Below are 72,089 nucleotides of genomic sequence, written 5' to 3'. Positions count from 1 at the left end.
TCAGAACCAGATATGGGCATTATGAGTTCCTTGTGATGCCGTTCGGGTTGACTAACGCCCCTGCAGCATTCATGGATCTCATGAACAGGGTTTTCAGGGAGTACTTGGATCGTTTTGTGATCGTCTTTATTGATGATATATTGGTGTACTCCAGGAATGCAGAGGACCATGCCCAGCATCTGCGGATAGTGCTGCAAACCTTGAGAGAGCATGGCTTGTATGCCAAGTTCTCCAAGTGCGAGTTCTGGCTAAGGAGCATTTCCTTTTTGGGACATGTTGTATCAGAGGAAGGTATAGCAGTAGATCCCAAAAAGGTAGAGGCAGTAGCCACTTGGCCTACACCCACTACAGTGACAGAAATCAAGAGTTTTCTGGGTTTGGCAGGCTACTATCGGAGGTTTGTTCAGGACTTCTCGAAGATAGCTGCTCCTATGACCAGACTGACCAGAAAGAATCAGAAGTTTGTGTGGTCAGAGGAATGTGAAGAGAGTTTTGCAGAGTTGAAGAGACAGTTAACTTCAGCACCGGTGTTAGCACTGTCGATCAGTGATGAAGATTTCACAGTGTTCTGTGATGCGTCCCGAGTGGGATTAGGTTGTGTGTTGATGCAGAATGACAGAGTGATAGCTTATGCTTCTAGACAGCTGAAGAAGCACGAGCTGAATTACCCGACACACGATTTGGAGATGGCAGCTGTTATCTTTGCACTTAAGATGTGGAGGCATTACCTCTATGGGGTAAAATGTGAGATCTACACGGATCATAAGAGCCTGCAGCACATCTTAAGTCAGAGAGAGTTAAACTTGAGGCAGAGACGGTGGGTAGAATTGCTCAGTGATTACGATTGTAAGATCCATTATCATCCGGGCAAGGCTAATGTTGTCGCTGATGCCTTAAGCCGAAAATCACTTGGCAGTTTATCCCACATTGCAGTAGAGAGAAGACCGGTGGTGCAGGATTTCTACAAGCTCGTGGAAGAAGGGTTACAGTTGCAGTTGTCTGGTACAGGTGCTTTGATCGCACAGATGAGAGTGACACCAATGTTTCTAGAGCAAGTGGCTCTGAAACAGCACGAAGATCCCGAGTTAGTGAAGATTGCCAGGACTGTTCAGTCTGGCAACAGTTCAGAGTTCAGATTTGATGGTGAGGGGATTCTTCGGCACGGTAAGAGGTTATGTGTACCAGATGATAGCAGTTTGAAGGCAGACATTATGAGGGAAGCTCATAATGCGAGGTATAGTATTCACCCGGGAGCCACCAAGATGTATCAAGATCTGAGAAGGGTGTATTGGTGGCCAGCAATGAAGAGAGAAGTGGCACAGTTCGTGTCAGCCTGCGAAACATGTCAAAGGGTGAAGTTAGAGCACCAGAAGCCGGCTGGAATGCTTAACCCACTGCCGATTCCAGAATGGAAATGGGAGAACATAGCTATGGATTTTGTAGTGGGGTTACCGGCGACGTCTAACAGATTAGACTCCATATGGGTGATTGTGGATAGACTCACTAAATCTGCTCACTTTATTCCAGTCAGGAGTAACTACTCTGTGGACAAGTTGGCGCAGGTGTATGTAGCCGAGATAGTAAGGTTGCATGGAGTTCCAGTGTCGATAGTATCAGATCGAGGACCTCAGTTCACCTCCAGATTTTGGCGGAGTCTGCAGAATGAAATGGGCACAAGATTGGATTTCAGCACTGCTTTCCATCCACAGACAGACGGTCAGTCAGAGAGAACCATCCAGACCATTGAAGATATGTTGAGAATGTGTGTGTTAGACTTTGGCGGTTCTTGGAGGCAGCATCTACCTCTGGTGGAGTTTGCCTACAACAACAGCCATCATGCTAGCATAGGGATGGCTCCTTATGAAGCTCTGTATGGGAGGAAGTGCCGAACACCTGTTTGCTGGGAAGAGGTAGGAGAGAAAACTCTTGCAGGGCCAGAGTTAGTTGAGAGAACCAGCAAGTTAGTGCCTATCATCAGAGAGAGGATCAGAACAGCTGTAAGCAGACAGAAAAGCTATGCAGACATCCGTAGGAAGCAGATAGAGTTCCAGGAGGGGGATATGGTATTGCTTAAGGTGTCTCCGATGAAGGGAGTGGTTCGGTTTGGAAAGAAGGGAAAACTAGCCCCACGGTACATTGGTCCCTTTGAGATCTTGCAGAAGATCGGGCCTGTGCCGTATAAGCTAGATTTACCGGCTTCTATGGAAAGAATTCACCCGGTATTCCATGTTTCTATGTTGAGGAAGTTTGTGTCAAATCCAGAGAAGGTTCTTAGTGAACCGGAGGTGGAAATCTTAAGTGATCTCACCTATATAGAGCAGCTAGTGCGGATCCTTGACACCCAGATTAGAAAGCTGAGAAACAAGGAGATACCAATGGTGAAAGTTCTGTGGAACCACCACAACCTAGAAGAGTGCACATGGGAGACTCGGGAGTCCATGCTCCAGCAATACCCATATCTGTTTTAAGGTTAGTTTTCCCCTTTTCTATGTGTTTATGTTGTGTTAATGACATTCGGGGACGAATGTTCTTAAGGGGGGGAGAATGTAATACCCGGCTCGAGTCCGGCATCGGAATTCCTGTAGTCCGGTGGAATCTCGGGTGTCGGAACCCTCGAGAAGGGTAATGCATATGTTTTCCAAAGTCTTTTCACTTGTTTTCATGTTTTGAAGTGTTAAAAGACTTGAGTTTTGAAAGAAAAGCAACAAGGGAGAAATGCAAAGGTTCGGCCGCCGAAGGTCACATTCGGCAGCCGAACATTGCATGGTTGCGGCTTCACGTTCGGCTGCCGAAGGTGGTCTGGCCAGCCACCTATAAAAGGGCCAAGGGTCGGTGGAAGGAGGTTATTTCTCCTCCACTTGCAGCCAGAGGTGAGTTTCAGCCTCTCCTATGTTGACTTTCATGTTTTCCATGATTTTCATCAAATCTTTCAAGAGGTTTAAGAGTTTTGGTGACTTATGAAAGTTTTAAGCAAAAGAACCAAGTTTTGAAGCTTGGAGCTTTGGAAGAGCTTTTCTTCATATCTCCACGTTAGGATCCTTCATCCTCAAGTTGTGTAAGAGGTAAGCGAAGATCCTGAGCTTCTTTGATGATTTTGAAAGGTTTTATGAAGTTTGTATGGGTAGTATGCATGTTTAGGTTTAGGTGAGGTTTTTGATGATTTGAGGTGTTCAACATGTTTAAGTGTTATGTGCTATGTTTGTTTGGGGTTTTAGGGTAGTTTTAGACCCCTTTGTGCATAGATATGTGTATATGCTAGTTGGGAGTAGTTGATATGCATGTTTGTAGGTTTTTGGGCAAAGTTTGCATGAAACAGAGCAGGGTTCTGCCCTTCGGGCAAAACCAGGTTCGGCCGCCGAAGGAAGGTTCGGCCGCCGAACCCCTTGTGGAGGCAGTTCGGCTGCCAAAGGTTGCCCCCGAAAGCTAGGCTTCGGTTTAGAAGGGACTTTCGGCCGCCGAAAGAGGGAGTTTGGCCGCCGAAAGTGTGTGAGTTTCGTCTCTGGACGAGACCTTCGGCCGCCGAAGGTGCCGCCGAACATGCATGAGTTTCGTCTCTGGAGTGGGGTTTCGGCCGCCGAACCTGTCGCCGAAAGTGCCCTGTCCAGCTTTCTTTTGCATGTTTTATGTGTTGGTTTTAGGATCGTTTAGAGGGGTTTTGGGGAGTTTCTTAGAGATGTGCTTGAGTAAGTTTGGTCCCTCATTTGAGTCCACCTGTGTAGGTACGGACCAGAGGAATCAGGGAGGTCAGCAGTGAGTCCAGTGTCAGAACCTGCAGAGGCAGTTCAGAGATAACCAGAGGTGAGTGGAACTTAACTTAATGTTTTAATCTGAGAACTGAATATTTTATCATGCTTCATGCATCATGACTATGCTTAGGGTGCGTGCATTAGTGTACACAAAGATGATGCATTGCATTTATCCTTGTACTTGGCATTGCTCCTTGTACATTGCTTATGTGAGACGGCACGGACTTCGTGAGGATTCATTAGCCCTCAGAGGAAAGACCTGGAACAGCCCTACGGGGACCAGGCACATGGTACTTAGGTACCCCAGATGAGATAGAGGGAGTTTTGATCCGTCCGGCCGAGGTGATGTGATTATGTGTTGCATTCCATGAGAGCATGTTTTATCACCTGTTATTTGACTATTCTACTCACTGGGCTATAGTAGCTCATCCCTCTCCCCTAATTCCAGTTGTGCAGGTTCAGAGGACAGAGAGAACTCAGCAGGGTACAGGAAGAGTACAGAGTGGTGTAATAGCTAGTGTGGACATGTAAATGTAGAGAGAGTGTATATGTACAGTGTATGTACAGTGTATAGAATGGTGCTTGACTTATATGACTTGTAATCCCTTTGTGGAGTCACATGATCAGTTTATGTATGTTTCTTTATTGATGTATGTTTATGAGCAAAAAACCAGGCTTACCATTATGAGTTTGATCCGCCTAGAGCCATGAGGAGCTCTAGTAGGGATTAGTAGAGCACAGAGAGAGTGCATGCACAGGTGAAGCCTTGGAATGAAGAAAAGTTTTATGTTTTTACAGAAATGTATGATCATGTATGGGATTTCACAGGTATACAGACAGGATAGCAGGCTTACTACGGGTCCCGGCGACCTTAAGTCGATCTGGATCCTAGTGCCGGTGGCAGTTCGGTTTCCGGGCTGTTACAGGTGCGACCCCAAACTTAAAGATATGGAGAATCCAAGCTCCAAAAGTCTCCAAGCTCTAAAACCATGTTCAAAGCTCAAAACTCTTCAAAACAAAGGTAAGACTCATGAAAACTTGAGGGATTTGAAGAAACATCATAAAAACAATCAAAGGAGAGCATGAACTCACCTATGCCAGAAAAGAGAGAGAAACTCCCCCATTTGCCGGTCAAGGGGCCTTTTATAGGTGGTCGGTCAACCACCTTCGGCAGCCTAACGTGCCTCCTAAACAGCCCCATGTTCGGCGGTCGAATCTTCAGGTTCGGCGGCCGAACCTGGGTTCTTCCCTCCTTGGCCTTTTCGTTCAAAACTCAATTTGCTCTTGCTCAAATCCCTCAAAACATGTAAAAACATTTTAGAAAACCTTTGTTCTATCCTTCTAGAAGGCTCCGACATCAGAGAAATTCTGGATTCCAACGGAAATCCTGCCAGAAAAAGGGAATTCCGGTGCTAGGGTCTAGCCGGGTATTACAATCTCCCCCCCTTAAGAACATTCGTCCCCGAATGTTCCTCAACTAGGACATGCATAGCAAAGCATAACATAAACATAACCACATAACCTCACACATAAAAGAGGCACGGTATTACTGGCGTAGAAACTCTCGGTCTCCCAAGCACACTATACATACTAAGGTGATTCTAAGGGACCTCCACCATCAGAATTTCCTTGTTCCTCTACTCTGCGTGTCTATGATCCGCTCTCGCTACTCAACATAGGTGAGATCCCCTGAGATCCTCACCTCTGGTTCATAAAGAACCTCACTCTGATCTGAAACGAACTCTCATAAAAAGAAAACATGGAAAATCGGATAGATCTCCTCTATGAAGCAGGTAAAGCTAACTGATAGGATACATCCCAATCCTTTGCAGGATTTTGAAGGATCCGATGTGTCTTAAAGCTAGTTTACCCTTCTTCCCATAACGAATCACCCTCTCTTAGGAGACACCTCCAGCAATACCTCAACCTCCTCCTGAACCTTAACAAGCTTCCGCTGCGCACTCTGAAAAACTCTTCTCTCTTCTCACTGCTAAACTCTACTATCTCTAACTCTCAACAGGTAGTACCCGAATTTCAGATCTATCTAGGAAAACAACCAGCTCCTGCTAGCTGATCCAATAGATCATCAATCCTGAGTGGGAATACCTGTCCTTGGTAGTGACCTTGTTCAACTGCTTACAGTCGCTACAAAGTCTCAAGGATCCATCCTTCTTTTTCCACAACAACACTGGAGCATTCCAGGGTGAAGTACTAGGTCGGATAAAACCCTTGTCTACCAAGTCTCACCACTACTCTTACTACTATACCACTCTGCAGGTGCCATCCTGTAGGGAAGGATAGAAATGGTTCTGGGTCCAGACACCACTCCTATTCCAAACTCTATCTCCCTGACAGGTGGTAAACATGACAGCTCGTCTGGGAAAAATATCTAAGCACTCTCTAGCTACGGGCACCGAGGCTGATTCCCTGACCTGCCTGCTAAACTCTCTAACAAGAGCTAGAAACCTTCTGACAACCTTTCCTGAGCAAACTATGAGCCTGTAGGGCTGACATCAAACCTCTAAACACTCATACTTTGTCCCTTCCAAGGACTACCTCTGATCCATCCTGATCTCTAAACCTGACTACCTTGTCTCTGCAGACTCAGGTAGCACCATGAGTAGCTAGCCAATCCATCCCTAGAATGACATCAAACAGTCAAATCTAGAACCATAAGGTCGGCTGGAAGGCACCTACTCTCAACATAAACTCTAAACTATACCGGCAGACCGACTCTGCCACTGATGGATCACACTTGGGTCTACTGACCCAAAGAGGACACTCTAAGCCTAGAAGCTATCAACCCAACCTCTCTACGGCTCTCAAAGCAACAAGGAAAGAGAAACATTAGGGTCCAAAAGAACAGCATACACATCCGAACATCCACAAGTGAACGTACCTGACGTCACCGTGTTCGATGTGTTAGCCTCCTGCTAAGTCAGGATGAAGATCCGAGCTGAAGCTGACGGACCTTCCCTGCGGGAACCTACTGAAGAAAAGGCTAACTCTCTCCTCCTGCCTCAACCACTGCCCTGAGACATGGCTGGAGCTACTGGCTGAGCCACACTGCCTGAAGTCGTCCGCTGGGACTGTGCCAATCAGGGCGCAGTAGGACACTCACATGCCATGTGCCCCTCCTGCTCGCATCTATAACATGCTGTAGTCCCATACCGACAGACTCCTTCGTGTAGTCTCCACACCTCACGCATCCAGAACTATCTGAACCGGAGCTCAACCACCACCTAATCCCAGACTGGACTGTAACCTCTCCTGAGCTTACTCGTACTTCTTCCTCGAGGCTCTGCCCCACTTTACACCTCTTGTGGGGGTTGCACTCAGAGATGAGAGATCAACTCTCCCTGTACCCAAGGTTGTGAAACCCGAGACCAGAGCACCTCCTAGCAACTCTCTTATGCCCTTCTCTGGCACACTAACCTTTAGCTACTATCTCTTCTCTGAACATCCATCTCTGCTATACTCTCACATCATCTAACAACCTTCTAGGATCCAGTCTTCCTCTAACTGCATCAAAAGACCTCCTAGGGTCCCTTGATGTACCCTCTCTGCTGATGCTACACTACTGCGCTCTTGGCAGAACAGGGGGAAAAGTATCTATACCTTTCCTCTCAAGAGGAACTCCTGTCAATCCCGTAGATCAACGAGTACCTCGCATCCTGCCTGCTAGGAAAAGAGCACACACACAGAAACCATATCATCACATGGCCTATGCGGTTACACATGAACCCACATCAAACATAGCATATCATAGAAATATAGCATCATATGGTCCATGTGGAAACACATGAACCCTATCACATACATAGCTTATCAAGGATGAACTTGTCACCAAGAGCCCTCTACATATCCATATCATACACATTTCCAAATATGCCAGGGGCGATACAACCACACCTGGTCTTCTCTTACTCTGTGTCAGGGGCGATTAGGCCATACCTGGTCTTTCCATCTCATATCATAGCATAACATGTCATACTGAGGGCTGGAGGATCATCCAATATCCATCCACAACATCATCATCAATGCACATGCATAAAATCATGGCATTACACATCATCATACCAGACAGGACTCCACATCCTATCCTAGTGGACATGGTCTTTCCTATTATGCTTGCCCTACTATAACCTCTATAAGCCCGACACTCTATAGGTCCGATCATATGAACCTAGGGCTCTGATACCACTCTGTAACGACCCAAAAATCGGACCGCTACCGGCGCTAGGATTCAGATCGGCTTAAGGCCGCCGGGACCCGTAGTAAGCCTACTATACATCCTGTATAGCTGGTATAATCCCATACATGATCAACAATTTCTATAAAACTTTAACTTTCTCATACCAAGCTTGACCTGAGCATGCACTATCACTGAAAACATACAAAACCCCTTACTGGAGCCCTCATCAAATGCTCCAGTTGGGTTAACATTACATATATCAAGCTTGATTTTCATCATAAAACATCATTAAAACATTACATCATGTACAAAAGGGATTATCCAACTCAAGGGCCAAGCACAATACTATCTCAATATACATAACATTACATTACTTTTACACTACATGTCTACTACTCACTATTACATAACCTTTACCCATGCTGATACTCTGACTTCTCTCTGGCCCTGCAAACCTGGGGGTTAGGGAGAGGGGTGAGCTAAAAAGCCCAGTGAGCAGAACAATAAAAACACTTTATAAACATATGCCATCATGGAATGTATCACATCACAAGTAAATCACATAAAGGATGGACTGACTCAAAACTCCCTCTACTCTGTGCCCGACCCTCGAAGGAGCTCCTCAGGACTTCTGTGACATACATAGCTCTGTGCCCGGCCCTCAAGGGGCTCCTTAAGACTTCTGTTACATGCAATAAAACTAGAGGGCTAATGAGTCGTCCTGTTGTCCATCCACATCCACAATAAACAATGCAATGCGTCATCTTCGTGGTTACTAATGCAATACAACCTACTATAAATATGGCATTCGTGATGCATGGAACATGCTAAAACATTCATTTATTTGAAAACATAGTTCAGTTCTACTCACCTCTAGCAACTGCTGGGCTAACTCTGGACCAGCTAACTCTATGGGCCTCCTTATTTCCTTCGGGTCCAATCCTACAAAGGTGGACTCAAATGAGGGACTAAACAACCCTAACATAACTCTAAACATCTCCCCAAAAACCCCCCCTAAACATCATAAACATGCATGGAAAAATGGGCAGAGGAAGGCTGGACAGGGCACCTTCGGCGGCCGAAAGTCTGCTCCAGATCCGAAACTCAACTTTCGGGGGCAAGGTTAGGCGGCCAAACCATGCATCCACAGGCAGGTTCGGAAGCCGAAACTACCTTCGGCGGCCGAACCTGAGTTCATTCAGAACTCAGCCTCTTATGCATACAAGCCTCCCAAACCTTCCAAACACCCAAAACATGCATCCAACCTTTCCAAAACATGCATATGCCCTTAACCATGCATATAGGGGCTTAAAAACTAGTCTAAACCCCTACCAACAACCACATACACATAAATATGCATAAATGGTACATAAACCCTATCATGCACAACCATGCAACTCATGCATAAAAACCCTCTTACCCCTTCATAAAACTTACTTAAAACACCATAAAAGATAAGGATCTACACTTACCTCTAGAAGATTGAGGGTTGGTGCGACCCCAAACTTGAAGATATGGAGAATCCAAGCTCCAAAAGTCTCCAAGCTCTAAAACCATGATCAAAGCTCAAAACTCTTCAAAACAAAGGTAAGACTCATGAAAACTTGAGGGATTTGAAGAAACATCATAAAAACAACCAAAGGAGAGCATGAACTCACCTATGCCAGAAAAGAGAGAGAAACTCCCCCATTTGCCGGTCCCCTGCCTTTTATAGGTGGCCGGTCAACCACCTTCGGCAGCCTAACGTGCCTCCTAAACAGCCCCATGTTCGGCGGCCGAATCTTCAGGTTCGGCAGCCGAACCTGGGTTCTTCCCTCCTTGGCCTTTTCGTTCAAAACTCAATTTGCTCTTGCTCAAATCCCTCAAAACATGTAAAAACATTTTAGAAAACCTTTGTTTTACCCTTCTAGAAGGCTCCGACATCAGAGAAATTCCGGATTCCAACGGAAATCCCGTCGGAAAAAGGAAATTCTGGTGCTAGGGTCTAGCCGGGTATTACAAGAGTCACACTGGGTCAGATAAACTGTGCAGAGCTAGTGGATTTTCGAGGAAAGGGTTACTCGTATGAGATGAAGTGGAATCTTCCGAAGTACTAGCGAACCATAATACTCGAAAATCCGGTTTTGGTTAGCAATTGTATCTAATTTAGTTACAATAAGGACGTCGCAAATTGATACAATTCAATTGCGATGATGACGTTGCAAATTTAGCAGAATAGAGTGTATCGGTCAATTCCGCTCCGGAAGCCATTCCACATCGAGATAATAAAATCGGAGTTGTATATAATATTTAGTATAAAACTACTAAATAAATTGAATTAACTATTTTAAATTAAATAAAAAATAAATTCAAATATTTATTTAGATCAGTTTGAATCGTCATGTTTTACAGAACCACACAAATTTATTTTGAACATAAAAATTATTACACTTTATGACGTGGTCCAAACACTTATCAACTCAATACACCTCCCTTTCCGTTTAATCTTTCATATTCTCCTTTCTTTTTCTAAAATTAGGCTCACGTCCACTAAACTTTTTTCTTTCTGGACAATTTGATCTTATCCCACCCTCTATTATTTGTATGCAAATCTCCACTTGCTTTAATATTATGTGCATGTATATTACTCATTTGGCTCTGGAATTTAATATTTTTATTATTTTAGATAGACTATAGTATTATTGTTCAAAAAGTATAATTACTGCTCAATGATAAATTTTATCAGAAATATTTCAAAAGGCAGAAGACGAGCTCTTCGAATTTTTTTAATTAAAATATTTTGATAAATCTAATAGAAACATAGAAAAATATTCTATTATTTTTTACTTTTATTTATAAAATTTAAAACATAAAAAAAACTTTGTTTAATATAAAAGATATTTAAAATAAAAGAAAAAATAATGTCATGTGTACAAATCAAAAAAAAATAAAATGTCATGTATCAGACAAAAAATACTTTATATAGATAGATTTTCTTTTTCTCAATATTTGCATGTAAACGTATTTTTTTAAATAAAATACAATAATGATGTAGTCCAACAATAATTTTTTTTATTTTTTAATAAATTAAAAATATATATTTTCACTCTGGGTCCTCTGGCATCAAAATCCAAATCCATAACTGCTAAAATTTGAAATCAATCTCTTTCTATTTCCTTAATTTTCAATTCCATTTCAAATATATATATATATAATATAAAAAATTAAAATGATCACGATTTTAACTAGGTTAATATTGAGAGGAGACTCAAATCAAAATTTTTGAAAAGAAAAATTTCTAAAAAGATTTTTCTATTTGGTAGGAGAGAAGTTAGGAATAGTATAAAATAACAATTTAAAAATCTAATATCTTATAATAAATTAACACATGGACAATTAATAAGTATAATTCAAAAAAAGATTTACATATCTATCATGATTTAAAATTATTGAAAACTTTAAAATATGAGAATCAATTAAATTTTTATATTTTTATTTAAATATTAAATTAATTTTAATATAATATAATATTATTTTTTAATAATAAAATATTATTTTTTTATAATTTAAAATATCAAGATTTTAATATTTTAATTAACACGACTTTTTAATAATAGAAATAGTAAAAAAACAAACGGGTCCAAATCAGAATTGCTAGTTTGGGAACCGGACCGGCAATCCAAACTGGCAGCTCAGCAACGGTCGAATTAGCCAACAAGATATCGTTATCCACTTGTGATTTGAGAACGTTGCGAGCTCCTCACTTCTTTACCAGAAAAAACGAGAATAAGACGAACGAGCGCAAAACAATGGCGGCTTCTCCTTCGTCTCTGCTTCTCCCAATCGGTACACAACTTTTTTTTTCAAATTAATTTCCAAACCGTGAATTTACCTTCAATCGTCCTTTCTTAAACAGAATCTCCAATAAATCGTTCACAAATTAGCTTAATTATGGTTGCTAGGTTCGGGTTCTGTGAGAAATCTATCTGGGAATCGCTATGGCAGTTCCTGTGAAAGAGTTCGAGGTCTCAATGTTCAATGCTCAAATTTTGAGCTTAGAGTTAGAGATTCACGGACAAGAGATCAGTTCAAGGATGATATAGGTTCAATTAAGCGTAGGGATGTTCTTGGGTTAGTTTTTGGAGTTTCAAGCACACTAGTACACTCCTCTGACGCAAAGGGAGCTGGCTTGCCTCCAGAAGACAAGCCAAAGCTATGTGATGATATTTGCGAGAAGGAGCTTGAAAATGTATGGTGAGATTACATAGCCACTCATCTCCTGCACTTCACTGTGTGAAATGTTTGAGTTAAGAGTTTCCATGATTAGCTTCAAACGGTTCAAAGCTTTATGTTCTTTTTATTGCTATTACTTAGTGCTTCTCATTTTAAAAATATATATAAAGTTTAGTTCCTTAATCAAGGGTCTTCATCGTATGCTATCAATTTATAAAGCTACTTAGCTACAAATGTCAATTGCAACAGTTTCTTACTTGCTTTATCCATTAATGTCTACTTTAAGTTACAAAATTGGATTCATGAAAGGAAACTTGCTTCATAGCTCAATTTTATGAGAATGAGAGTAGCTTAGCACAAGCTTTATGTCTTTCTTTTCAGATTTACTTCCGTTTGTCCCACCCCTTTTCTAATCTAGAGCCTGCTTTTCGATTAATTTCATTTTGTAAACAATTTACATTAGTATATTGGTGCTTTCAGAACTATCATAATCAGTTTTTACTTGTTTTGCAACATACTTTTTTCCTACTTTACAATGGACTAATTTGGATACATGGGGTCATTATCTTGCAAATGTGGTATTCTCAACGTGATTAGTCTATTGGACTTCTACCTTCAGTTCTGGTTAACATAAGCTACTGACCTAGAAGGCTGCTGTTCGGTACTAAGCATGGAAGTAATTTTCTTTTGTGAAGGTACCGATGATAATTACAGAGTCTGGATTGCAGTACAAGGATATTAAAGTTGGTGAAGGCCCTAGTCCTCCAATTGGTTTTCAGGTGTGTAAATTCATCTTAAACTGAATAAAAGGAAGAAAACTTATTAGCTCTATATGTGAAACCCTTGAGGACCTGAAACTTATCTCATTGATGTGTAGTTTATTTAAGTATAACTTTATTGACCTGCATAGACGTTAAAGCTTATGTCCATCTTGTTTGACCTCTATCATTTGTATGGCCTTTTCAACTGAACTTTGAGGACTTGTTGGAAAGCTGATGAGATTTGACATATTTTCACAGCTCCCAAACCTTCATGTCTAATGAAATGGGGCTAGCTTAAATTATAAACTTAACTTTAGGTGATGTGATGAGTACCACCACCTGGAGTCTTCACCAGAATCCATAAGGCCTTATTGTTTGTGATGTCAAAAATGAAATATCTCCTAACCAGTTTCAAGCTTCCTAGCAATGGCACAATTTGGCTTATTGAGCATAGCAACTATATTTTTGGATTAGTGAATTTGTTCCTGCCATCAATCAGCTTTTGCTTTGTATATTCTTCAATTTATACATGTTGCTTGTTTTCTCTGAAAACAGCCCCAAGCAGATTGAAATGTGTTCATAAAGAATTGAAAATCGCTATCTAGGATATGTTTAAGTCCAGATAGACCTAATGCAAGGTGATGATCATCATTCTTCTATGTCTGCTGACAGCACTTCAGTTCATTCAGTTTCCTTGTTTCAGTGATTATGAGAATAAGGATCACCAGTCAGCCTAAAATTATTGGCCTGCCAATACCTGAAAAATTTATTTATTTATTGACTTATCTCTCTGATTGTGTCTTATCTTATGCCTGTAACTTCTCTCTGACCTTAACTCATGCCTGTACCATTCACAAACACAGGTGGCCGCTAATTATGTTGCCATGGTTCCATCTGGACAAATATTTGATAGGTCAGTCTTCGTGAACGAAATATGTTTGCTTTTAACAGTTAAATATGGAAACCATTATTGATAGTTGATTGTGGATACTCTATTGTGATTTAAGATTTGAATTTGAGTGCTTGCTACTTACTCATATATGTGATTTACAAGTAAAAATTCTGGTTTGAGTAGGAGGCCTAATAAAAATGTATTTTAGTAGCTACATAGGGGAAAGGTGAATTTTCTATGTGATCTAATGATTTACAATGCTACATTTTTGGATGGTGGAACAAGTTCGTGAACAGCTCTGTTTTCTTTTATTTTGTTTTACAGTTCCCTGGAGAAAGGACAGCTTTATATTTTTCGTGTCGGCTCTGGTCAGGTAAGCTCCTTAAGTACTCCCAGTGAATTTGGTTCTAAATACTTTATTTACCTTCTCCCCCAGTCCCCCATTCAAATAATTAGGGTATAAGTATTAATCTCAGTCTACACTACTCGTCCTAGCTAGTTTGCTGTATTCACCCCGCATTTGCTTCTCCACATTCCAAACTTTTATTTTGGTGAATTAGCTTGATAGATCATGACACTTTCAGCCAACCATTTCAATAGGATTTGAACCCCTTCTGTTTATGATCTCAGACACACATATCACCATTCTTATATTGCTAAATGATCCATGAATTTACTTTATGTTGTAGCACTGTATGGTGCAGCAAAGTTAATGTTGACTAGCAGAACACAAATATCTTTAATTAGAGCACTGAGGTTTTTCTGGACGAGATTTTTACATCATCAATCATGCAGTCCTTATAAAAAGTAGATCTTTTATGAATAATGAATATGACCTACTATCTTTAAGTAGAAGAATGTTTACACCGCATGAATTTTTCTGCATTTTCTCTGATTTTGAATTTGAATGACTAGAATAGGTGATCAAGGGACTGGATGAAGGGATTCTGAGCATGAAAGTTGGGGGGAAACGCCGGCTCTACATTCCAGGATCGGTAACTTGATATATCCTCAACTTTCTACTAGAAGAAATAAAATAAATAATAATGGATAGATGTTATATATTTTGCTGAATCTATCTTAGGTTATATGGTCTTTGAGTTAGCCTGATAACACATTGTAACACTCATGCCGTGGTGAATCACAATTCTGTATAATGTCTGTATTGCTGGTCAAGTAGTTGGGAGCATATTACAGAAATCTAATAGCATAGATTCCACATGCATCCATGGACTGCCAGTGCCACCTGGATATTTAACAATGAATCATGATCACTTTGTGGCCACATCCTTCATAGTCACATGTCCATTGTTATATTGATCTTGATAGTATTTTTTTCAAGCGTTTCTGCTTTGGAGGTCTGCGAAATTAAGCATCTATTTATGTAGGTCTATGATCTTCCCTCAAGTATTCTGGAAGTCATTCATTAAATCATACAGATGCCTTTTCTGTAAACTAGCATAAAAGATTTTAGTAAATAGTTTTAATTGACATTTTTATCTGCTTTAAGCTCTATGGTTAATTATCTTCGAGATGTCAATGTTACTTTTCTTGGCTCATCTAGGTGCTGAGATATCAGGAGCAGAAACTATACAAGAAACTCTAATATGAAGTTGTTATTGTAATTTTTTAATTGCATGCTTTCTTCCTCATTCTTGTCATAGTTGGCATTTCCAAAAGGTCTCACTTCAGCTCCAGGAAGGCCAAGGGTGGCTCCAAATAGTCCCGTAGTTTTTGACGTCAGTTTGGAATACATACCTGGTCTTGAATTGGAAGAGTAGAAGCCCTGTCCATCTTTTTCTCAAATTTGTCATCAGTATCCACCAATGTGAGTTACTGCATTATGTGCCTTCATTATTAACTTCAATTTTTTTCCAACATTGTACAAATCAAGAAGTCCTCTTTTCTTGGTATGAGATGTGAAGATTAATATCAATAAGCTGAACATCTTTATTACTATCAGAATCCCCTTTTATTTTATTTATTTTTTAGAAATTTACTATTTATTCCTTATTATGGAAAAACATATTGGTCATTCGATTTTGAAAAATATATTAAACGGTCCTGAAATTTTAAAAAATCTATTAATCAGTCTTTACATTAGTTTTAACCGTTAATTATTTTACTATTTAGTCCCTCTGATTTGGAAAAACTCATTATTTGGTTCTTCAATTTTGTAAAAAATCTATTAATTAGTTACTTCATATCGAGGATATTTTAAATTTTTTTACGATATTTAACTGGTAAAATTAATAGATTGATAAATTAATAATTTTTTAAAATTTCATAGATGTTTTAATTTATTTTTTAAATCTGCGAGACTAATCAATGAGTTTCTCTCTACCACAAGAGTCAAATACCAATTTTTCCCTTATTTTTTTCAGATTTTTATGACCAAATATATCAACTTCTGATCTGAAAACCTTTGTTGGTAACTTAGTTCCTGTTTCATGATTGTAAAACTAAAGAATCAATAATATTATAATTGAAGTTCAGAGTTCCATGATCTAAGATTGTCTAGCAAGGGCATTATTGTTTGTGCTCTTCACTTACCTAGTTTGTGGGTTCCATGGGAAGTACACATCTATTCAATCTAATATTCATTAGGTTTACAATCGTACAATTATTGTCTGATTTTGGTGTACGTTGATTATGTATCAGGTCCAAATTAGTCAGTTTCAGTACAATGTGAGAAAACTCACATTGCAGGCTAGAAAATCAAATTATAAGATGACATCTAAATCAAAAAACAAAATAGTTATAATTTGTAAAATAAAATAATAAAATTGAATTTAATGCTTTAAAAAAAATGAATTTAGTGGAACCCACATATAATATATGTATAATTTTCATTGGTTTGCATACCATGTAGAATCCTACTTAATAATACAAAACAAGTAGCAACACACTCTAACAACAATGTCTTCTATAATTATCTTGATTTTACTTTGTTTATGTTTTTATATTTCACTACTTGATTGTACTTTAATAATTCATCCAATTATATATAAGAAATAATTGTCTTTGTTAATAATCTTCTTACCAAAATGGAGAAACGAATAAGGGTGCATTTAATATATAGCTCGACATAAAATACCGATAAGTTAAAATTATTAAATTAAATATTTATATAAAAATTTATTCGAAATTAATTAATCGGTGTGGATATCGTATTAAATAAATGAATATATGAAGTTGAAACGGTTATATAGTATATTGAATAAAATTTAAATATTATTAAAAGTGTATAAAATGATATAATTATATTCGATACAAAAATTTATATGTGATACACTATAAAACCTTATAATAATTTTATAATAATATTTATTAAGAAATTTATAAAAGTATAAATAATGACATGATTTGGATACTAAATTTAATATATTTTAATATCGATTTATATAATTAAGTTTAATCATCAATTAATAATAATAAAATTAACATTTTTTATTGAAATTAAACTTCATTTTTTTTTTAGAAAATTTCCGTTAAATTTTTTCTATGAAAAAAAAAATCAGTGGTTCTTATTTAGGAATTGCTTTTAATGTTCTATTAAGATATTTATGAAGTTAATCTACCATGTAAAAAAATTATTTAATCTTAATTTTTGTTTATAAATTCATCTCTCTTTTAAAAAAATTTTAATTTTTACTAAGAAATTTATCAAAATAATACTTTTCCTGTGATAAATAGTTATACTGTTTATAATAAATAGATTTATTAGTTTAAAAATATTTTAGTTTTATGTTTATAGACTAAATTTTTAATTTTAGATCAAAATACCCTAATTTTTAAATTTATTGTAATTATAGTAAATTTTTAATTTAATTTTAAGAAAAATAAAATTTAATACATGGCAGCCATTATTTTATTTTATTTTATTTTTACTTAAAATCTATATAATCAGCTACTTAATTTTAATTTAACTCATATTTAACCACAATCAAATTTCTAATTAGTTAAAACGTATCAAATCAAATTTTCTGCTTTGATTATTGTAATTTTAAATTTAAATTTCTCAATTAATTTAGTTGGAACCTTTAAAACTAAATTATGCCAAACACAAATGAAAATTTTCAAATTCATATATTCACCATTAAATTACAATTCTAACGAATGATTAAATAAAACAAATCCACATTAGGATAAAAAAGCAAATAACTGAAATAAAAGAAAAGAACAAAGAAGAAAAAGAGTTCAGGCTCACCTTGGTATTGGTATTTAAGGGAATAACACCTCTAGCCAAATCCTCAATTAAGTAAACAACTTCGTGAATAATCTCAAGACCATTCAATTCAAGCGATACATTCACGTACGACCATCATCTTGCCCTAAGTTTACCTCCATGAAAACTCACAAGCCCTGGTTCTCTCCCTATAGCCTCTGTACCTAACCAAAACATCGAGAGAATTATAGTTCAAAGAGAAGAAGTCCCTATTTCGAACCTTGACGAGGAGAGAGAACGAGAGCTCGATGGTGAGTATCGGGGACGAGTTAACACGGACGTAATTGAGTTGAATTCGAGTGATTTGGTGTGTAGAGCCGAAAGAGTGAAGGAAGAAAACAGCGGCAAAGAGCAGGAGGATAACGGAAGTGAAAAAGATGCAGTAGCGGAAGAAGAGGAGGGAATAGTTGGGAGGTGGGTGGTAGTACGTGAGAACGACGACGTTTTAGGGAACAGGGCCACGGTGGGAAGGTAGAGAAGCATAGCAACACAGGAGGTTTTTGAGTATTAGATTATGATTTTTAATTTGGGCGTTATTTCTCATTTTAATTCTTTAAATTAAGAGTTTCAGCCTAATTAAAATTTTAATATAGATTGAATTAGAGTTAACTATTATGTAGATTTTAGATAAAAATAAAATAAAATAAAATAAAATAAAATAATGTCACAGATGTTAGATTTTATTTTTAATTAATATTAAATTAAAATTTTATTATAATTATAATAAATTTAAAAATTGAAATTTTTTAATTTAAAATTAAAATTTTAGATTATAAATAAAAAAATAAAAAAAAAAAACGGAAAATCACAGTCTTTTTAAGTCACACGACTCAACTTTTACTTGGGAATAATCTAAGCAAACTTGATTTGGCTTGGATTTAAAGGTGGTCCAACATGCTTTCTTCTGTTGTGGGCTTCACCATTAGGATATATTCTGATTCTTTTTTTTTTTTTTTTCCATGTCTGGAATTTATGCTTGCCTTTGGACAGAAGAATTTAGGAATCAAAATAAAAGAAATCAAATAACTTTACAAATTAAAAACATGACTAAAATAAAACAAAGAGTAACTAAAATTCAGAATTTTGAGTATTTTTATTATCTCTACATTTTTTAAATTTTATTAAGGCATCTCGATTTTATTAAATTTTTCAGCTTTCCTATTTATTGGTCTGTTAATGTTTAAAATATTTTAAAATGCTTATAAACTTCCAATAATTATAGAGATAATTTAATCGTTTTTTATTTGATGAAAGTATTACTGATACAAAAATTTAAAAATAAAAAAAAATATTTATTTAAAATTTATTTAATTTTTTTTTACCATAAAAAAAATTGCATTAAAATGTCCAAAACAACATCAAGAGACTAAACCCATAACTCAAAGATCATATGAATCCAAGCCCAGAGAAAAAAAAAAAAAAAAACTTGGTCTGAATAAACCCTGACCCAAAGACTATTAGAACCTGCCAATTACACCGAACCAAGACCGACTCATCAAGGGATTGCAACAATTAGGGCAATGAGCAACAAATCACCATTTCATGCAGTCGCAAAACCATCCAAACAAACCGGCAACAATCAATCATTGACGACAATTGTCAAACAAAACTAGAAGCCTACTTGACCAAGCGAAATCAACATGTAGCCCAAAATAGCGAACCATCCTCCATTTTAGTTGTGCCATTTCGAATAGTAACAATCGTTTGGGGTCAATTTTCAATTTTATTATTGTTTTAAAATTTTTCATAATTTTTTATATTAGATTTTTTCTATTATAAATAGGATTTTCTTCATTAGTTGAGACACTTTTCAATTTTTGAAAATTCAATAAGAAATTTCTACTTTTAACTTTTTATTTTCTGAATTTTGTCTTAACCAAATATTATTAATTAAAACTCTTGATGGAGTCTAAACAGTTCTATTTCCATTGGTATCAGCGCAAAGTTCATCCATGGCCGACAACCAAGAGGCGCGACTCGCTGCAATTGAGGCATCCTTGGCAGAATTGAGGAAGATGATTGGACAGCTAGCCCTACGACTCTATCAACAAAAGGTTTGAGGAGATTAAAGATAAGCTTACTTTACCCCTATTCTTACTCTACCTGATTTTGATAAACTGTTTAAGGTTGAATGTGATGCTTGTGGAGTTGGGATTGACAGTGTATTATCACAGTCTAATAGGCCTATTACTTTATTTAGTGAGAAATTGAATGATGATAGGAAGAAGTGGTCTACTTATGAGCAGGAATTATATGCAGTGTTCTGAATCTTTAAAACTTGAGAATAGTATCTGATGGGGCGGGAGTTCATTATTCATACAGATCATCAATCTTTTATTCACTTTAAGACTAAAAAATATGTAAATAAGATGCATGCTTGATGGACAGGTTATTTTAGAGCTTTTCACTATGTCATAAAATATAAGGTTGGCCATAGTAATAAGATAGTAGGCGCTTTGAGTAGGAGGGCTACTTTATTTATTACAGTTAGTCAGGAGGTTGTGGATTTTGAATTTCTAAAAGATTTGTATGCTACAAATGATGATTTTGTTGATATATGGGCGAAGGTTCAGGCTTATCAGCCTGTTGATGGGTTCTTGATACATGATGATTTCTTTTTAAGGAAAATAGGTTATACATTCTCATTCTTCTGTGCAGGAAAAATTAATTCGAAAGGTCTGTAGTGAAGGTTTGAGTAGTCATTTGGGGCATGACAAAACCATTGCTGGTTTAGAGGAGTATTTTTATTGGCCACAATTAAAAAATGATACAGGTTGGATGGTATAGAGGTGCCTCGTTTATCAAACTCAAAAGGGTTATGCCCATAATACGAGCTTATATATTCCATTACCTATACCAGAATACCCTTGGGCGGACTTGACTATGATTTTGTTCTTAGTCTTCCACGTATTCAACGTAGATCTGATTCCATTTTTGTTATCGTTAATAGATTCTCCAAAATGACGCATTTCATTCATTGCAAAAAAACTAATGATACTTCTCATATTGCAAAACTGTTTTTTCAAGAGGTTGTTCGTTTGCATGGCATACCTAAGACTATTACTTCTGACAGAAATGAAGTTTCTAGCCCACTTTTGGGTGATCCTATGGAAGTGTTTTGGGATTGAACTTCGATATAGTAGTGCTGCTCATTCTCAAACTGATGGCCAAATTAAAATGGTGAACTGCACTCTTGGCAATCTTCTGCGTTGTATCTATAATGATAAGAAAACTAAATGGGATCTTGCTTTTGTCTAAGCAGAATTTACTTACAACAGTTCTGTCTATAGCTCTACGAAGATGTTACCCTTTGTAGTTGTGTATAGGAGAATTTCAGTGCATAGAGCGTTTCAAGTTCTTCAATGTCGGTGATCAAGTTATGGTGTATCTGCACAAGGAATGTGATGGAGGACAAAAAAAGTTTGACCCAAAGAAGATTGGTCCATTTCAGATTATTCAGAAGATTAATGACAATGCCAATGTTCTTGACCTCCCAAATTATGTGAAAATTTTTAAGACATTTAACGTGGCGGATTTATTTCAGTATTACTCTGCCGCTGACAACTCGAGGTCGAGTTCTTTATGACTGAAAGGAATTGATGCGGAGCAATTAACCTTAAATTTTATAATACATTTGGATGAGACTTAATTTCTGCTGTTGACGTCCATTAAAGGCCCACAATAACTTTTTGAAAAAGGGATTTCGAGACATACGACTTTCAAAAATGTGACGAGAGCCATAAATCAGGTCACAAAATTCAAAGGTAAAAATTTCATCATTTATGGGGTTAATTTTGTAATTCTATTTTTTTAAAAATTTTTTTCATAAATTTTCATATTAAAGTTTTTTTTACTAATATAAATAGATATTTTCTTAATTATTTGAGACACTTTTTAATTTTTAAAAATTTAATAAGAAATTTTGGCTTTTAACTTTTCATTTTTTTAATTTCGTATTAATCAAATATTATTGATTAAAATTCTTGATGGAGCCTAAATAGTCATATTTTAGGGTAAAATTTTAATTAATTAAAATTTCAGTTTAATTAAGTTAATTGAATGCTCAATTTTTATATTAATTATATGTTATTGATTAAAATTTTTGACCGAATCTAAATAATTCTATTTCACGATAAAATTTTGATTAATTAAAATTTCACTTCAATTCAGTTAATTGAGTGGTCAATCCTATTAGTTAGTTTCTGATAAAATATTTTAATGTATTTTTTAAAATTAAAAGAAAATAAAATAATAATTTAAAAAAATAAATATATTTTAATTTTTTTTATAATATTTAGTGATTAAAATTAAGAAAATAATTATTTTTCACAATTGAAGAATTAATTATAAGCTTCCCACGGTTTCTAAAGAGTAAGGTCTTGTTTATTTTAGGGGAACTCAGCTAAGGAAGTAAGAGTTCTCTAAAAGTGTAAAAACAATTTTTATTTGGTTGGCCAAATCTATCAAGTGCTCAAGAAATCATTAGTTTCACTTATTTTTTTATATAATAAATAAATTACCCACTCCACTTTATGTAAATTTCTGAGCACAAATAAGTAAAATATATTATATTATAGTGATGATTAGTGTTGATATTAAAATAAAAATATTTATATTATTAAATTTATTAAAATAATTTTACTTTTTAAAAATTTAAAATATCAATCAAATTAAATAAATTAAAATATACTTTCCAAATAAATAACTTCTTAATAAATATATTTATCAAAAAATAAATTACTTAAAAAATAAATTATTTTGAATTAAACTGGGCCTAAATTTCCCCAGTATAAATAGACACGCTTGAATGTGAAACAGACCGTATTTATTTATTATCCTTTTTCACTCTCTTGCTCAAGGATTATAGACGCGACGTTTACGCCAGTGTATCTCGCTCTCTGTCCTTGCTCGGTTGCTACTGCCCCCTCCCAGCTTCTGCGCAGCCCATAGAAACAGAGCTTCTAATTCAAAACAGCTTCTTCTTTTTTTTTTTTTTTCTACTTTTCTGTAAGCGTCTCTCTCCTGTTCTCACAATACAAACCTGTTATATGATTTCAAGTTGTTAGAATAAGAAATTAAGCATGTCATCTAGGGCTAGGAATTTTTTGGTCTGTAGTTAAGGGCTTCATTGTCTTTTATTTACTTGCATGTTTTGTTTCTTGGAAGTGGAGGAATCTATTGTCCTTTTGACTTATTGTGTTTGAAACATTGAACGGAAAATCAAGTTCCTTTATGGGAATTTTTACCTTCTGGGTTTAGTTTTGTTTAGATGGTTTTGAGCATTTATTGTGTTTTAGAATTTTAAGGGTTTGTCGTCAGCTAGCTGCTATACTTGAAAGTATTGGTCTTTGTTGTTGTTAACAATTGTATTGAGTTGGGGATTCCATTGTGAGTACTTTCTTCTAGTTCTTTTTTCTCTTTGGTTATTTGTGAGTACTTATTTTCTATTGGGTTGAACTTTGCAGTAACCATGTCGAATATAGTTCTCTTTGAGGATATTTTTCTGGTTGATAAACTGAATCCAGATGGTAAAAAGTTTGATAAAGGTAGATTTTCTAATTCCTCTCTTTAGTTCTTGAGTTGCCCTTTTCAGTTTCTCCTCCTCTGTGTGCATCTGTTTCTCTATCTATCCTTAATCGCTCTAGATTCATTCTCTTTGGTTTCTAATATATGCAAATTTGTTTGTATCCTGATCTAGTCATATTATGATATGCCAGATACATCAGCTAGGTAAATCTTATGTTGCATGTTACCAGTTTAGGGATGCAACTTTAACCTCGCCTTTAAGGTTTATTCATGCCAGTTTTGACTAGTAATGCTCATTTTTGGATGGATGACATTGTATGAGAGTGAATAGCAAGAGCTTGATCCATTGCTCTAATGTAGCGAATGAAAAACTGAAGAAAAAGGAAGATCAAACCCTTCAAAGCTAATGTTTTCTTCTGAAAATGGTGTAAAAGCCATCTCCATGTTGTGTTTAGTAGTATTGTTTTGAATCTCAATTATTGTCTTGCATTTGGTGCTTTTGTAAGACAATCACTTGTATTTTGTTCTCTGCTTTTTATTTTGTAAATTATATGTTCAAGTTTGTTCTGATAGCATATTAATGTACAAGTTCTTTAGAGGAATCTTTTTCACAACTCTGTAGCAATTGTTCCTTAGCAGGCACAAAGTTTGGGAAATTGTGAGCTTCATGAAAATGTGCTCCTAAATGTTAATGCATATTCAAGAGTTAAACCCATGATCCCCTGTTCCACCAGCTGTAGGAAATGTATACATATGATGTTATTTGGGAAGGATATATAGATGCTAAAGTGACTTTTTGACCTTTGCAATAGTATTTTATTTGCTAATATCACTTTTGACAGAATAGTTTATGATGGCTATGAGAAAAAGGAATGCATGAAACACCTTTAAATACTCTTATGTGAGAGCTGTATGCATTGAGTATGTGATTAATCTATTACTTCTTTTGAAATCAATTATTTATTCAGACATCACAAGTTTACTAGTTATTTTTGTGTTTATGTAGTTTCGCGTATTGAAGCACACAGCCAGAACTGTGACATGTTCATGCATTTAGATGTGAACACAGAAATATATCCAATGGCTGTAGGTGATAAATTCACTATGGCATTGGCGCACACTCTAAATTTAGATGGAACACCTGACACTGGGTATTACATTCAGGTAAATCTTTTTGTTTTTTTTTTTTTTAAGTTTTACAAAATTATTGGTTCTGGAATATCTTTGTAAAAACATAATTTATTACCTGTTTGCTTTTGGTTATGTTTTTTACATATCCATGTTTTAACTATCGACTTTTATTATGTAATAGTACATCGTATTGTTGTACCAAGTCTTTGCTATTAAGAGTGGTCTGCATACTTCTGCTCCTATATGCACCTGCTGTACTCTACACATTGAGTTTGTAGATTACTTGGTTTTATGTGTTTATTTATCAATTTCCTTTTTCTTTCCAGTTATTCAAGCTTTTTATGAGTGAATTCACTATCTCTCTCTTTTATGATTTTGTTTATGTTTCTGTTGGATATAATAATATTTTGTATTATCTTTTCCGTGTTGCAGGGAGCGAGGAAGACCCTTGCAGACAAATATGAATACATAATGCATGGAAAGCTATACAAGATCTCAGAGGAAGGTTCAGGAAAAGCAGTTAAAGCGTAAGTTTTGGAACTTGCAATGTCTCTGTGTGTGTGTGTGCGTGTTGTACAGTGTAATTACATTCATTTTCATTATGTAGATTTGTACTTATTTACCAGTGCATTTGACTCCGTCTTTGAGATTTGAGTGCTATGCCACCATCGCATGTGCTGTTTCGCATTACAATCAGTTTTCTCTTTGACATATGTATTTCTGAAAGACTTAAGCGGATTTGGTTGCTTCTGATTTTGGCTTCAGGGAGATATATGTTTCATATGGTGGACTTCTAATGATGCTGAAAGGAGATCCTTCTCATGTCTCTCACTTCGAACTTGACCAGCGGCTATTTCTTCTTATAAGGAAGTTGTGAAGCCCTTGTTCTAATTTGATTCTTTAGCTGTTGTTCCTGATGCCATCTTATTAAGGGCAAAATTATTGCCTTGATTGAGATTTTCTCACTTGTCTTCAGTGTCTAAACAGAATTTGAACATGGACAACTTAAACTATGTGGTGTATTTGAATCTTATGTGGCTAATCAGGCATGTAACTTAAAGTTTTTTTTTTTAACTGTAGACCTTTTTAAAGTTGTGGTGAATGCTCCTTTAGTATCATCTGTGGAGGATTTGATTAGATGTGGTAAGAACGGTATTTTGTGGGTTTGGCTTGTTTGTTTGATTATGACTCTTGTATAGACAATTAGGCTTGTCTTCTGTCTCATTCATTGCCTTGAGAGCAGACTCCTCGGGTAATATCTCTGATTTGGTCTTAAATTTTGAGTTTTGGTGGAAACCTTGTGTTCAAAAATTGAAGTTCATCTGTGGATTCTCAGGACTTGAATAACTTTATTAAGAAAAAAAAAAAAAAAAAGAAGACCCATTTATCAACTTAATTTAAATCCACAAGCAATTTTTTTTCGTTCTAAATTCCTCTATCCAAATAATGTTGGTGTTGACCCAGCATTAAACAAATTAAGAAAAAGAGATGAAGAAAAATTAAATAAGTTGAGATGTTTTTTTGGTCGAAGATAAAAATCCTTGTATTAATAAAGTGGGCTAAGCGACAAAGTAGAAAGATTAAAGGCTCAAACGAAAAAATTAGCCTAAGACCCCAGGTAACCCTAGTAGAGACCAGAAATTGTGCCAGCGTGATCTGGGAACGCAAGTATCACTAGCCTTCAGAAACACCCAGCAAAGCATAAGTTTCTCTGAAACGGACCCAAGAATAACAAGGCATAGCATGCAAACCTAGATTTGTTCATAATGGCACCCACAGCCAAGGAAAGCAGAAGGGATCAAATCTTTTTAAAAAAGAGGGCACTCCATACCAGAGTCGAAACAAGAGACATACTGAAAAATAGAAGGGCACTGCCTAACCATAACGTCTTGAAGGTCAGCACTTGAACAAAAAGAAGAAACGGGTAAAGACCTCAGAGCTGCTATGATTCAAGCACCAAATATTGTACCTCCTCAAAACAGAAAAACCTGAAAGACCAATAAGCAGGAGGAGAAAAAGTGATATAGACCGATGAAGGCAAACTGCAAAAGATAAGGTGCAATAGCAGGAGAATTCGCCGTTTCGGCTACCACACTAGTGTATTCCATTGCCCTCTTTTCATGTAGATTAGTAGCTATAAAAAACGTTTTTTATCCGATAACTATATAAAAACATCAATAAAAAAAAATAATTTTAAAAAAATACGGATTTAAAAGAAAATTTACCTGAAAAATGCTAAATCTGCAAACCCAAAATAAAAAGAAAATAAAACAAAGAAAAAAACCCAATCTACAGGTAATCAGATACAACTATTAAAATATTTATTTTTAAAGAAATGTAGAATGCAAATATTAATTTCCACATAATTAAATGGTATATTGTTTAAGATATTTTAATAATTTCTCACAAAATAAGATGAAAAATCTTTAATTTTATCTATAATATATAGAATGGGCAAAATTACCCATGGTTTATTTATTAATTAAAAATCTACATTTATTTTGATTGGCTATAAAATAATTTAATAATTTATTATCTTTTAAAACATTTAAATTGTATTGATTAATTAATTTAGTAGTTAAATAGTTTTTTTAAATACTTAAGTTCTATTTCATAAAATTTTTATTATAATTTAAAAAACATATGAAAAAATAAATTATTGAATAATTTGTAAAATTTTTAAAAAATAGCTAGAATAAAAATTTATATTTAAAAGTCATACTGAAGTAATATTATTAGTGTCAATTTGAATTGTCACTAAAAATAAACTTAAAATTCTTAATCCTATTTAAAAATTTTACTTCCACTAAATTAATTCAAAAAATTTATAAAAAAATAATTAAGGAAACTCAAACATTCTAATTTTTTTAATAAAAAGAATTATTAAGAAAATTAACTAATATTTAGACATTTATATTTTAAGAACAAAATTGTAAAAAAATAAAATTAATATAAAGTTCAAACTATAATAAAAAAAATAATGTAAAGAGATATTAGGATCAGTATTAGTTTATAATGTAATTTAAACTAAAAACTTGATATTTATAATTTTGACATAATTCAAAAAATACTTTTTCATTTCTTTAAAAAAAATTTTCTCCAAACCTGTCTGGGCTCCATTGGTAGATTGGGCCAAGGAAGTGGATAGATTGGGAGGGAAATCTTCAAAATCGTAAATTCCATGCAGATGCATTCCATCATCTCTCTGTTATTTTTCTCTTCCATTTTTCCTTTCAAATTGCTTCCATCTTCTAGTTCTGTCGAGTTGCAGGCCACAGCCGGTGACCTCATTATTCCCTCCATTAAAATCAGGGAATAAGCTCCCCACCCCTTTGAGCATTTCTTATGGCTATGGCACAAGGAACCAGACTCAGACTCGGACTCTGCTCCTTCAAGCACCCATTTCTCTGGAATAATTCGCCTTCTATTGCTTCTACCACCACCACCACCGCTGGACCAATCCAGACTTGTCTCTGTCTTACGTGGCTGTTCCGCCTTCTTCATTCCAATGCCTTGAACCCACTGCCACAACGATCTCCGGCGTTCCCTGGAGTAAGATATATGCAACGGCAACTGCCTTTTCAAAGATTATTCTGCTCCGAGGCCACTGGTGACAAGGAGAAGATGAAGAAGAAACCGGTAAACACAAAAGTGAACTTTTCTCCCTCCGATTCTGATTCGGATTCTGAAGACGATCAGAACAAGTATTGAAGCCAAGAAAGAAATTGAAAAGAGCAAACTCCCTCCGCCTTACGATCCCTTTAACAAGAAGCCCGTCATTGAGGATCCCGATAACCCCAAAGACCTTCAATTCATCTTTCATAAGATGCGCTCTGAGGGCCTTATCAATAATGCCGTCAAGATGTTCGACGCATTGTCCAAAGATGGCCTTACACACGAGGCTTTGGAGCTTTTCTCTCAAATCAAGGACAAGGGCCATATGCCAGACGTAGTGGCCCACACGGCCGTCGTTGAGGCTTATGCCAATGCCGGCCAGTCCAAAGAGGCTCTCAAAGTCTTCCTGCGCATGCTGGCCTGCGGAGTTGCTCCTAATGTCTACACTTACAGCGTCCTCATTAAGGCACTCGCTGCTGATGGGAAATTAGCGGATGCCAATAAATATATCATGGAAATGATGAGCAAGGGAATGCGTCCCAATGCAGCTACATACACTGCAGTGTTTGAGGCATATGCAAAGGAGCAGAAGGAGGATCAAGCCAGGGAGTTTCTACAGCAAATGAAGGAGAAGGGATTTGTGCCTGATGAGAAGGCTGTGCGGGAGATTCTGAACAAGAGGGGTCAGGTATTTAGAACTGTCATCAACATTCTGTTTAAGTAGTAGTTGTTCTGGGAATGCTTAGTCTAGGCATCAAAGTTTTGAATTTTACCCTGGATTTGTGCAACTATAAAGATTATAGATTCTTGGGGTGTTTCACATGTGGGGTTCTTTTTAGCTGCTTTAATGGCTATGCTGTTTCATGGATGCTGCTTTTCTATGAATCTAATTTTATAAGTTCTGGTTTTTTTCTGTGCAATATGCCTTAAATTTTAAATATGAATCTAATTTCATAATTTCTTAGCCCATATATATTAAAGTGGACATGGGTTTGTTGAGCAGTGAGTTGGGGTTGTGGCCGCATATGTCACTGGAGTAAACATACATGGTAGGTTGCTGCTTCCATCGGATTTCATGCAGAGAGAATAGCTACGATGAGCAATTGGATAGTTTAGTTGTACCGCTTCATGATGTTAAAAGTGGCATATCAAATCAAAATATTAGGACAAATAATTAACAAATTAAAATTTAATATTAAAAAAATATTTAAAATAAGTCAAAATTCAATAAAATATAAGGGTATTTAAGGCAAAATAGATATTCAATGTGCCACACTGCAAAAATACTAAAATTTACTTATTTTCCAATTATTTAATGTCCAAATATTTACTCCACAATTTAATACGTGACTTTTTATAGTTTAAACTTTTATTCATACAGTATCCTAAAAGATGAGTTCTCGAGACATGTATCAAACTTTTGACTAAAAAAATCCAATTTATTAATAATCTTCTAACTCTAACCTTAATTTCTTTGACAAGAAAACTTAACTAAATCAAGGATGTTCTTCATTTAATTACTTGACATAATTGACAAATCAAAGCCTAATGAATCATTTTAGTATACGCGAAACATGCATGCTCTAATGATTTATGAACTAAAATTGAATAAAACGGTTATTAGCCATCAGATATACAGATGCCTCATTTTGCTAAATTCAACTGAACATGGTAAGATCTTTGATACAAATATAACCCTCACCTAGTTCTATGAGTCGACTCCAAATGTCAAGAACCTCACAAAGACAATTCCACAAGCTTCAAGATGATCGTCGATAATAATACCTGAAAAATATAAGATGAATGAGTTGCTTTGCATGTATGGACAGATGATAAAGAAACTAGCTTTGGATTTTTTTTTTTCCTTTGACTAAAAGAAGACATACACATATATCTTTGTGCTATAAATAGAAGCGTATTTTCGTAGAAGACGTTCTACTGTGTACCACTGTGATCGATCTGATTCATCTTGATACCCAATTCGAGGCATGTGGATTGAAGCTTTATGGAAAGATCAAATGGAGATACATTAGTTTAACATGATCAAATGGACATAACTTTAGATATACAAAACGGGGCAAAATAATTCTCAGTTGACAGCATCTCTGACTCTGGCTGTCGCTGAACAGCAGCAACCTGAGAAATCTGTATCATGTTTAATGGAGTACCATATTCACCAGAGAAGATTTTTACTGAAGCAAAATGCTTGATGTTCAAGGTTTAGCCAAACATTTAAAGACAACATGCCAATGCCAATGAAAAACCAAATTAATGCTTCGTTTGTTTACAGTTTTCACAGAAAATATTTTCCAACAAATAACTTATGTTATTGTCTAATTTTAATTTAAAAAATAAAACATATTAACAAATTTATATATAGACGTATTAGTAAGATTCTTAAAGTGTGAAAAATAACTTCTTTTAAAAAGAGAAAGCCATTTTCCTTAAAATGACTTCTTTTACTGAGAAAATATTTTTCATTGACTAATTTTCTTGAATTTCCCAAAAGACAAAATATTTTTTTGAAAAATATTTTTCGTGAAACAATCAGAGCCTAAGATCATTTATCTTGTTGCTTAACATATAGCGGGCTAGATAAACTTGCTGGATTAACTAGAGACTAACAGTCTGATGCATGAAATGCCTTCCACCTAGAAGTGTTACATAAAAGAACAAAAGCAATGACGATAACCTTATCTTTGCGGTTGGAATGGACAAACAATGAGACATCAAAACAATTAAACCAAACTTGTGGGAACTTTTACCAGAATTCTTAGCTGCTGCAAATGAAACTTTGGATAGGCAACGCTCCAAGTCGAGAATAGAGATATTACTGCGGGGCACTTTACGCCTAGGATTATATGATTGCACAACAGCTAAAGCCACCCACCGAGGAGGATCATCTTCCAAGCTCTGTCTGTCAGAGTCCCCTGCATAGCAATGAATTAGCTAAAGACTATAAAATCATACTTGAAAAAAAAAAAAGGCAGTAAGAGAATACATAGCTTGAATAGAACACGGAAGTTAAAAAGGAAAATCTATCAGAAAGGTGCAAAATTTAACAGTAAATTACCAAATCGATTTGTTCAGAAGGCATATATATAATTTGAAGATTTTTTGCGACATCATCATCTAATGTGATGATATTAGTAATTGACCAAACTGAATGTCAAATTAATATACCAATGGTACATTATGAGAAGTTCAATAAAATTGGTTCAATAAATTCTTTCCTAAATGCACTAAATACATCGCTCTTAAATACAGTCAAAAGGCAAAACATGCATGCTCATGTCCATGAATTAATTCATATATCGAATAAGAAAGAAGAAATTTTGACCTAATAAAAAAATATATATATATATATAACTGACATTTTAAATAATAAATTGAAAACAAATTTCTGGTTGACACAAATTAAAGATCAGTCTTCATTACCAAAAAGCAGCATTATAAATCCATTTAGAATATTAATTTTTTTTAATAGCTGGAAAATGAGAATGAAAACACAATGTGCATGCTGTAGTTTGTCTAATTCTTCCAGACAGCTTATATTTGCATGTTGTATACTGTGAATAGAATAAAAATTTGTTTTATTACTGATTATTATTCTGTTTATTGCGTGCATCCCGAACTGCCTCTCAGCATTATGTTGATGCACATGGCAGAGTAATTGCATATCAAAAGCAGCATGGGTAATAAAAGAGCAGTGTCAAAATAAAGTGAATGCAAAAGCTAACCATTAATTCTTATAAGATGGAGATCACCAAGATGAAGGTCCCCAAATTCAGATGCCCGTTGATATGCATCAGGGATACTTGTAGACAGCTTGGCCAGTGCATCAAACATTCCTCCATGGCCCCAATTTCCAGAGTTATCAGCACAACTGCCAAATTAATATCCGAGTCACACCTAAGAGTAATGCACATTACTACTTGACAACATTCAATCATTTGAGACTAGTCTATTTTATAAAAGAAAATACTCGTCTTAAGAGTTAGAGAAATAGAACTGAACTTGTCCTTGGCAATATGATAATACACCAAGGGGGACTCCATCATACCGACTCTAATTGACACAATTCCAAACTTAAGAAATGTAACTGGATTCCATTGCATGGACATCCATGGACAAAATAATCCCATCTACTTGTGATATCGTAATTGCTTTTGGGCAGCAATGATACTGGTATGTGTTAGAGTCCTTAGAAATGGATCGAGTTATGAGTCTATTGTTGGAATTTTTTGGGGCCAAAATTTTCTTTTTGCGATCTATAGTTGCAATGAAACAAACTTATTAGAGAAAACTTGAAAATCTCTCGAGTTGAAGTACTAAAAAACTTTAAAACTTTTTTTCTTAATTTCTTTATTAAATTATTGCATTTAAATACAAGAGGAAAACATAACCATCCCAAAAACAGGAAACCATTAAACATGGAGGATTACCCTCCATCTACTGAGAAAAAGCAAAAACTAACTTTCATTATCTACATCATGAGTTAACCACTGAGAATATGTTTTAACCACTAAGGACATGGCTAAACCATTGACTAAATGACTCTTGAAAATAGGACAACTCTCAAAAAACTAACTTGCATTATTTATTAACATTACTCCCTCCTCCACTATGCGCTTGTCCTCAAACACAAATTCAAAAAATTTCTGAAAATTATTCAGTCAGTAGTTGATCCGTTGCGAGAGTCATCTATCTGCTAAATCCAGGCAGAATAATTTCTTGCACTGATGTCCTCGAAAAAAGGGTCCATCACAGTTAAAACAAAATGCTTTTCGCCATATTTCTCCATCTCATTGCGATGATTAGTTGAAGGATTTGCAACACATATAGACCAATTTTTCCATTCATAGACTCTTAACATGCTCGTGGCAGTGACTAGGTTTGTTGGTTGGTGAAGTTTCAACTCTACAGTGATGTATTTTTACAATCCACTGATATAAAACTGTATTTTTTATCTTGGGTGAGGCTTCTAGCTCAAGAGACAAGAATCTCAAATTGAGTTTTGTAGTCAGCAATCATTCATGTCTGCTTTAATTTTGCTAGCTCTTCCAATTTATTACTAGGAATCGGTTGTCTAAAACAGAGATTGCATTGGTGCTTGAACTCTTCCCAAGTGAAGTTAGGAAAATCTTACATTAACCACAAGAACCATAGTTAAGTTGTACCTTCCAAATGAAAAGTAGTCAGACTGACCTTTTCTACTGCAGAGGTCTATTGGTGTCGAAAGAAGTGCTCGCACCTGCTGAGCCATCCTAATAGATTTTCTTGACCATTGAAACGAGGGAAATTTAATTTGGTGAATTTTGGAATAATCATACCATTGACTGAATTGTTTAAACCCGCTAATCCTACTACCTCTGGATGAGATGAGCGAGAGTGACTGCTTCCCTCTCTCATAGGTGTTGGGCAAGAGTTGGTAGTGTCACGAGTAAGAGATTCCAACTTAGCACTTAATTCTTCTTGGCGAGTCTTGTTGGCAGCTTGCCCTTCCAAGAATAAGGCAAGAATTTAATCAAGTTGTTGGATTGAGTCACCCATAACCCTAGGCTCTAATACCAAAATGTTGAAGTCCTTAAGGATCGAGTTATAGGTTTGTTGTTGGAATTTGCTGGGGCCAAAATTTTCTTTTGCGACCTATGATTGCAATGGAACAAGCTCCTTAGAAAGAACCTGAAAATCTCTTGAGCTGAAGTACTCAAAGCCTTTGGAAAATTTTCTCATAATTCTTTTATTGAATTGTTACACTTAAATACAAGAGGGAGACATAATAAAGGATCATCCTTCTATCGCTAAGGAAAAGCAAAAACTAACTAACACTATGTATATCATTGGTTAACCACTAAGAATATGGTTTAACCACTAAGAACATAGTTTAACTACATGACTTTTAAAAATAGGACAACTAGCTTGCACTATTTGCTACCAGTATGCTTTTTAACTGAATATTTTTATTAGAGATAAAGAATGTCCAGAAAAGATGACTGGTTTCTATAACACATAACTTCTAGTCATGGATAGGAAATTAATGCTTGCAGCTGCGGAAGTTTCAGAATCATATCCAAGTAGGATACAAGAGAACAATCATTCAGCACCATCAGTTCTAAGCACATCAAACAAGATGCAGAACAAGGAAATACCTGAATATTATGGTGGGCTCAGATGGGCAAACTTTTGCTGGATCTGTACAATCTCCGAAAACAAAATGAAGAGAACCTGAATCTGACAATACATCACCATCCACAGCTGGGTCAGGATCTTTAACAGACAACGAATGGTATCCAAGTGATTCCCACTTGAACAACTTTTTCTCCTCAGCTTTCTTCCTTGCAGCCTCAAGTTTAAGATGCTTATCCTCAGGCAAGTTCCTTCTATGCCCCAAATCCAAGACTTGGTTGCCACTTGATTGTGATGCTTCCTTAAATTTTCTGACCCATGATTGATACATTTCCTCATCAAGCCCATGATCATAATCTACAAAAGCAGAATTTCCCCCACTAATGACATCAATTTGATTAACCTCATACTTGCTATCCGTCCCTCCCAATCTCTGATCATCACGCATAGCAATTACTTTCGCTGTCATAGCATTCAATTCTGGCATGTTTAGTTCGTCTGACTTTTCAGTACTGATCTCAGAAGGATCAAACATATGTAACCCAAATATGATAGATTTCAAGTCAATAGTTTCAACTCCAGATGTTCCCTTTCCATTCTGTTCCACAGTATCATCTCCTATAACATTATGACTAAGCAGCAATTTCCTCTCTGCTCTCCGCATAATAACCTATAGCCATAAATTTGAAGAATCGATAAGTGATGTAAAAGACATCAATAAAATGTTATTTGGTAATATACAATATCTTACCTCTTCTACAGTATGCCTTGTAACCAAGTTTATGGACAACACATGATTCATTTGACCAATCCGGTGAGCCCGCTGCAAAGCCTGCTTGTCAACCTGGGGATTCCAATCTTGCTCATAGAATATAACCTGTGCATTATATTTGTAAAATGTAAAAGCAAAATGTGGCACTTAAAAATCAATGCTACCTCCCAAGGAACTAAGCATCTATTCAGACAAAATTATACTGCCACAAAGTTCTCTGACATCACAAGGCATATCAAACACAAGTTCCTAAAACATATTCATACTCTTTCAGGAAGTCACTTTAAGTGGAAGCAATTATTACCCGGTCACAAAATTTAAAAGAAGCAGGAGGGAGAGAAGAATCCCATGCAAATTGAATTAACGAGGAATTCTAACTTTAAATGGTCTGGACAAGCCTGCATGTCGCTACATGGACTGATGAGTGATGATATATCCATAAACCATATCAAACTAAAATTAGCATCATAGCAATCAAAATTCATCACAGCCACACTCTCTATTGGCTAAAACTTCTACTCAGGAAGAGATCTTTTAGTTGATTAAAAAATAATTCCTTATGAGAATAAAATTCAAAATCTCAGCTTATACATCACCTAGAAGAAAAAAAACTAATAAGCTATACAGTTAGAACAATATTATGAGAAATTTCTGATAGATAAAACCATTTTTACTTCAGATTGACTAACACATTAAAGAGTTCATACACCAAAGGCCAAGTCTTGTAAACTTTTAGATAGAACCCACCGTATCTGCAGCCACAAGATTTAAGCCAACTCCCCCTGCTCTTGTAGATATCAAGAAAACAAAAGCACTATTTTCGTCAAATTCAGAATTCATCTTCCCTAATTGCCCACTAAAACTTCTTATGGCAGCAAAACGTTCCTCAGCCCGAACTGAACCATCAAGACGCTCGTAGGAATACTTGCGCAACTCCAAAAAATCCTACATCACATTAAATTTCATAATTAGCAACTGTTAGAAGCATAAGAGAACTAAGTTATTCAAGAGCTATTTGAGATTTGGCTCCATAAAAACTCGGCTCATTCAGAAAACAACTGAGCCCAAGCTCAATATTTAGACTTGCTTTAATAAATGGGTCTAACTTGAGCTCAACAATATTTGACTCCTTAAGTTTCATGAGCTCGAGTCTTTTCTAAGTCCAAGAGTAATCTCGTAAACAAATTTGTTGGTCAAGCTCATGAGTAAGCTCATTTACAAGGCTCATAAATACATTTGATAATAGATTTGTTCATAAGCACATTAAATAGGCTCATGAGTTATATCATTTATAATTTGCTCAAATATTTATATTAGTTTTATATTTTATATATTTATAGTTAGATTTATTTTAATGTTGAATTTTTAAAGATAATTTATTATTTAAAATTATAGTATATTCATTATAAAAATATATATTTATAAAACATGAATATTTATAATTTAACTTTAAATTTATAATAAAAAAATCAAAATGCTATAACTACATATAGAAATAAATTTAGTATATTAGATAACAAATATGTTCTTAACAAAAAATAATAAATACTAGATAATAAATATTGAGCAATATTTTTCAAAAAAAAAATTAATATTACAAATACTTTTTTTTGATAAAAAAAGGTTGTAAATACTCTATTAATATTGATATAAGTAATATTATCTTAAATCCTCTCCCCATTTTAAATATTGATTTGTATTATTTCTCCCCCTTTGATAACTTTTAAATATTCAAAAGACTAAGTAATTGTCTATTTCTTTCCCTCTAGTTAAGTAACTATACTATTAGTCTATCTATTTCTCCTCCACTACATATCTTTTTAAGTAGACACTTTCTTTGTAATTTTAAAAATATCTCCCTTAAATCTATCTCCCTGTCTTAATCGATAATCATTATTGTCACTACTTTCATATGCTTATATATGTCCTCTTATGATCGTTCTCATACTTAATATTGCTTATTTAATTTTATAAATTAAAATGTTTTTATAATTTAAATATAAATCAATACAATAATATTAATGAAGTTTGTTTATAATGTATATACATAATTATGTATTAAGTTGATTATACTTATATTAATAAATTTGTTTTATACAATATTTATATACTAATAGTCAATGACAATACATTAATAAATTTACTATAAAAATATCTCTTGATACCAACATACAAACTATGTAGCTTTAGTCAAAATTATATAATTTAAATATGAACTCTTTCTGTGTCTTAGATTAAATATTTATATATAAATTTATACATTTGGTATATATACTTTAATTAATTTTACACAAAACTTAATACAAATATTGCATCAAATGATTATTAAATTTATTATTATATAACCTCAAACTTATATTAGATGCACTTTATATAATTAATTAAATGATTTAATTAGAATTTGAATCAATAAGTGTTGATATTTGAAGTTACAAATAATAATAACAATAACAATAATGTTGAAAGCTTAAAATATTTTAAACATTTAATATATTATCATATAATAACTTTTTAAATTGACTAATAAGAAAATTAAAAAGAAGTAATTTTTAAAAAATTACTTCGTTGGGAATCAAAAGAAAGAGTTTACATAGTTTAGTGCACTATTGGACCAAAGGTCTAAACTTTATTATTGCTTCACGTTCCAATAAATATATGCAGTCTTGCAAGTGCTTAAAAAACTTCCCATAGTCCCACCTCAAAAGTTTACGAGAGACGGAAAAGTTTAGCTTTTATATAAAAGTACAACCCTCTTCTCAGTTTTTCATATAATGAGAACCAAAATTTTGGCTTTAAGAGATTTTAATTAAATCAAAATACTATTTCAAGTCTCTTTAATAAATTTTTAGTATTTATTTTTAATATTTATTTTAATTTTAAACAAGTCGAGCTCAAGCTTGACTGTTCGTAATTTAAACGAGCTGGAATTCAAGCTTGACTTGTTTAAATTTGATCGTGAACTCAAACTTTTTGAGGATGCTAACTAGCTGAGCTTAAGCTCAAGTTTGCAACAATCCGGTCCAAACTGACCCAAATAACTTTTGAACTCATTTTATACTTAGCCCCAAAATGGTTAACCCAAGGTATTTAGTAGTTTTTAAGCTAGCCAATGTATACCCCTTAAAAACTGATGTGGGACGTTTCACTCTCCCCCGCTAAATTTTGCGACGTCCTCATCGTAACTAAATCGGATACAATTGCTAAGTCAGGACGGGATCCTTGAGTATTGTGGTTAGCTAGTGCCTCGGGCGGCTCCACCTCGTCTCACATAGATAGCCCTTTCCTCGCAGGCCCACGAGCTATGCATAATTTTTTCTGACCCAACCTGGCTTTGATATCAATTGTAACAATCCTACCCAAATTGACCCAAATAACTTTTGAACCCATTTTCTACTTGACCCAAAATGATTAACCCAAGTTATTTAGTAGTTTATAAGCTGACCAATATATACCCCTTAAACACCGATGTGGGACGTTTTACTCTCTCCTGCTAAATTTTACGTAAAAAGATAATATTTGATATCTACTACAATAGAAATTATAACATATTTATACATAAGAGACTATATCTAGAAAGAAAAGGAAAGGAAATCAAGACTATGATCATGCAATCCCTAAAATTAAGCAACTAATACATCTATCAATATTTACTTCCTATATTAACATATTTAATTCCTATAACCTATAACACTCCCCCTCAAGTTAGAGCATAAATGTTAATCATGCTCAGCTTGTTACATATATAATCAACTCGAGTCCCATTTAGAGCTTAGTGAAGATATTTCCTAGTTGTTCTCCAGTTCGGATATGTCCGGTTAAGATTATATTCTGTTGAACCTTCTCACCAACAAAATGACAATCAATCTCAATGTGTTTAGTCCTCTCATGAAATACTGGATTGGAGGTAATGTGAATAGCTACTTGATTATCACACCACAACTTAGCAGACACCGAATTTGTGAACCTAACATTTGACGCACCCACGAGACTTCACATACGGCTTATACTATGGCTCAAAGGAGGGCGAAACCCGTTTATTGACTCGAGACACTTTAGGTAAACGGTGATATTTGGCAAACTCACAATCTAAAACAGACAAAGAGTGAAACTGTGGACATAACTTCTTCAAGGATGAGAGAGAAGGATGCCCCAAATAACAATGAACATCAAAAGGCGTTAAACTCGTGGAACATGCAAGACCCGTTTATTGACTCGAGACACTTTAGGTAAACGGTGATATTTGGTAAACTCACAGTCTAAAACAGACAGAGTGAAACTGTGGACATAACTTCTTCAAGGATAAGAGAGAAGGATGCCCCAAATAACAATGAACATCAAAAGGCGTTAAACTCGTGGAACATGCAAGAGATCTAGGTAGTTGCTGATCTAAGACGTAAAGACCCTCTGACTCACGTCCTCTATCAATAATCTCCTTCGTCGAAAGATCCTGAAAAACATAATGATCAGGAAAGAATGAGACACAACAATTCAATGCACGAGTGAGTTTACTAACAGAAAGTAAATTAAAGGCGAACTTAGAAAGACATAACATAAAAGATACAGAAAGAGAAAGGGTTAAGTTGACATGTCCAGAACTCATGATAGAAGATTTAGTGTCATTAGTAAGAGTAACATAAGAAGACGATGCATGAGACTTAAGATTAGACAAAAGGGTAGAATTACCTGACATATGATCGGTAACACCAGAATCAATAACCCATTTGGAGGATTAAGACACAAGACATGCTATAGAGTCACCTGACTCGACAATTGCAGTGATAGGAGTTAGAGGATTTTAGAGACGCCTAGTATTGGGTGAATTGTGCATACTCATCTGCAGATATCAAAATTCTCTGATCAGAAGAGGCCTCAACTGTCATATGCGCCATTTGTGAGCGCTGATTCTTATTCTAAAGTTTTTGGCATGTCTTCTTAGTACGTTCAGGTATAACAAATGATTTCACTGGTGTTAGAAGTAGAAACCGCTTTCCTAGGACGCTGAAATCCTCTACCACCATTAAAACCTTCCCTGTGTCCACTTCTATTATTCTGTCTGCCACTGTTATTGCGATTAACAAGAGCACTAGGGGTGTGTGAAGGACTTGGAGACTCTATACGCAACACCTTAGTGAACACATCATGTAATGATGATATTTTAGAATCAAAAAGAACATGAGATTTAGCTGTCTTAAACTCTGGAGGGAGACCTGCAAGAAAACTCATAACAGCCATTTGCTCTCGTTGAACTTGTTGAGTTTTCACGTCTGTACTGAAAGGCATCAATACATTAAGTTCCTCATACACTCTTTTAAAATCCATAAAATAGGAGGTCAAAGTTCTATCATTTTTCTCAGCTCGATAAAACGCCTTACACACATCATAAATATGAGAAATATTCCCTTTGCCAGAATATAAAAATTCCAAATACTCTATTAATCCTTTAACAAATTCACAGTGATTAATAATATTGATTATCTCACTATGAATAGAATTTCGGATCTGCAAAAATAATCGAGCACCATCTCTCATCCAATCTCTCCTAAATTCATCAATTGGAGGATCCTTGGTAAGATGATCATCCATTCCGATACTTCATAAATAAATATGGATAGTCTTATTCCAATTCGAAAAATTAGATCCATTTAATTTGTGTTCTGTGATTTTAGTCATCACAGGAATCATATTTATGATGTGTGATTTTAGTCATGAGAACAACCAATCCAAAACAATAACAACAAAAGAAACACAGAATCAAAAAAACAGCAGGTGAACAGTATATGAACGTGAACAGTACCAAAAAAACACCTCTACCAAACACCCAAACGGCATACGAACCACAGATCTAACGAGGGGGCTGCGAGGCGACTCCAGCACTGGTGACTGGAGCAGCGACGGACAGGCGACGCACCTCCACGCGCCAGCGAGTGGGACGGCGGCAGAACTTTATCGCGGTGCGTGAGGCTCACTCGCAGGCCGAACGCCCGTTAGCTCTTCAGGGAAGTTTCGCCGACGCTCCGGCGTCCTTCTTAGGTGGGCGGTGAGATCCAAATGTTATCCTACATAGGTAACCCAAATGAACATAGCCTAAGTCTTAAAAAAATGAATAGAGCCCTAAGTCTCTAAAAAAAAAATTTTAAATTTCTATGGGAGAGGCTCTGATACCATGTAGAAAGGTAATATTTGATATCTATTACAATAGAGATTACAACATATTTATACATGAGAGACTATATCTAAAAAGGAAAGGAAATCAAGACTATGATCATGCAATCCCTGAAATTAAGCAACTAATACATCTATCAATATTTACTTCCTATAACCTATAACAGAAACATATTAACGAGACTTAATCAAATCGAGCCTCAATTAGACTCATTAATCTCATTACAAACTGAGCTTGAACTGAACACAAGTTCAATAAATTTTTCATGAATCGAGCTCGAGCTAACATAAGGAGCTCAAGTTTTCAAACTTTTTTACTAATCGCTTGAACTTCCAAGACTCAACTCGGCTTGACTCGATTACATGCCTAGTCACTTTTTTAGCAAAAAGGAAAAATCAATTTAAGCTCAAGGAATTTTCAAAACTCAAAGCATAAGATACCTGTAATATGTCAAGTGTATGAGTCATCTGAGCAAAGAGAAGAACACGATGTCCAAAATCATGAAGTTTCTGAAGTAGCTTATCCAAAATTATAAGCTTTCCACTAGCCTGGAGGTGAAGTTAAACAAGGGAAAAGAAAGGCAAGATAAAGGAGTTCATTTGGAATGAATGCAAGAAAGCAAAACATAATAATAATAATAATAATAATAAATAACCCATACCAGGGTTTGGGAAAAAATTTTCCAAACTAGTATAAAAGTGGACTTTACCACATCTTTAATATTAAAAAATCTTTATTTTCATAAAAATAAAATAAAATAAATTAACCCTTGACATATTTTAAACATGCAATGTGTGTGCGTAATTAAAAACCTAAAACAATTAAAATAGAAATTTAACCCCACCACTTGTGGTGATTTAAAAAAAAAAATGAGTTTTACTATTTTTTTGATATATGGTGACTTTCACCATATAAAACTTCAACCCCCAAATTTCTTAATTTTCGATTTGTATCAAATTTTTTGTAGCAATATTACATTAAATATTTTCTCTACTATGTTAAGTTCATATAATTTATCGATTATAATATATTTAGTAAAAAATTATATAAATTTGTTGAAAATAATTTGTTAATTTGCATCAAAATTACTAACTATAATAGAGTTGAGAAAATATTTAGTGTAAGAGTGCTAAGAAATATATTAATATAAATTGGTGATTCAAGAATTTGAGAGTTAAAGGTTGGGAGTTTATATGGTGAAAGTTACCGCATACCAAATATGCGGCAATGCTCAATTTTCTTAATTTTGTTTTTTCAAAAAAATTGCAATCTCTTGTCAAATGTGGTAAGAGTTTAAAAAAAAATTATTTTATGATTATTTTATTTTTAAATTATATATATATAATTATATATATCATATATAATTTTAATTTTTCAAATTTCTATATATATACGCGCATACTATGCTTACAGCATGTCAAACATGAGGTAAGTATTATTTTATTTTATTTAAAAGTCAAGTCTACCGCATTTATAGTCTACATTTACCCTAGTTTGGGAAAAAATATTTCCAAACCCTGATACTATATTTTTTTACTTCTGCCTTGAATAGGCAAAATGCCTGCAAAACATGTAGATTTAACCTAGTGGAATCAAAGAAGCAACAGAGTTTTGCCTCATACAAATCAGACAGGTTTATAATGTCTATTTATCACTTGTTCTTTATGGAGTTATAGGAAGATGAAACCTGGTTCGCACCCTGTACCTCTTAATCCCCATACAACATAAACAACAGACAACAAGGCTACCTGAACTAGGTGTTCACCCTCTTCAAAAGGCTCAGGCTCAATACCAGGAAATAGGTAAGGATGGCTACATGCTTTTCGTAGTTGTATTACCTGACACAAGGAAGAATTAAGTGGTGAAATTAAAAAAGCAACATGTGAGGAAAAACACCATCATATTCAGGAAAAAGAGCAGTTTGCTATAATATGATGATCAAGGCCACAAACTGAGAAGTTAGATTACAATATTCTGGAGAGATTGATTATTAAAAGATGACAATGCCAGAAGTTTTGGGAGTTCCTTCCTCAATATTGATGTGTACACACTCTTTTGCAGGCTGACCAGTGGAGCCATCCTATGAAGGTCAACGAAAACATAAATTTAAAATTAGTCTTTCTGGACAATGTTTCCTATGTAAAATGATATACACTAAAATTTGGGACTCAACCAACTCACACAGTAATCTCAGTAAGTGGTGGCAGCACTAAGTTTCCACCCTCTATTAGCTTAGATTTTGTTCTTCTTAGCATTAAGGCTTTCATTATGCATTTTAAAGTCTTCAGCTGCCCCTTCACCTTGGCTGCATCAAGATCTGTTGAATAATAACAGGAGTTGCCGTGTTTCAGTATTAAAAACCTCATCACATTCACAACCAGAAGCAGGCATCCTGAAGTTAAAAGCAAAAGTAATAGCTCTTTGAACCATAAAGGAAAAAAGGGAGACCAAGGAGTGCCAGCATCAATAGCAATATTGATTATCAGAAATAAAAAGTGATACCATCCAAGGTCCACAATTTTTTTATATATATATATCATACTATCAACTCCCTACAAAAGCACTCCATTTCCTGCAAATGTAATTCTCACATATTTAATGCCAATGAACAAACACTGAGGACATGATCCCTAAAACCTAGCATTTACATCAGAAAGCAGCAAAGGTATAAGAATGGTACAAATAAAAACAAAATCAAGTAACCACTTGTCATTTTATTTCAGAACTCAAATACCAGAAGGGCTGCACTATTAAAAAACAATTAACAGTTGCACAGAATATTTGAAAGTAATTTGATTTTAATAACATCTCGTCATTGAATTCATATATGGGACCATATGGGTAGCCAACAAAATCTCTCAAATCAATGACCTGTCTTCTTTCTTGCTAAACAAAGTAGTGAAAGAATTCACTACTCTTCACAGGCGAATTACAACTTACTGAGATCTATAAAACCATTTGAGCTCTGGAAAAGAATGAAAAAATTAAGGAGAAAACTACAAGTCAAATTACAATAATGCAAAGCATAATTTAGGAGAAGCCGGTTCATATACTACTTACTAAATCAGATAAGAGGATAACCTGATGTAAGATCCCCAGCTTCTTTGAATGTGGAAAGGAACTGCTCATGTTTCCCAAACATTGAAGGCATGCAAAAATGCAACAAAGCCCAGAGTTCAGTAAGATTATTCTGAATAGGCGTGCCAGTCATCAATAGCCGTCTTGGCATGAGGAAGTGCTCCTTGAGAATGTTATATAGCACCTGTTTAGGTTTAGCTTCAATAAGTGGAAAATAATGTTACTAACAACGGACATGATCCAAGATCTAGTTTTGCTATGGGCAGCACGTACAAATTACTCGAGAAATTACAAAGCACTCACCAAGACAGAAAAATATTTCAAACATACAGACAAGAAAAAATCATTATGAGCTATATTATGGTCCTTTCTATGATCTTTTCTTTTCTTCCAAAAAAAAGGCTTTTATTACCATACTGATAGTTTTTCCACAATTATATGATTCGATTTCTGATGAACAGGTGCAAAATAATCCAAATTTAGAAAGCCTAATCAAAATTTCAGAATCCAGCTGTGAAGCACAATGCAAAACAGAATTAATGCATAATTAGACATACACTTGAAGGATTTTTAAGTCTTTGAGCTTCGTCAATTATTGCATAATGCCAAGGAATTTGAGAAAGAAAATCTTGATCCATCAATGCTATATCATAGGTTGTCAAGAGCACATCAAAAGGCAAGAAGGAACCCTGTAAACAGTATGAAACTGTTAACACATGCATTTTAGATTGTAGAGAAAAGACTAAACTTCAAATTAAAACAGAGAAACAGGAAACTGAATCCATGAGAGGATGGCAAGGTTCCAAAACTCACATCAGTTGATGAGGGATGCTCTTTTACATGTTCATACAATGCTTTGCGTAGATTGCGCCGGTGTTCTTTGTCTCCTACATACCTGAGAACCTTCAGTTTTGGAGTGAATTTGGCCATCTCTGAAACCCAGCCATCTGTAACACTTAGAGGACACAGTACCACTGCAACAACAACAAAAACAACCCCAAAAAAAAATGTCAATGCAGGTCAGTAACAGAGATTTCAAAGCATTCAAACTTAATTAATCAAACAACAGGCTTCCTTAACTCACAAAATGGTCCATGTGACATCCGGTGAACTTTCAAGTAACTTAAAAAAGATATAGCTTGCAGGGTTTTCCCCAGTCCCATCTGCCATTGACTAACTCAGATTCAAACCATAGTTGAAAACAATCTCATAGCAATTACTGTACCATAATGAAAACAATCTTATAGGAATTAGTCTAAGGATTAAGAAGCATAGACCAATTAAACTCTATATAGCACCTAAATTACGGCAATCATTAACATTATTCTTCAATCTTATAACGAGTTTAATAGATTTTCAGGTTCCGGTATCCAAATTCAAAGAAAGGAATAAGATAACCTCATCTCCTGCACCAAAAAAAAAATTTCCATTAGTTTTCCATTAAGTTTCCTAGGGACGAAAATTGAGAAGACGAAAGAAAGCTACCGAGAATAACATTGACACCGAGAAGATATCTCCGTATAAGCCATGAGAGACCTTCCACTTGATGAGGTTTCAGCGTGGCTGTAACCCCAATTTCTGTGGCGTTTATGGGGCAGTCACTGGCTCGTACGTCGGCGTCGATTATAATAGTAGCTGCCGCCATGAGGCGCTGCTCGAAATTCATAATTTCGTTCTGTACGGTTGATCGGTCGTTGGCGGTTTGGAAGGTGGAAGAGCAGCTTGGAGGGAACGCAGGGGCGGAAGGGTTTGGATTTTTAAATAAAAATAAAATGGACAGTTTTTTTTAACAATAATATGGAAAAATTACTATTACGTCTTGTATTTGATAGAGTAATTAATTAATTTTTATTTTTTAATCACTTGCGTAAAATTTTTCATATTTTATAAAATTAAATTAATTAACCTTTTCAAAAAAATTATTTATTTATCATAATAATTATATTATTTATTTTTTTAATTATATATTATTTTAATTTATTTAATAAAACCTATAATAAAATAGACAAATTTTTATTTAATTTATATAATATAAAAACCTCATTATTTATTATTTTAATTTTTAAAAATATCTTAAAATATCTTAAAATTTTAAAAATTTATTATTTTCCGTTAAAATTTTGTTGAGTTAAATTTTAACCGTTTATAAATAGTTGATAGTTATTGTGAATTTTAAATTTAAAATTAAATACTTTTGATTTATATATATATATTCATGACGAGATTTAAGAATTAAATATTAATTAATTTAAATTTAAATCATTTAATAAATGAATTTAAAAATTGATGAAGCAAGTGAAATTAAATTATGTGTTGACTGATTTAATTTAGTAATAAGTATATTTGAAATATTTGAAATTCTATTCTTTTTTAATTTTTAATTTTTATTTTAAAAAAAATTAACAAAGCAGGTGAAATTAAATTTTTATCGTAGCTGTGCATATTATCTTGCAAAAGAATATAAAAATTAACAGAATTTCATTAATTTTTAATGATTATTAAATTATTAAATTTTTAATTTAAGTTTTATAAGAAAAATTAATATGATAAAATAGATAAATTTCAAGTATGATCATTTGAGGCCATAGGATTGATCTTTCATTAAACGTTTTCAGCTTTAGGAGTGGTTCGTTTTGAAATATTTCAAATTTTTTTTGCAAGTAACGGTAATAAATTTATTTTTTCTTGTCTATGAAGAATATAGAATCATCGAATAATAATAAACCAGCGCCTTTCTCGCTTTATGGTGAATCTTTCATAATAAACAACTAGAATATTGTGTATGATATATTTTTATATCTAACACATACATAAATTAAGAATAAAGCTTCTCTCTTTCTGATTCAAATGCCATTGTCTGGGTTTGAATAAATTCTCTTTTAATTTTATATATATACACATATATATATAAGTATACTATCTTCATATGTATTTAGTCCTTGCATTCTTGTTTACAATTTTACATTTTAATGTATAATTAAATAAAAATTATTATTATTTAATATTTTAATATTAAAAAACTCATTAATTACTCACTCAATTTTAAAAAATATATTAAAACATTATAAAATTTTTTTAAAAAAATTATTAATTAATCATTTAATTAGTTTACGATAAGTATTTTATTATTTAATTCCTATGATATAAAAACATTATTAGTTACTCAATTTTAAAAAATACATTAAAACATTATAAAAATTTTAAAAAATCTACTAATTAATCATTTCATTAATTTAGCAGTTAAGTATTTTACTATTTAATCTCTATAATATAAAAAACTCATTAGTTATTCGCTCGATTTTAAATATTATAAAATTTTTAAAATATCTACTGATTAATCATTTCGTTAGTTTAACAATCAAGTATTTTATTATTTAATCTCTATAATACAAAAAACTTTTTAATTGGTCTCTCAATTTTTAAAAAATGTTAACTAATTAGTCTTTTTGTATGAATGATACTTTAGACTTTTTGCGTTAAAATTTATGAATGAATTAGTTAGTAGACTTTTTAAAATCTTAAATATATTGTAATGTATTTTTTAAAATGATGGACTAACTAATGAGTTTTTCCTTATACTATATGGATCAAATAGTAATTTTCCCTTTCGTTAAAGGGAAACACGAAGAAAAGGTGAAGAGAAAAAGCTAAATCATAACGTAGTAATCATGGCAGCTTATAAATGTTTATGCATGAATCCGTATAAATTATATATACTGTGAAATTTGGATAAAAACTAACTCACTTCATCTCAAAGAGTGACTAAGACCCCAAAATCTAGCTCAAGGGAAAGAGAGAAGAGTGACTAAAATCGGCATATTACCTCTATCTCAAACCGATATAGAATTAAACATATCCTCACGTTCAAAACTACATTGAAACGTGACACATTTACAGAAAGCCCAACATCGGTGGAAGACTCTGATATCATGTTAAATTTGAACCGACATATACATAGAATAGATTAAGTATTGTGCTAATAACAATTTGTAGTAGCAATATAAAGTCGAAATTTTCATAAATGAGTAGATAAAGCATCATTTACAACCTAATTGCTAAAGAGAAGCATGATATGTAGCAAATGGGTAGCTGGTGCTGCTCTGCAGGGACCAATAAGGTTAATTATTTGTTACTTGGAGATATTAAGTTGACTTGATGGTATAATAGATAGGAAAAAACTATCAACATTGCCAAAAATAATAGCATGCAGAATGCATCTCCACAACATTTGTGCTTACAGGGACCTAAATGGAATCTTCCTCCACATTGGTGGCAAAACCGAACCCCACATCTGCATCATAAATCAATTTAACATCACATATATACATCAGATTGTGGTTCTGGTTGTGTAGTGCTTCAAAGTAAATTACTATCAAGTTATTGAGATTTTATGAAATTAACAAGTTTATTCCTATTTCAACATCACTCAATTAAAACGTCTCTATATTTTGTAGAGTCCAACTGTTTAGTCCTTCCTGTTAAAATAAACAGTTAGTCGTTTTGAATTATTTATATTATTTAGACTATATTTTTTTTATTATAGGTATTATTTAGTCCTGTAATTTTAAATATTTATATTATTTAGTCTCTCTAATTAAGACTAAAAATAGGTTAACCAAGAAGGACTAAAGAGTTTGATTTTACATGAGTGATTTTGAAATAGGGATGAACTAGCAAATTTTCTAAGAATCCAAGGACCTGACAGTAATTCTCCTTCTTTCATACATTCCTTGAAAGAAAATATTTTTTCAATTACATGTTCTTTTGATCATTATACATTACTTTCCAATAACAATAACTTCACCAAGCATTTATCATGCAATTATGCAATTATGCAAGTAATGAACAATGAAGCCATCTTCCAAACCCTTTTCGTCATGTCCTTGAATCTCTGTAATAAAAGGTTCATTCAAGCCAGCCTTGCACGAAATCTATACTTAACGTTTGTCTTATAATCCAAGCTATTATAAGCACACTAAAAGATGGCGAGAGTGATATTAATGCAAAATTCATTAGATATACATAGTGTATCTGTGTCAAATTTGCCCCTAAACTTTGGAACAGTGGCAAAAAAACATCAAATTTCATTCAAATTTACTCCTCAACTTTTTTGTTTTTTAGAACTGGGAATTGGGGATTGGAGAGTATCTCTCATATGCACTTACCACCAGGCTAGCCTAACTCATACTCTAATATTCTTAAAATTCTTATAAGTGATGACCTTATTTAGCCTTTTAAGGATAGTTTAAGATCATATTTGGTCTACAAATGAAATTTGGCATTTTTTACTCCGTGTTGTATAGTTCAAGGGCAAATGTCGCTTTTTAAACCATTAAGTTTTGAATCTTAGCTTGGTAGGTGAAGGAAAGGGGAAAACTAAATCACAAATATGATGCAAGTGCACCACTGACCCACAAACACAGACGAGTGCATATAGAAGGAAAGTTATAGAGAGAGGACATACTTGCATTTGATATCTCTGCAACCACTAACTCGCTCAACAGAGTGCCCACAGTTGTAACATCTAGTCCACTTCTTCTCTTCTATAAGTTCCCCAATCAGAATGTCATTACTATCTCTCAACTGTCCACTTTCATTGCATTGATATCCAGCATGCCATGGTAACTTGCATCGAAAACAGAAGTTTTTCTTGCAGTTAGGACACTTTATTTTCTTCAGTTTATCTTTGCACTCATTCAAAACCAAAGCCGAGCAATCTCGATAAGGACAGTAGCACCTTTCAAAACTTAAGACCACAGAATCACATAGAAGCTCACACCACTTATCAAACAGTTGCTTAGAGACAATAGATCTGCACGAGAGAGGGTCTAGTGCATGTTTGCAGTTCAGTCCAGGACATTCAATGTTTCCAGTGATGGCTTCAACTTTTACATTAATATACTTGGATATGCAGTCCAAGCAGAAAGGATGACAACACAAGCCACCGTTCTTAAATTTCCTGTTTGATTCCGTGGGTTCAATGCATATTTCACATGTGAAATTTGAATCTTCTTCTTCTTGTTCATGTTCTCCAACTCTTTCTATTTCTTGTGGCTTCTGTAGTTTATTTCCCATGCTATGATCTGCAGAGACTTATAAGGCTCAAACCAGCTTCTAGACTTGGCCTCTCCACTTCAGAGTTCGCCAATCCTAGGGTGATATTACAATCTCCCAGCTTTAATGCTGCAGCTGCACCAGTTCATAAATCGCATTTACATTGTACCACTTCTAAAAAAGATTTTTGAAACAAAAACATATTTGCATAAGTGAAAATTGCAAATCTTCAATTCCAAGCTTGTAGAGATCTCGTTAAATGTGGTTAAACAAAATTCAGTTCCATGTTAATGGCAAGAAGAAGAAACAAAAAGAGAGTCTTTTGCCTTTATATGTCATCTGGCAGCAGAAGTATCAAAAAGGTAAAGTCATATCAAATACCAGTAATAAACAATAATATTATTTCTAACATAAAGGCACTATCATATTGGAGCAATTGAGTGCCTTGATATATGCCGGACTGCATCACCTGTTGAAGGAAAAAAAAAAGTCTGGTAGACAAGAGGTCCTATGCTCATCTCATTTCAACTATTATAAACAACTCCAGCAAGCCTAAAGGGAAAATGGTAGTAGTACCAAACACAGTTCACAAAGTCATAACAAACTCAACTAAACATCAAACCCAAACTAATTGGGGTCCACTTTTAGATCATATTTCCTCCATTCAGATCTAGAACTACCAATCAAATAATTATAACAGCAAAACAATCAGCTTGATTAAGAGATTTGAGTACACTGAAGCAACAAATTTCTTGAATCCAATAGTCAGATGGTCATTAAATATGTGCTAATCTAAACAGTTCCTTCATGCAATAATCCTTGGCAATTCCAAATTTTTTTATGTGCTTGTGCATCTACGTTCTTTACACTTACAAAACAGAGTGTTATTTTCTTCCAATATTTTAGCTGGTCTGCGGCTTTGATGCCAATTATATTTGACCAAACAAAGTCTATACCAGGGTATCCAAGTACTGAATGAATCAGAAGATATAGGTTTGGCTCCTCAAACTGGGATGGAATTTCAACCTGCATTTTTCTTCTAATACAATTTTGAGAAAACCAATTCGAAAAAGAAAAAAAAATGAACACGGAGAGTATGAGAAAAGACGAACATAAAGTTGAATTTGTGGTATCTGCCAACTAAATCAATTAAACTACTATCCAAGATTATATGCAACTGAAAATTGTTTCACTAACAAAGCAGAAACATAAAAAAAAAAAAAGTAGAATTAAATTTTTTTCTCCTTTAACAACCAAAATAACAGTTATTAGGAAATATGATAGCAGCTTCTCACTTTCTAGCACTTTTAGCAATTAGAAGAAGAGAAAAGAAAGATGAATGAATGAATTGCAATTATGTCTCATAAAATTTACAAACTAAAATAAGAATTCCACTAACATTTTTCACTTCATTCATTCCCTGCAATCTCTCAGGAACAACAGTAAAAGAAACATAACAGAGATAATTTAGTTGAACTAAAAGAATTTTCTACTACGTTTCGACTAAACATCCGCAATTTGTTCATGAGAGATATAGTTTATTCACATTCCAGGATTTTCTTGGACATCAAACAGAAATGAGAATTAGCATCTTAGAAGGAAAATGAAAGCAGGAACAGATTACATATTTTTGTTACCAATTTCACAGAACTAAAAAGCAAAAACCCCTAATTACAACAGCTCAAGAAAATTATCAAAATTGAATATAAATGAGCTAAAACCCCTAATAATATCCATACTAAAAATATATATATATAAAAATCAATAATGATTAATACTGAAAGAAAATCCTCATTAAATCCAACTGAAATTCCAACAATAAAAAAACATACAGCGGAATTAAATTACGGTTTTTGAGGAACAAAATTGAAAGAAATAAAGCCCCCAAAACAAACCAAAAAAAAAAAAAAAGAGCTGGTGAAACTTACTGAAAAAAATTCAAAACTTTTTCTTCCTTGATTTTTCTGGGAAAGCAAACAGAGATTAGAAACAATAAAAATCATGACTTTTATGATTCTGTCGCCGGAAAAAAACTAGTGACCGATGGACAGGTGAGGTAAAGAGGTGCGGTGCAGGTGAGAGTGTGGCATTTCCTGTGGGAGCAAAGCAAACAAGTGAGAGATTTTATTTGCTTTTGGACTCTGTGTATATTATATATATATATAATAAAAAAAATTACTATTTAATTTCTGAAAAAATTTATTAATTAGTGTTTAATTTTTAAAAGTAAATTAAAATATTTTTAATAATTTAAAAAAATTAATAGTTAATCATTTTTAATTTTATCAATTAAATATTTTATTATTTATTTTAATAATTTAAAAAATTATTAATTAACTTCTTAATTTTATAAAAATTATATTAATTAATATATAATTTTAAAAATATTTTTTATAATATTAAATAGCTAAAATTAATTTAATTAATTAATTAATTAATTTTTTTATTTATAAGAATTAATTTATAATTTTCTTTATATATTATATATAATGGTTAATTGTGTGGTTCGTGGTCTACACGTAACGGAAAAGCATTTGGGTCTCTTCCTCGCTCTCTTCTATTTATTGGTCCCGAAATTACAATAAGACTTTCTCCCATATGAAAACGGTAAATTTTTCTTCAAATTTTTTTTATATTTTTTAATATTTAAAATATTCAATAAATTAATTAATAAAAAATATTTTTTATCAAAAAATTAAGTATTTTTTAAAAAATAATTATCACTTTTCAAAATGATAAGTTATTTTTTGAATTTCAATAATTTTATTAATATCATTATATATAAATTTATTAATATTTTTTTATTTTTAAATTAAAATTAATTAATAAAAAATATTTTCTATTATTATTGAAATTTTCAATTTTAATTATTTTAGCATACAAATTACTTTTTATGAAAATAATGGAATTATTGGTTTTACTTTATGTTATTTATCTATTTACAATTGGATTTTAATTTTAAAATAAATATTTTTTTTATTATTTAAATAAATTTAAATTAATAAATTATTTATATATTATCTAAAATGAATTTAGATATTTATTATTTAAAATTAGAATTAATGATGTTTAAATTTCTTATTTAAGAGTTTAATTAATTTTATTTAATAATTATGTCGGATAATTATTAAAAATTAATAATTTTGATAAACTTTTTAAGATAAATTTATTAAAATAATAAATTTAAATATTAATTAAAAATACTAAAATAATTATCATGATATCGTATTATTATATTTAAATTATTAATTTTTTTAGTTTAATTAATTTTATTAGACAATTAATTAATATTTAAATTTATTATTTTAATAATTTCATCTTAAATTTTTAATCTTAATATATTTTTTGCATTTAAAATTTTGATATTTTTTATAATATTTACCATTAAATTTATATATGATGAAAAAATTAAAATTTTTAGATACGATTATTAAAATAATAAATTTAAATATTATTTAAAAATATTAAAAATAATTATCATAATATTAAAATATTAGATAATAAATTTAAATTTAAAAGATAAAAGTGATAAGTCACAAATTAGTAATTTAAAAAAAATAGTAAAGTCGTTATCTTAATTTTAAATATTAGTAATTTTATTATTATCTAAACATTTAAAAAATTTTAAAAATACTTAAAAGAATAATCTTATTATCTTTTTTTTTTTAACATATTGAAGCAGGAGAAATTTAATAGCACTCATATCTCATATATTTCAAAATTTTTAATAAATATATTAAAAAGAATTAAAAAAATTCTTTTTTCTATAAAAAATATTTAATAGTTTAAATTTAAAAATATTTAAATAAATATTTAAATTTATTATGATGATAAGTAATTATTTATAATTAAATTATAATTTAAGTGTATTAAAACTTATCTTATATTCTCTATATAAAGCTGTAAAACACTGTGTTACAGTGAAAACCCTAGAAAAATCTTTTGATAGTTTCTATTTTCTTGTAATTTTATTTTTTTATTATTAAAAAAATAATATATAAAAATTTATTTATGAGAAATAAATTTATTTTATTTCATGATTTTATTAAAATTTATATGAAAATTTAATTTTTTTGAGTATTAAAAAATTTTATTTGAAAAATAGTAGTATACTATGTAATATAATGATTAATCAGCTCTGATTGAACCGAAAAAGATTACATTCTTAATTTTTATTAAATTTTTTTTTATATTATGTTAATTAAAAAATATTTTTTATAGATAAATTAAAAATAATATAAACAATTCACAATTAGTGTAAGTTTTGTATATTTTATTTTATAATATATAATATTTTAATAATTATAAAAATAATTTATTTAATATTTATAGAATTTTTTATTTTAATTTTTATTTATAGTAAAAAATATTTATAATATTATACAAGTGAATTTAATTTTTAATATTATTAATTTTAAATTTAGTATAATTAAATTACTTATTATACTAACAATAATTTATTAATTAAAATGTTACCATTTAAAAATTTTATATATTATATAATCTATATTTATTTAATTAGTTATAAATATATAATTAAAATTTAAGTAGATAATGATTTTATCATTTAAATTAATTGAAAGTTAATAAATTTTAAAATTTATATATATTTAAATTTATAAGTAGATGGTAATTTTATAATTGAAATTAATTTTTAAAGTAATTAATATTTTATTATTTAAATTAATTTATCATAATAAAATTCAAATTTTAAATTATATATAAATAATAAAAAATTAAATTTATGACATAAAATTATTAAAATAATAAATTTAAATATTAAAAAATAAAAAGTGACTATAAAATTATCAAATAATTATAATTATATATAATTAAAAATATTATAATGAGTATTGAAGGTGTAATGCTTAATGCTAATTTTAATAAAAATATAGATAAATAAGATTATATTATCCTACTATGAAAATAATTATATAAATATGATAAAATTAATTAATATTTTAAAAATGCTCCACTAATAAATGGTAAATTAAAAAATAATAATATTTAATAAAATATTAAAATTATAAAATATCGCTTATTTAAAAATTAAAAAAATTATATATTATATATTTATATATTTATATTTTAATATTTTTAATATTCAAATATTTCAATTTTAATTATAATTTAATAAATATTTAAATTAAAAAAATTATTTTTAAATATAATTTTATTAAATTCAAAGTAATAACTAAAATAGGAAGTTGCTAGGCTCTTTGCTCACGTGAATGAAGGAACCTTTTACTTTTAGTAAGGCTTGATTATTGTTTGGAAGGAGCAAAGGAAAGAGAGTGGAAACTTCCTAGTCAACCCGATTTTTTGACTTCCGTTCATTCTTTTAACAACACTGCTTCCTTCCTAATTTCTCTGCGATTTTCTACCCAGACTGGAAAAGTTTCTCATGTAATTTAAAAAATATATATATATATATTATTGGTAATATATTTTGATTCAATTTGCCAATTTAATTTAATTTTTTTGTTAAATTGTAATTTCATAAAATTATTTTTTATACAATATTTTGAATAAATTATAATTTAATCTGTGTAATTTAATGATATTATGCTTAGTTTATTTATTTTAGCATTTATAATTTTAAAAAGAATAAACTGCAATTTAGTCCCTCTGATTTAGTGAAATACAACATTTTGTCCCTCTGTTTTAAAAAATCTTCAATTTAATCCTTCACATTTAAAAAAACTACAAAATAGTCTCTACCGTCAAATTTTCAGTTAACCTTCCATTTATTTTAATGAAAATGACTAAACTACCCTTTAAGTAAAAAAACTCAACCAAACAGTATTCACTCCATCCCACACAGGAGGAGGAGGAGGAGGAGGATGAGGAGAAAAGGAAGAAGAGAATCGGGAGGAGGAGGAGAAGGAGAAGGAGGAGAAAGGATCGGGAAAAGAAGGAGAAGGAGAAGAAGAAAAAGGAGGAGGAGGAGGAGGAGGAGGAGGAGGAAGATGAGGAGAAAAGAAAGAAGAGGATCGGGAAAAGAAGGAGAAAGATGAGGAGAAAATGGTAATTTAGTCATTTTTATTAAAATAAATGGAAAGTTAACTGAAAATTTAACGGTAGGGACTATTTTGCAGTTTTTTTAAATGTGAAGGATTAAATTGAAAATTTTTTAAAATAGAGGGACGAAAGGTTATATTTTACTAAATTAGAGGGACTAAATTGCAGTTTATCCTTTTAAAAAATCAACAAATTAATTCATATTATGTGAAATACGAATTATTTTATTTTATTTACAATTTATTCTAATCTCTATAATTTTAGATATTCCAATAATTTAATTTTTATAATTTAAATAAATATATAAAGTGAGTCACTAAATAAATAATATTTCAATAATGGCTGTATATTTAGTACATGTATAGATTAATTTATTGATTTTCTAAATTACAAAATTAAATAATCAGTTTTGAAAATGCAAAAAATTTTATAAATTTAACTAAATAATAAATACTAAATTGTAGTTTATCCTAATAAATTTCTGGTTACTTTTTTTATTTTTTTTAAATATTTCTTTTATCATATATGTATATAACGTTCAACATTTGATCGATTCTATATAAAATCAAATAAATTAAAATTAAAATTTTAATATTTATAAAAATTATATCGAATCGATTTTAGTCAAAAATTGAATCGAATCGATTTTAATCAAAAATTAAATCGAATCGAATCGTTCTAATTCGATTTGATTTAATTCGATTTAATCGATTTGAATTTTTAATAAATTTTTTTATTTTTTACGCTCTATTTAATATTTTAAAATTTAATTAAAATATTTTAATTTTAATATAATCTAATTTCTTTATATTATTATCATTAACTGATTTGGTTTGGTATTTTTAATTTTTTTTTAATTAAAATTAAATCGAATCAAAATAATTAAAATTTTTAAAATTAAAAATCGAAACAAATCGAAATAAATAAAAAATTAAACTGAATTTTTAAATTAATTTGATTCGATTAAATTTTTCGATTCGATTTGAATCGAATACCTACTTATTCCGTTTTGCTGTCTGGAATAAAGTTCGTATGAATTGGTGAAAAAAAAAAAAAAACAATAATGAGAGGAATATTCCTTTTTTTTTCTTACATTTTAAAATAAAAAGTAAAATATTTGAGAGAACATTATCTTATGAATAATAAACAATAATTTTATTTTTTTAATTTTAAAAAATAAACTATAAACATAAAAAAATAGTTGTAATATTAAATATTTTCCTATTCTTTCCGTTCGAAATAAGAAAAAAATTAAAAATAGCTTCAAATTGTTTTCCTTTCAAAATTTTATCTATTTATTTGTTATTTTCTTCTCAATCAAATATAAAATAATAAACAAAGATTTTTCTCTTAAATTTTCTTTCTTCTTAATTTGAATAATTAAATCGTGTTAATAAATATTAATTGATTTTTTTTTAATTTCTTAAAGAATCAACTTAAACTAATGATCTATATATTCAACTGAAAATTAAAAAAGAAATAAATTTAATATAATATATGAAAAATAAGTATCACAGTCCCAACTAATTGCAATTCCATAGATGGAAGATGCAAACCCGTGGCCTAGGCTGTCTACTTGGCAAGCTGTTGGTGGTCCATCTACGCAGTATGGACTGGGGTGAGCAGTATTTGATTCAAATCGAAAAAATCGATCGAATTAAATCGATTTGAAAATTTAGTTTGATTTTTTATACATTTCGGTTCAGTTTGATTTTTAATTTTAAAAATTTCGATTATTTCGGTTCGGTTCGGTTTTGATAAAAAAAACTAAAAAAACTAAACCGAACCGATTAGTGATAATAATATATTTTTTCAATAAGATAGAGAAATTAAATCATATTAAAATTAAAATATTTTAATTAAATTTTAAAATATTAAAAATAAAGTGTAAAAAATAAAAAAAATTATTAAAAATCGAAATCGATCAAACCGAACCGAATCGAACCGAATCAGACCGGTTCGATTCGATTCGATTTCTTATCAAAATCGATTCTGTTCGATTTTCATAAACATTAAAATTTCAGTTTTTGATTTATTCGGTTTGATTCGATTTTGAACCGAATCGACCTAATGCTCACCCCTATATATCATGGATAAATTACTAACAAGTCCTTAAATTTTTATAAAATTAACTAATTAAACTCAATTTAAAATATTTCTATATTTTATAAAATATAACGATTTAGTCATGCTTATTAAAAAATTCATTAACTACTCGAATTATTTAGACTATTTAGTCCATTAAACTTTAATTATATATTATTTAATTTTATAATTTTAAATATTTATATTATTTAATCCATAAAAATATTTTTTTATATGCCGTGCTATCACGTTTTTTTTACATAAATATTAAAATTTAAGAATTTTTTTTCTAAAAAATATTTATTCAATTAATTTTTATTATAATGTAGACTGTTGGTGAAGCAAAAATTGCATTAAAAACTCATAATAAGGCACAATAACAAGGAATTAAACCCATAAAGATAGACTAAACCCATTGCCCAAGGATCAACAAGAGTCCAAACCCAGAAAAACAAGTCTAGCCTAGAAAAGGAAAACCCCAACCAAAAGACCATTGGGAATCCACCGCACCACCCCGGGAAAACCCCACATCAGCCAACAATCATCGAACAACCATTCTAAATAGCCACATCGCGTCGCACCCATTTCAAACAGCTGCAGAACCACCCAAAACTGGCAACAATCATCGTCGACGATGGGAATCAAACTAAACCAGGAATCCAAGCTCACCAAACAGGGGCTAACAAGGACCCAAAACAAGAAAAAATCATCGTGCCTCTCATAACAGTAACATGCAACCACAAACCATAAAGATGCAGAGCCAACTTTCGCTAGAAAAAGAATTGGCCCATGACATTTTTAATATTTCATAGCTATAGAGTCATCTTTAGGAGCAAACACAGTTTTCCTACACCGATTCCCATCAACACCATCACCATCACTGTCGACACCCACATCTTCTATTCCTGAAGACAAATCTTCAGTCTAGTATATGCATTAAGCTTACATCCAGATCCACAACGAGCTGTAACTAAGAAGAAGATGAATATTCTCCGAAGAACAGTGCTTTATTCCCTAATCTCTTCACTACTTGCCATATCTTTTTATGTCAAAGTTCAGTTTCAAATTTTCAAACTTGTATCATTGGTGCTTCTTCCGATTCAACTAAATACATCTGAATCCACCTGCCAGGAGCCCCATGTATAAGCTAAGCTGCCTCCTTAACTCCCATATTATTCTAAAATTTGCTGCTAGTTCTGAAACTAGCTGAACATTTGCAATTGAATAGGACCTTTAAAATCAACTGCCAAAATCCTATACTTATCATCAAGAACAGATAATTGTCCCTTGTAATTTATTAAATCGGTGCGAGGAGAAGAACTCGCATCGATTTTTGTCCATTCTTCATCTCCAGATTTGCAACATGCTAATAATCTCCAAGGATTTATAATGTTAATCTTAGCAGAGGTGATTTTTCTATCTCATTCTTAATAAATAGTTTACAAGGAATAGCTTGAATGAATTAGGCGAATGGACAAGAATGAATTATGAACTAAACTATGAACGAGCATTTTAATTTGAATTATGGTCACAAAGACAACTAAGGATTGATGAATTCACAAAATTCAAACACAAATACACAATTAAGAATTGATAAATACTCAAAATTCAATAATCTAATACACAAAAAATTATTATCACATCAATAGTTTCTATTTAATATTATCACAAAAATTTTAAACTCTTATATTTATAGTAGGTGAGCCATGAGCACAACAGCCACTGGTTTGCTTGCGGTGACCATGCAACAGAGATGACTGTCGGGACTGGTTGGCCGATTAAGTTCTGGTTTGCGATAGAGGAGCAGATGGCGACAACAACAATGAAGGGCAACAAGGAGCTCAACTAGCAAAGAAAGGGTAACGACGAACCAGAGGAAACAAATTATATCTATCTAAATCATTCAAATCTAATAATATGAAGAAGATATTGCATAAAGATATTGTGTCAAAAGACTATTGCATAAAGATAGAGCATTCATCGAAGATATTGAATATATCCATGACTGTCTGATTAGGAATAAGGTTGTTGTCTTGCGGAGAAAGAAGCAAATTCATGACCACCTATGACTATTGTTGCTGATCAATGACCATCCACAACATGCAGTACTAGCAAATCTATTATCAACATTATCAATAGATATGGAGATGAGAAGAATGATCAGAGATATAAAAAATGGGGTAATTTTAATTCCCGAAGGGAATCAAAATCTTTTAAAAAAAATATACTTAAGAGTGAAAAAGTTGAAAGAAAGAAGAATTGAAAAAACAATGATGCTTTTTTTATTGAGATTAAATAGAACCAAAAGCAAAAGAAGAAATGCATAATAAGCACCATTTTAATGTCTATTGATCATGTGTATATCGATTGTGGACTAAATTGATCTAAATTTAATAATTATTTGACCTAAATTTACCGTTTTTAAATTCTAAAGGGCATAGACGAATAAAAAATTGATAAGGATTTCAATGACTATTTGGTTAATTTACAAAGGCTTAAAAAGACTTTTTGCCTTTTTGTTTTCTTATACATGATTCATATGTGAGAATAGCCTCTTATATATAGTTACAAATTTTTTTTATAATATTACATTACACTTCTTTATATATATATATACATACATGTTTATGTATTTGAACGGTGGTACTAAAGATCGGGAATTATATATCCGCAAAATATATATTTATATCCTTGAATTTTATGAAAATTTTTTTGTAGCATTCTAAATTTTGAAAACATTCTATAATAGACATGAACTATTTAATTGTGAAATCAAAATGATGTTGCAATCTCAATAAGTTGGTCGCATGAATTATTTATAATATTCTTAGACCAATTTGAATTTAGAGAGAAATTTTTTGAGCGTACAAAATATAGGATGAGTTCTAATTTTAAAATTTATATATTTTGTATAATTATTGATTGCATATGATAAAATTAGGTAATAATTTGAGTCTCGAGAATATATGTCAATATGTTTATTGTCCTTACTACCTTGTACTAAGCTTTTAAGATTACCTTATCGCACTTTTGAACAATTCAAGTGTTTAATAAAATATTTTCGAAGTTTAAGATATCTCAAGGTTTTTTTTATAAAAATTTAATGGTGCAAATATATATTTGAGCATTACATACTACTTAAATATAGATTAGAACACTAGACTTAGATCTTGACTCACATTGCATTTATATACACATATAAGAGTATATATACCGAAACAAAAGTCTCTTGAAACTTGCATGCACATTTTGATAGTTTCCCATCAAGCATCCACTGCTATAAAATAGGTCTAAGGCAGCAGCAGCAAAGTGTTACTTTATATGTATGTAGCCATTGGTTAATAAAAATAGTTTGAAATCTGTTGTATCTACCTCCGCTATTGAGTATAAGGCAACAATTTATTTATTTATTGGCAACAAATAAAAATTACGACTAAAATTATAATTTTATTAAATATAAAATAAATTGTTAATAAAGTATATTATTATATATTATAAAAGAAGTGATTTTTTTTGTAACAATTTTAAATTGTTATAAAATTATTATCTTAACTAGGGCTGTGCAATCGGTCGGTTCGGTTTCGAACCGAACCGAACTGAAAAAATTGAAAACCGAAGTATAAAAATATTAAAAACCGAAAAAACCGATTATAAAAATATAATCAAACCGATAAAAATCGGTTCGGTTTGGTTCGATTCAAACCGAAATCTGTAATTTTTTTTAATTTTTTGATTTTAATTTCAGTAGAATAATTTAATAAATATTTCACATAAATTTATTAATAAATATTGTTTGAATACATAATAATAATACTTAAAAAATCCATAAAAATCCATATAAAATTTAAAAATATATATAAAATCAGTATTTCTATGTATAAAATCGATTTTTCGGTTTTTCGATTATTTAACACGTTTAAATCGAACCGAACCAAAAACCGAATAAATTGAAAAATACTAATCGAACCGAACCGAACCTTTCGATTAATCAAACCATTAAACCGAAATTGATCAATTCGATTCGATTTTTCGATTCAGACCGATTTATGCTCTCCCCTAATCTTAACGGTATTAAGTCATCAATTTCACAGCTGTTGCTAAAATACAGCGGTCTAAAGCAAAAAATGTAATAGTAATCTGCATTCCAAATTCATATAAAAATAAAATAAAATCTCCATTTATTGCTAATATTCTTTACTTTTATTATTATATAAATTACTAATATTCTAGCTTCGATCTATAAAAAAAGACTTTTTGTTTTTTTTTTTATTTTTTTTTTCAAATTATAAGTCACTCTTCTTTTTTTAAAGATAATTTATTTATTAGTTTACTAATATATTCCTATTTAATTTGCAATGCGTTATTTAATTTTTTATGAGCAATAATATGTATCGAGTGTACATTAGAAAATTTTTTTTATTACTTTTAGCTATATTAATTAACTATATTTTCTTAATATACATGAAATTAAGAACTAAACTTATTTTTATGGGACTTAGATGGCATATGAAATAGAAGGAAAATGGATAAAAATAGCTAGTTAATATACCAAGAGATAAGTGAATACAAGTCTAGCATATTATATTTCAAAAGACTCAAAACTATAGCATATTATTCATGCAATACTCAAGATATCACAAGTAATTGAATTAAAATTAATATATCCTTCTCCTCGTTAGTTAAGAGTATTTGTCTGTGGTTTTATTCCCATGTCTGCGAATGATGTCGCTCATGTTCTAGCAATATCGGCTTATTCTGAGTCAGGTAAAGGAATTTGGATTCATATCCCTCCTCCTCATATAGTTTCTTTGATTGATTTGAGCTAATGATATTTCTCACCCTTTCAAAAAAAAAAAAAAAAGAGTATTTGGCTGCGTTAGTCAACTTTAAAGGAATAAGAGGAAGGTTTTGATTTTCCATTTCTAAGACATTACATCATAAAATGGTAATTCTATGTCACCAAATGGTGACACGTAAGAAATTAAGACATAATAAAATATAATTATTTAGAAAAATAAATCATTAATTTTGATATGTTAGTCACTTTTTTTTATTGAAGAGAGGATGACATCATTTCCTGTCCTACCACTAAGCCCCTCCCTCCTCTTGAATAACCTTTTTCAAATATGAAACCTCTCACAACCAAAACTTTACCTCTAATCTATCTATTGTTTATTTGAAAAATTTTCTACTAAAGTGCAATGCATCTTTATTTTTTTAAAGTGTCATATGTCTATATTGCAAGGGAGGGAAAGACTTTGCCTTTATTGGGATTTATTCTTAGGCGAAACTATAAAAAAGTGTCTTGTAGTTCAGCTGATTTTCACTTTAGAGTCTAATGTCAACTTTGTGACAAAGTGGTACCTTATATTAATAGGCCGTTAGCAAGTGATAACTTTTTGGCAAATGGCGTTTAAAAATGTTGATATGTCAAAATAATTTGAATCTTTTTATTTTTTTACATAATAAAATTGATGACAAGGTATTAAATAAAATTAAAAATAAATTACAAATATATACTCTTATTTTCCCAAATTCTCTGTCTCTCTAGTTTGCAATCCCCTCTTTCTCTCTCTCATTTCCAATCCCTAGTTCACCATTGTTGAAAAGCATGAGTTCTTAATTTCAGCAATCAATCAAGAACAATGAGATGGGCAAAGGTAGTTTTATAATAAAGTGTTGCTGCAAGCTACAAGCACCATTGTGGACAGCCATGACCGAAGGAAATCAAGGAAGGAGATTTTGTGGGTATGGCAAATTCCAACATCCAGTTAGGTGTAACTTCTATAGGTGTGGATTAATAGTGAAAACTGCAGAAGTTGTAAAGTGATAATGTCAAGTATTCTTTCTAAACTTGAAAAATGTGAAGGTAAAATTTGTGAATTTCAAGCAAGAGAGGCTGAACTCTTATTTGAGCTTAACAAGATGAAGGAAATGAAGAATAACTTGATTGCAGATTTGAAGTCATGTAATACTAAGATTGCTAATATGAGGAAAACATATATTTTGAAATGTTCAAGAGACGGTAAGATGAAATAGTTGCTTAGATGGGTTAGCAAAATCAGTTTTATCTTAGTATTAGAGTTGGTTGCAATTGTATTGAGCTCTATAAGTAGTAAAAATAGTAATGACAAATTATATTTTCCATAAAGAACCAAATAGCTATAAAACTTAGGTTTGTAAGATGTCACAAGATAAATGAAACTTTTGTGATTTGTTTGAACATCCAAATTGTAATTGGAAATTATCAAATTGACACATTATCAAATTTGATATTGTAATTACTTTCTGCTCTAACAGATTTAAAAATTAATACATTATCAAATACACTAACACATTGGCATCATAGCTATAGATGTATGAAACTCCAAAATATCTTAATTCCAGTATATCAGCAAAGAAGAATAAAAATGGTAAAAAAAAAGTATTTGCTTTATATAATTCCAGCCTACTTTATATCAAAATGATATAAAAATATGTAAATATGTCTGTTAAAAAGTACCACAAAGAACCAAAACATGTTTTACATCATATAAATAAACTCATCCAAAAGTCCATAGAGTCTTTAATCAGTTTAGTGCTGCAACTTATTGCACTCCACCAATAACATAAGTTCTCGTTTAAGTAAGTTGAGTAGTAGAGAGTCTAGGAGTAGTTTGTCTTAGAGGTTTGAAAGATTTAGTTTTTTTTTTTTTCTAAAAAAAAGAAAATAATAATTAATTTGATAATAAAAAGAAAATTATTAATTGAAAAGTAAGTGAAATAAAAAAAAAAGTTTATACTCTTGCTGTCAGCTTGGTATTGACTCTTTTAAGTTGATCATATTGATGAATGCGTTGACTAGTTAATGGCTATGACTATTCAAGGAGTTGCCGTTGGTGTATATCTGGTAGATCTTAGCTACAATAGTATGATAAATAATAAGATCTTATCATCTTAATTGTGTTCATTAATCATAAATATTACCAGTGATATATATCTTTGAATCAGAAATAGATTGTGAAAATGCATTTCTTTTCCAACCTTTTGTTGTTTATGATTCATTTCTATTAGCTTCTTCCTACATTCATTAACAAAATTATCATATAGTCAATAGAAAAATACTAAAAATATTAGGTTCATATGTAATACCTCGGCTTGAGTAGCAACATGAGCTTTTTTCTTCCTTAACCTCCTCTGTCATATTGATTCCTTAGTGGCATTTTCCACATTTTATGTAACCACGTGCTCTAGTTATCTTGTAAGCGTTTCTGCCTTTATCTTTTCTCTTAACCTTTTTCTTCTTAGATCTTCCTGCAGGTCTTGTAATAATAGGAGGATGTATTTCCAAAATATCATCTGAAATTTTTCACTCCTCCTTGCTTGGTATAAGATTAATTACATGGTTATAAACTGCCAAATAAATATTCTTGGAGAAGAATTTATGCACAAATTTTTCTGGCATTTCCTTATGGTTAAAGATGCATGAAATAGCATGTTTGCAAGGCAAACCTGTCAAATCTCATACCCTGCAGCTACACCTATGATTTTCCAAGTCAATAATATTTTAAGTGTCATAAAAATCTACTGCATATTTGTTGTTACCAGCTAGTGTCCAGAAACAATTTATACTCTCTATTTTCCTAGTTTACAATTCTTCTTGTGCATTAGGACAGACTTCCCCTCTGTATTTATTCATTATATTATATTTCACATTTTATGTAACCACGTGCTCTAGTTATCTTGTAAGGGTTTCTGCCTTTATCTTTTCTCTTAACCTTTTTCTTCTTAGATCTTCCTGCAGGTCTTGTAATAATAAGAGGATGTATTTCCAAAATATCATCTGAAATTTTTCACTCCTCCTTGCTTGGTATAAGATTAATTACATGGTTATAAACTGCCAAATAAATATTCTTGGAGAAGAATTTATGCACAAATTTTTCTGACATTTCCTTATCGTTAAGATGCATGAAATAGCATGTTTGCAAGGCAAACCTGTCAAATCTCATACCCTGCAGCTACACCTATGATTTTCCAAGTCAATAATATTTTAAGTGTCATAAAAATCTACTGCATATTTGTTGTTACCAGCTAGTGTCCAGAAACAATTTATACTCTCTATTTTCCTAGTTTACAATTCTTCTTGTGCATTAGAACAGACTTCCCCTTTGTATTTATTCATTATATTATATTTCACAAAGAATCTCTTCATTAGTCTCCTTATCCACTTCATCATACTTAATATTAGCAAATCTCTAGCAAATTTTGTATAGGAATTAAAAGACTTGCTAATGTTGTTTTGTAAGGCATTTGATTTTGTACACTAAAAAATGTGCCCTGACCAAATTTTAGGATCATCCTTCATAACCAAATTATAAGTTTATGTATCAAGTTGTTTGAGCATATTTATGTGTATTTCTCAAGTCTTCATAATTGTTGCACATGCTACAGACTACAACCTCTTCTTGTACTTAAGTCCTCTTAAGATCTGCTTGTAGTTATCATACATGTGCTTCACATAGAAATGATGCTCACATCTTGGCGTCAAAAGCTTAATTTAAAGCCTTAATTATACTCTGCATTCAAAGGTAAGACCATTAAAATGAAGTAAATTAATAACAAATAAGAAATTAAAATTGAATTAGATAGTCATTATTCACCTTTTATTGATTTGACATAAACACCTATCCAGATTAATCAGGATGTCCAAAATCTTCAATGAGCAACTGCAAGAACCAACCCCAAGATTCCTTGCACTCAATGTCCACAACTGCCATGGCAAGTGAAAACATATTATCATTTCCATCTCTTGCTATGGCACGTACTAATTACTCTTCCATTGAAGTTTTAAGGTGAGAGCCATCAAAACTAATAATAGGTCTAATCCCACTTAAAAAGCCTTGCTTCTGAGCAGCAAACCTAACATACATATACTAGAATACAATGATCTCTTTTTTTTTTTTCACAGGTAATTGTCCTTCTTCTGCTTCTCCAACACATTATGTGTGCACACTTGTACATATCTTTACACAGCTATCAGGGTTTGTTTTGATAATTGTCAATGGATAATCTCTAACTTTTCTAAATTAGTCTCTTACATCTCCAACTATTTTAGCTTTAGCTCTATAACATTTGATAATGATATCTATATACCCAATTCTCTTTGTATTCTTCAAGATATCTCTCAACTAAGTATTTTGAACTGACAATATAATTATGAAAAATTCTTGGACACTTGTGCTCTGGTTTAAAGGTTTTAATTTGAAATGTATCACAACTCCTTAGCTTACTTGCATGCACCCTAAATCCACATTTATTTTTGTATACTGCAGTAATCCTAAGCCTATTGTTTTTCACCTACACATAGCTATACCCTCTTCTAATAGCCCATTCCTTTCATGCTCTTCTTCTAAAGACATGACCATTAGTAAACTTCATACTTTTACAGATTGCAGAATCCTTCATATCATTTTCTTCATTAAAATCCCTAAACACACTTGAAATTTACTGTCTGATACAACAAGGTTGTGCAAGTCATCATCCTTGGTTGGTCTCTCATTAAATTCCTTCAAATCATCTTCATTGAGGTTAGTAGCATCTCCTCCAGATTGAGCACCTTGATATGTTTCATGTTCATCTACACTAGCATTTGCTATTTCATATTCTTCTGCCTCCACATTACCCTAAAAAATATCATCACCACTTCCTTTATAATTAGTATATATTTCACTTACATCACTTGTAGCAGAATCATGAACATTAGATGTATCACTTCCATCTAAGTCAATAACATAATCTTCATCCTCATTGTGACTGCTTAATAAAGCCCCTTCTTTTTCTAAGATATCATCCTTCAACTTCTTTCCTAACTCAATTATGTCATCATCTTCACTCTGATTAGAGAGATGTCTAGTTTCATCAAAATATTGTTCCCTCTGTACTAACTCATTTACAGAATCACCATCATGCATAATATCCTATGGTACATTATCATTGTTATTAGCAATATTATTCTCATGCATAACTTCCTCTGGTATAACATCACCTTCATCAACAACCAATGGATTGCCAATTCCAACATAATAAACATCTATATGGGATTGCCCTTTATTGTAATCAATCATATTGTTGATATTTTCATCACTAACAATTTTGTCATAACTCTAATTCCTCGTCAAACCAGCTATCTTAAACCAAATTCTACACTTATTGATGTATTCATAATCTTCTCCATATCCAATTAATTCAAACTGTGACATAAAATTTATATCGTTTCTAATATTTTTCACAAAATCCCCACGATACACCATATGAGGTTTCCATGACCAGTGACCCCCATAGTGCATTTTTAGATTAACAAACTCACTCATTTTTACTCTTCTTCAATGTTATTGCACAATCTTTTTTTTTTTTTTTAAATATGCTACTACTCATAAATTTTAAAGTAAGAAATAAAAAATTAACATACATATATCCAAGTTTCAATACTTTTCCTTTGCATGCAATAGATAAACTACTGGTTTCAAATGAAATGTAAATATTTAGTGTTACAGGGTCAAAATAGTGATTTTACGTATCTTGTGGTGCACAGAAACAAAGTTTCAACAATCTTGCTTGAAGTTGAAGAAATTTTAACTCAAATCACCTCTCCTAACTTTCAATTCCAATCTTCAATGATAGATATTGCGTTGATGAAGAATGTAATTCCTCGAGCGAATATAAATTGTTTGTCAATTTAAAAGAAAATATGAGTTAGGTTAGAAAGAAAGATAGAAAATTGGGAAATTCTTTGCTCTAAATACGATGTAGGGAAAAAGTTAGGTAATAAATTCTTTTTTTGTTATTTAAAAAAGTATCAATATGTATTTGCTATCTAAGTTTATTATGTGCCACATTAACTACTATTTAGCATCGTTTATCAAAAAATTGTTATTTGCTAATGGCATGTTAATATAGGTTATCACTTTGTCACAAAGTTGACATCAGACTAGACTCTGAAGTGATAATCACGCTAAACAACGGGACGCTTTTTTTCCATTTATTATCATTCTGATGCGGATTTTTTTATTAAGACTTTGAATGTGCTTTAGATTGAAACTTAAAACTTTAAAGCTTTTAGAGCAAAATTTATTAAGAATGCTTCTGATTATCATGACTTTAGTCAATATGCTCAGTCCTAGAAATATAACTAAGATGGAAAGAAATATTCAGATGTTGAACCTTTAATGTTAAACAAAGTTTCTTTTAATATATGCAAAAATTTTCAACTAATTTCGAATAGTTATATTACTTGTGGCTGTAACGACCCGAAAATCGGACCGCTACCGGCGCTAGGATCCAGGTCGGCTTAAGGCCGCCGGGACCCGTAGCAAGCCTGACATGCTATCTGAAAACCTGTTTAATCCCATACATGATCAACAACAAGCATAAAAATTAAAACTTTTTTTTCCATATACCTCAACCAAACTCAACCTGTGCATGCACTGTACATAACATAAACATAATCATGATCCCTCAGTGGGATCTCATCAGTGCCCCAATGGGCGACACATCATACGTTGAGTTGGTTTGCATACTCATCATAAAATATTTAAGATCATGTATTAAAAGGGATATCTTATACATAGGTCAAGCACCACCTCTAATCCTCAAAGTCATTACATACTTAAAACTGTACTTTTACATAACATTAATACATTTATCATATCCATACTATCTGTAACAGCCCGGACATGATCCCCGGCACTGTTACCGTTCACGGCCCAGGGCTATCCCTCGCCTGGCCTCTTTGCCACCTCGGGCTTTCCACTGGCGTCGTGAACAGCTCTTAACATCCATTCACCCTCACGGGTTCCTGGCAGGATTTGTCCCCTTGGGTTCTTGCATCGAATGCATCCTTCCCCAAGTGGATTTGGCCCAAATTTCCCTTTGGAAATTAGGTCGCCTCCCCCACTACTCGAACCCTTGACCTCCCACTTTAAGGGAATAGTCTGGTGAGAGTGAGTACCAATTGTTCCATTGGAACAATTGGTACTCACTCTCACCAGACTATTCCCTTAAAGTGGGAGGTCAAGGGTTCGAGTAGTGGGGGAGGCGACCTAATTTCCAAAGGGAAATTTGGGCCAAATCCACTTGGGGAAGGATGCATTCTGTAATACCCGGCTAGACTCCGGTATCGGAATTCCTACCGTCCGGTGGAATTTCGGATGTCGGGAACTTCTAGAAGGGTAAAGACATGTTTTATAAAATGTTTTCATGAATTTTAATGGTTTTAAAGTATGAAACTAAATGAGTTTTTGCATGAAAATAGCATGGAAGGAAAACCCAGGTTCGGCCGCCGAAAGTCAAGTTCGGCCGCCGAACATGCATGCGTTTTGGAGGCACGTTAGGCCCCCGAAAGCATGAGTTAGGGAAGTTCAGGTTCGGCCGCCGAAAGTCAAGTTCGGCCGCCGAACATTTGCATGGATGCGGAGGCACATTCGGCCCCCGAACGTGGCCTGGCCAGCCACCTATAAAAGGGTCCCTTAGCCGAAAATGGGCGAGCTTTTTCTCCCCATTTCGGCCAAGGTGAGCATTCCGCCATCCTTCCCCAATCTTGAGTCTTTCCTTCCTTTTTCCATGATCTTTACAAGTTTATAACTTCGGTTTTGAAGATCTTTGAGCTTAGAACGAGTTTTGGAGCTTGAAGACCAAAAGTTGGAACTTCTTCCATCTCCAAGTTTAGATCTCCTCAACCCTCGATCTTCAAGAGGTAAGAGCCGATCTTAAGCTCAATGTATGATTTAAACAAGTTTTATGAAGTTTTAAGGGGTAGAATGCATGTTAGGGTATATGTTGAACCTATGGGTTTTTGATTACTTTTTGAACAATGTGACATGTTTGAGTATGCATGAAGTGTTGTAGTTGGGGTATTTGATGTTTTGAGGCCCCTAGGAACTTGTATGCATGATTTGGTTGAAGTATATGCATGATTGGTGATTTTGGAGACAAAAATGCACAAAGGAGCCAAGTTTCTGCCCTTTGGCAGAAACCAGGTTCGGCAGCCGAAGGCACTTTCGGCCGCCGAACATGGCTGGGGAGGCAGGCCTTTCGGCTGCCGAAGTTGCCCCCGAAAAGAGACTTTCGTCTCTGTCTGGCACTTTCGGCCGCCGAAGGTGCCGCCGAAAGTGCCCTGTTCAGCCACTTCATGCATATCTCTATGTGATATTTTCAGGATGTTTTAGGGGGTTTTTGGGGAATGTATTAGAGTTATGTTTATGTATGTTGGTCCCTCATTGGAGTCCACCTGTGTAGGTTCGGACCCGAGGAACCAAGGACCCCAGCAGTGAGCCAGCTGCTACAGAGTTTGTCAGAGTCAGCCAGAGGTGAGTGGAACTAAGCTTAACCTTTTTAAATTAAGAAATGAAATGTTTTATCATGCTTCATGCATCATGATCATATTATAGGTTGTTTGCATTAGAATTCACGACTATGCCGCATTGTATTGTTGTGATAGATGATAG

General features: G+C 32.5%; 4 protein-coding genes and 1 pseudogene across 9 annotated transcripts; 3 read left to right on the top strand and 2 right to left on the bottom strand.

The window, feature by feature from the left end:
* The first annotated feature begins 11,606 nt into the window (after positions 1-11,606).
* On the top strand, positions 11,607-15,786 carry LOC110613090 (peptidyl-prolyl cis-trans isomerase FKBP16-3, chloroplastic). Of its 2 annotated transcripts, none has more exons than XM_021754028.2 (7): positions 11,607-11,766; positions 11,883-12,169; positions 12,849-12,932; positions 13,778-13,827; positions 14,131-14,179; positions 14,727-14,801; positions 15,471-15,786. In XM_021754028.2, the coding sequence occupies exons 1-7, from the start codon at positions 11,730-11,732 to the stop codon at positions 15,585-15,587; spliced, it is 699 nt and encodes a 232-aa protein (XP_021609720.1). In that variant the 5' UTR covers positions 11,607-11,729; the 3' UTR covers positions 15,588-15,786. The 2 variants fall into 2 exon arrangements, with proteins under 2 accessions (XP_021609720.1, XP_043811578.1); XM_043955643.1 differs by having other exon boundaries at positions 15,371-15,482.
* A 7,119-nt stretch (positions 15,787-22,905) lies between these two features.
* On the top strand, positions 22,906-25,765 carry LOC110613405 (DNA-directed RNA polymerases II and V subunit 8A). The gene is made up of 5 exons (XM_021754500.2): positions 22,906-23,041; positions 23,500-23,580; positions 24,567-24,724; positions 25,124-25,218; positions 25,457-25,765. The coding sequence occupies exons 2-5, from the start codon at positions 23,505-23,507 to the stop codon at positions 25,566-25,568; spliced, it is 441 nt and encodes a 146-aa protein (XP_021610192.1). The 5' UTR covers positions 22,906-23,041; positions 23,500-23,504; the 3' UTR covers positions 25,569-25,765.
* Positions 25,766-27,697: 1,932 nt separating this feature from the next.
* On the top strand, positions 27,698-29,170 carry LOC110613404 (annotated as a pseudogene).
* A 98-nt stretch (positions 29,171-29,268) lies between these two features.
* LOC110613403 (probable helicase CHR10) lies at positions 29,269-46,216 on the bottom strand. 4 transcript variants are annotated; one of them, XR_002487609.2, is made up of 18 exons: positions 45,934-46,215; positions 45,847-45,854; positions 45,533-45,611; positions 45,262-45,422; positions 45,006-45,137; positions 44,452-44,632; positions 43,552-43,687; positions 43,339-43,450; positions 43,119-43,208; positions 41,811-41,918; positions 35,955-36,152; positions 35,187-35,312; positions 34,459-35,105; positions 32,047-32,192; positions 31,072-31,236; positions 30,193-30,307; positions 30,009-30,091; positions 29,269-29,396 (listed from the first exon to the last, which is right to left on the bottom strand). XR_002487609.2 is itself a non-coding variant. In XM_021754497.2 (17 exons), exons 1-17 carry the CDS (start codon positions 46,112-46,114, stop codon positions 30,067-30,069), a joined length of 2,610 nt encoding a protein of 869 aa, XP_021610189.1. In that variant the 5' UTR covers positions 46,115-46,215; the 3' UTR covers positions 29,886-30,066. The 4 variants fall into 4 exon arrangements, 2 of the variants coding, with proteins under 2 accessions (XP_021610189.1, XP_021610190.1); XM_021754497.2 differs by lacking the exon at positions 29,269-29,396 and having other exon boundaries at positions 29,886-30,091; XM_021754498.2 differs by lacking the exon at positions 29,269-29,396 and having other exon boundaries at positions 29,886-30,091; positions 45,533-45,667; positions 45,934-46,061.
* A 2,218-nt stretch (positions 46,217-48,434) lies between these two features.
* Positions 48,435-52,634, bottom strand: LOC110614203 (probable E3 ubiquitin-protein ligase RNF217). 2 transcript variants are annotated; one of them, XM_043956237.1, is made up of 3 exons: positions 52,431-52,634; positions 49,913-50,637; positions 48,435-48,739 (listed from the first exon to the last, which is right to left on the bottom strand). In XM_043956237.1, the coding sequence occupies exons 2-3, from the start codon at positions 50,521-50,523 to the stop codon at positions 48,571-48,573; spliced, it is 780 nt and encodes a 259-aa protein (XP_043812172.1). In that variant the 5' UTR covers positions 50,524-50,637; positions 52,431-52,634; the 3' UTR covers positions 48,435-48,570. The 2 variants fall into 2 exon arrangements, with proteins under 2 accessions (XP_043812172.1, XP_021611405.1); XM_021755713.2 differs by lacking the exon at positions 52,431-52,634 and having other exon boundaries at positions 49,913-52,372.
* Positions 52,635-72,089: the final 19,455 nt, after the last annotated feature.

Source organism: Manihot esculenta, chromosome 4 (genome assembly GCF_001659605.2).
Source record: "Manihot esculenta cultivar AM560-2 chromosome 4, M.esculenta_v8, whole genome shotgun sequence".
Classification (NCBI taxonomy): domain Eukaryota; kingdom Viridiplantae; phylum Streptophyta; class Magnoliopsida; order Malpighiales; family Euphorbiaceae; genus Manihot; species Manihot esculenta.
This window is presented reverse-complemented; position numbering and strand designations above follow the sequence as displayed.

What these genes read in the sequence shown, in the direction of transcription:
- LOC110613090 (XM_021754028.2), top strand. Translation starts at nt 11,730, where the DNA reads ATGGCGGCTTCTCCTTCGTCTCTGCTTCTCCCAATCG. An exon ending in GCGAGAAGGAGCTTGAAAAT is followed by an intron (nt 12,170 to 12,848) that starts GTATGGTGAGAT and finishes TCTTTTGTGAAG; the next exon opens with GTACCGATGATAATTACAGA. An exon ending in GGCTCTACATTCCAGGATCG is followed by an intron (nt 14,802 to 15,470) that starts GTAACTTGATAT and finishes TTCTTGTCATAG; the next exon opens with TTGGCATTTCCAAAAGGTCT.
- LOC110613405 (XM_021754500.2), top strand. Translation starts at nt 23,505, where the DNA reads ATGTCGAATATAGTTCTCTTTGAGGATATTTTTCTGGTTGATAAACTG. An exon ending in ACACTGGGTATTACATTCAG is followed by an intron (nt 24,725 to 25,123) that starts GTAAATCTTTTT and finishes TCCGTGTTGCAG; the next exon opens with GGAGCGAGGAAGACCCTTGC. An exon ending in TCAGGAAAAGCAGTTAAAGC is followed by an intron (nt 25,219 to 25,456) that starts GTAAGTTTTGGA and finishes TTTTGGCTTCAG; the next exon opens with GGAGATATATGTTTCATATG.
- LOC110613403 (XM_021754497.2), bottom strand. Translation starts at nt 46,114, where the DNA reads ATGAATTTCGAGCAGCGCCTCATGGCGGCAGCTACTATTATAATCGAC. An exon ending in ATCAATCTCTCCAGAATATT is followed by an intron (nt 43,209 to 43,338) that starts GTAATCTAACTT and finishes TCCTTGTGTCAG; the next exon opens with GTAATACAACTACGAAAAGC. An exon ending in TGCAGCAGCTAAGAATTCTG is followed by an intron (nt 30,308 to 31,071) that starts GTAAAAGTTCCC and finishes CTTTCCATAAAG; the next exon opens with CTTCAATCCACATGCCTCGA.
- LOC110614203 (XM_043956237.1), bottom strand. Translation starts at nt 50,523, where the DNA reads ATGGGAAATAAACTACAGAAGCCACAAGAAATAGAAAGAGTTGGAGAA. An exon ending in TGCAGAGATATCAAATGCAA is followed by an intron (nt 48,740 to 49,912) that starts GTATGTCCTCTC and finishes TTTATGATGCAG; the next exon opens with ATGTGGGGTTCGGTTTTGCC.